The sequence below is a fragment of the Camellia sinensis genome, chromosome 6 (assembly GCF_055761805.1).
Source record: "Camellia sinensis isolate YWXY chromosome 6, ASM5576180v1, whole genome shotgun sequence".
Classification (NCBI taxonomy): domain Eukaryota; kingdom Viridiplantae; phylum Streptophyta; class Magnoliopsida; order Ericales; family Theaceae; genus Camellia; species Camellia sinensis.
The window spans coordinates 13665359-13737447 of record NC_138966.1 but is presented as its reverse complement, the minus strand read 5'-3'; the positions used below and the strand labels follow the sequence as shown (position 1 = coordinate 13737447).

General features: G+C 38.9%; 2 protein-coding genes and 1 long non-coding RNA gene across 3 annotated transcripts; 2 read left to right on the top strand and 1 right to left on the bottom strand.

Annotated features, from left to right (window-relative positions):
* Positions 1 to 7566: 7566 nt before the first annotated feature.
* Positions 7567 to 8858, bottom strand: LOC145793173 (uncharacterized). Its single transcript, XM_082875923.1, has 2 exons — positions 8697 to 8858; positions 7567 to 8490 (listed from the first exon to the last, which is right to left on the bottom strand). The coding sequence occupies exons 1-2, from the start codon at positions 8856 to 8858 to the stop codon at positions 7567 to 7569; spliced, it is 1086 nt and encodes a 361-aa protein (XP_082732049.1).
* Positions 8859 to 13973: 5115 nt separating this feature from the next.
* On the top strand, positions 13974 to 40044 carry LOC114286723 (Calcium-binding EF hand family protein). Its single transcript, XM_082873327.1, has 13 exons — positions 13974 to 14591; positions 21506 to 22628; positions 31077 to 31295; positions 31379 to 31599; positions 33157 to 33231; positions 33394 to 33465; positions 33597 to 33695; positions 34164 to 34235; positions 34319 to 34433; positions 35309 to 35377; positions 35558 to 35864; positions 35976 to 36060; positions 39188 to 40044. The coding sequence occupies exons 1-13, from the start codon at positions 14472 to 14474 to the stop codon at positions 39740 to 39742; spliced, it is 3132 nt and encodes a 1043-aa protein (XP_082729453.1). The 5' UTR covers positions 13974 to 14471; the 3' UTR covers positions 39743 to 40044.
* LOC145792575 (uncharacterized) lies at positions 28464 to 29335 on the top strand. Its single transcript, XR_014331984.1, has 2 exons — positions 28464 to 28574; positions 28856 to 29335. It is a non-coding gene; the product is annotated as an uncharacterized LOC145792575 (long non-coding RNA).
* Positions 40045 to 72089: the final 32045 nt, after the last annotated feature.

Here is a 72089-nt window from a genome sequence, read left to right as displayed (position 1 = left end):
GCACACTTATTACACAATTGCCCTTACTCGGAGGTTCCAAATAAATATTACAGTCCGAATAATAAACACATAAATTATTACAGAATTTCTAATTAATTAATAGAATGAATGCAAAAAAGAAAGGTGGCCACAGCCCCCCGCCTTGGGATGCGCGAATGATGCATGCTCGAATCCGTCTTGCCCGGAAAGTCCGTACCATACCACTGCCGCCACTGTTTACACTGCCCTGCTTCTCTGAAAATTGCCAAAGTTCTGGGACAGGTCCCCTAAACACTGTGGAACACCATCGGCTGAAGGAAATGTCCACCGGCCATTGAAAATATCCATCGGCTGTTTATGAAGCTATCGGCCCAGGAAGGATTGCCGGTCAGCACTGAACACTGCCGGTCGGCAGAAAGTTCCTGCAGAATCTGGTTTTTGACAGCAACAAGGACAGACAGTGTATGGCATGGAATTTCAAGCAAGTGTATGCATGGCTACTCTCCCAATCATGTAACGGACTCAAGGGAGTATGGCCCTTGACCCTCGGGCTATCAATTGTGCATTTGATGCATGACAGCCTAAGGAGCCAAGGTTGCAATTCAATGTAAAAATGCATGCAACACACAAATGAGGACCAAGATCCTATCATGCCAACGTCAAAGGCCTCGGTGACCGAAGGTTGAGGTGTGTTTTGTCACTCGAAGTACAAACACCCCTCATCCCTCAAGTTTGGTTTGACGCCCCAAACCAAACAATGTAATGCGTGTATGCACTTGTGATTCAAGTTATGCAACATGAGGCTAAGATGCAAAACATGTCAAATATGATGCAACCTATCATGTTAAGTATGCAAAGTGCTAATCATATGAGATGCAAATGTAATGCAAACATGGACAAGCATGCCCTAAGGCTAGCATGGGACAACATGTAATGAGCCAAGTAAGCAACAAGCATATGATAAGCTTGCAATGGTGGACTTAAACCATAAATGGCAGACCTCAACCTTGCCATAAACAGTGGCCAAAATGATGCAACAAAGACATGAAAACACACAAAAGCATGCATGCACAAGGCCTTAAACATGGAGCATAAGCCATCAACTCTTCAAAGCATGAAAGGGATGGAAAATGCAAGTATGCAAGCATGGAACATGGACTGAAATGTGGTCTCCAATGATGCCAAATCATGAGAACAAGCCAAGTAAAGCATACTAGTGACCTACACACCTAAGGCTAGTAAGCTAGAATGCAAAGAAGCTATACAAAGCATGGAAAACATGAATCCAAAGACCCAAGACAGACCTTAAGCATGTTAAAACATGACCAAAAACTTCACAAAGCTAAGCCAAAATATGCAAGCAAGGTGGTCCAAAGGCAAGATGCATTTCTAGGCAAAATAGAGGAATACAAAGCAAGCGTATGATGCATGCCAACGGTCAACAAACCAACATGGGAAAGAGGTAAAACATGCTAAATAAACACCAAACACCTACTGAAATAGAGCCAACACATGTTAGAATGAGGTGCTCCTTTGGAAGGCCATGCAAGGGGTTGTTATACACATGCAAGAGGGACACTCAATATGACCAAAACAACTCTGGAAATGGCTTATGGGGGTCCTAAAACCCACTGAAAAATGTCTGAACCGAGCTCAAGAAGTGTGCAAATATAGGCCCCTTTGTAAGGCCAAAAAGGGCATCAAACAAGACAACAAGGAGAGGGGATGGCCCTCTCCTTCTTAGGACCTTAAACCACCATCCTCACCACTGAAATACCTCAAGATTTCAGTGGTAAGGAGGCCCAAACAAGGTGGTCCCGAAGCTCACTAAAAATGCACAAAAATGAGGCCAAACAAGGCCTAAGAGGGGTCAAACAACCCCAAACACCAAAGTGGTCTTAAACAAACTTGAAAAGGAGCTAAAAACAAGACTTTTTTCAGTTATACACTAAGCTCAAAACAGAAAGCAAGACAGGCTAAAAATATGTGCAAAAATGGGGGATAAAAGACGGTTAAAGGCTCACCCTTGTAGACCAACGAAACCAGCAGCTTCTTGGACAAAAAAACAGTCCCTTAGCCTCTAAAAATGGCCTCCAAGCTCCTTAGGTTGATGATGGAGGTGTTAGGCTAGGGGTTGGTGTGCAAAGGAGCCAAGAACCAAGCAATTTTGAGCTAAAATGGAGGAGATATGGAGAGAGATATATGTATGGAGCCTTGGACCAATTCTTGGAACCTCTTGAATGGAAGGATAGGCTCTATATTTATAGAGCAAGACAAGGTGCCAAGCTTCTTAGAGAAGCTAACAAAAAAAAGGGTCAAGGGGGTCAAGCTTCCCTTAGAAGCTAAGGGAAGCTTGGAGCAAAAGGGCCAAAAAGGCCAAGCTTCTTGGAGAAACTAGACAAAAGGGCCAAGCTTCTTGGAGAAGCTAGACAAGGGTTCAAGCTTCTCTTATAAGCTTGGAGCAAATAGTTCAAGCTTCTTGGAGAAGCTAGAACAAGGGTGCAAAAGGTGCAAGCTTCTCTTGGAAGCTTAGAAGGGTTCAAGCTTCTTGAAGAAGCTAAAAAGGGTCAAGCTTCTTGGAGAAGCTAAAAAAAGGGTCAAGCTTCTTGGAGAAGCTAAAAAGGTTCAAGCTTCCTCAAGAAGCTAAAAAAGGTTCAAAAGGGTCAAGCTTCTTGGAGAAGCTAAAAAGGTTCAAGCTTCCTCAAGAAGCTAAAAAAAGGTTCAAAAGGGTCAAGCTCCCTCAAGAAAAGGTCTCGGCCAGGAAAAGTGGTCGATTGATCAGAAACAGTGGCCGGTCGACCAAACACAATGCCGACCGACCATCAATAGTGCCGACCGGCCATCACCAATGGCCGGTGGCAAGGAAACAAGGCCGGTGGCCTCAAGCCATGGCCGGTGAGGTGTGGGGATGGCCTACAAGCTACTTCCCACCCTCAGAAGCAAAACCACATGTGTTTGATACAAAACCAAACACAAAACAAACAAGTCAAGAGGTCTGGAGGTAAGGCGCATAGCCGAAACCTCCGAGAACTCAAGACGAACACAAACAAGGGTAATCATCGAGTGTTCAAACGATGACGTCCAAGTCATAAGGACGGTCAAAAATGGGGTGTCTACAGTCAGCCAAAACAAAGCTATATACAAACGTACACCAAAGTCCTCGCCAACATGACAAAATAACATAGAATGGCAGAAGGGCGAAGACGTGTCTCGTACGTGAGACGCAAGGGCTGACTCTTCAAAACCTTAGTTGTTCCATACAGACTTCACTAGGGCTGGGTTTGGACTTCTCTTGGCTCACCTACAAACACATGAATGAGCCTGAGCAAAAGCCTAGTGAATAATGTCAAATAAAAAATATACATTGGAACAATATACATCAAACGGCCTTGGGCCCAATTTTTACATTTCTACTAATACATACATACATAGACATATGTAAGTTAAGTAACTACGGTTCCAAACACATCATACGGCCTCGGGCCCAATTCATTAGTGTCAAACTGTTATTCGTGTCAAACTGTCATTCGTGTCAAACTGTTATTTGTGTCAAACTGGCCTTTGGCCTTTTCAAACTTCCATATCAAACTGGCCTTTAGGCCTTTCACACTTTCATATCAAACTGGCCTTTTAGGCCTTTCAAACTTTCATATCAAACTGGCCTCTAGCCTATTCATGCATGTCAAACTGGCCTCTGGCCCATTCATGCATGTCAAACTTTCATTTGTGTCAATCGGCCTTCGGCCCAATCATTCATGTCAATCAGCCTTCGACCCAATCATTTATTCTTGTCAAAACGGCCTTCAGCCCATTCATTCATGTCCATCGGTTGTCCATAATTCAAACTAGCAAACTTGTAAAGAGTAAAGAAATAAGCAATTGGACAATTGACAAACTTCAAAATATCGATATTACTCACAGTGATCGGCTTGTGAACTTGCCCTGGAGCTTGACTTTACACATCACATAACACATATGGGTCACAAACGATTCAATCCGTTCTTTAATTCACATATTCCTCTTTAGGCTTCATTCTTATCTCCTTAACTCAATTACAATGCTTAATACATGCCTAAGAGTGCTTGCAAGTGAAAGAGAACGGAAAACGAAACACAAAACGATCACACAAAATTTTTAGAAATAGGGTCCCAGCTCAAGCATGGACTTCCCCGCTCGAGCGGACCCTTGAGGCTTGCAAAAGTACTGGTTGGGTTGAATTTATGCTCGATCGTCCACTTCGGCGCTCGAGCGAAATGCCTCCCTACATGGCTCCCAGCTCGAGCGTCAACTTCCCCGCTCGAGCGGACACCATGTCTGCAGAAAATACTGGGAGCTCGAAATCCCCGCTCGAGCGTTGGTTCCCCCGCTCGAGCGGACATCATAAATTCTGGGTTTTCCAGAGTGGTTTCTTGAGTTCAATTTCGACATTTCAACCACATTTCTTGCATTTCACAGCCTATAACTCTCATATACATATACCAACATGATATAAACACCAAATTACAACATATTGAAGCCCAATTCCCATGAATCAATCACATGCAAACCCAAATTATGCCAAACTTACTTCCAATACATTAAATTCATGCATTTAAGCTTCATATCCTCATCAATCATGCATGCATGTCAATTCTTGACTCCATTTCTATTTCAAATGGTACAAATGGTGCTTATAACCATGAAACTCAACAAAACTATGCTTGCATGTATGATTCAACACTCATATTTCCATATTCAACTTAATACATGCTTGGTTATGTAAAAATCATGGTGATCCTATACATGCATGTGCACATTAACTTCAAATTCATCAATTATAGCACAACTCTTGTTCTTGATCACCAATTAATCTTTAATTCACAAAATCATAAGTTCAAACTCATGAATTTACTCACCTAGGAGCTTTACCTTCCAAGCTTATGCTTAATTCTTGAGTGTAGCTTCAAGATTACCAAGTTCCTTAACAAATCTCTACCTTGAGCCTCTTCTCTCACTAAAATTCGGCCCCTCCCTCTCTCTAGAGCATAATTGCAGACGTTGGGCTAAAAAAGAAACAAAATGAGAGTGTAATGGCCTTAATAAGAGCTTCCTTGGTCACATTATTTTAATATAAAGTAATTGAGCACTAATTCATCAAATTCAATCTGATTAATTTGATTCGAACCAGTTTCTAATTAAAGTTCACCGCAGGCTCTAAAAATTATGCTAATCACAATGGCGTAATCAATTTCGGGTTCCGTGGCCGATAAGGCCTTCAATTTAAATTCCAAAGCAGATAATCCAACAGATATTCCTACGGTGAACAGATAGAAATTCAAAACCACATATAATAACAAACACATAATCATATGCATAAGGAGGATAAATTAGCATAATACGGAACAGGGGTATCACAACATGATCCCTTACTTGGAATTCCAAGTCCCGTCTTCGTGTATCTGTATAGCTTTTTTTGCGGCTCTGAGCCGTGCGAATTCGCTGTTGGATGAGTTGGATTTTCTCACTTGTGGCTTGCATGATCTCGGGGCCTGACAGTTTCCTGTCCCCAACTTCTGTCCAGCATAGAGGTGATCGACATCTCCTTCCATACAGAGCTTTATACGGCGTCATTCCAATGCTTGCCTGATAGCTGTTGTTATAGGCGAATTCCACTAAAGGTAGGTGCTCATCCCAGCTACCTTTGAGGTCCGACACGCATACACGTAACATGTCTTCCATCGTCTGGATTGTTCTTTTGGATTACCCAGTAGTTTGTGGGTGATAAGCAGTGCTAAACTTCAGTGTGGTTCCCAAAGCTTCTTGCAATTTATTCTAGAAGTAAGACACAAAGCGGAGGTCTCGGTCAAACACGATTGAAACTGGGGTGCCATGTAAACGAATAATTTCCTTGATGTATAAGGTGACAAACTTATCAAGGGAGTACATGGTTTTAATTGGTAGAAAATGCGCCGACTTCATCAATCAGTTTACTATATCCCATATTGCATCATTCTTCAAAAATGACTGTGGTAGTCCAACCACGAAGTCCATAGTAATGTGCTCCCATTTCCATTCAGGAATAGGGAGTGGTTGCAGTATTCCTGCAAGTCTCTGATGTTCTGCTTTAATATGCTGACAATGCTGACATTTAGAGACATGGCTTTCTACGTCTCTTTTCATTCCTGTCCACCAGTAATGTTATTTCAGATCATGGTACATCTTTGTGTTGCCAGGGTGGACTGCAAATCTCGAGCTATGAGCTTCCACTAATAGCTTCTTCTTGAGTTTCGGAATGTCGAGTACGCAAATTCGATTCCAAAATTTTAGTATCCCGTTGCTTATAGTGAAATCCGGATCAGGCGTACTCCTTTGCCCCTTGTACTTTCTCTTCAAAAGTTTATCTTCACATTGGTGTACTTTAATTTCTTTAATCAACGCGGCTTCCAGGGTTATATTGGCAAGCAGTCCATTGCTCTTGCGGGAAACGAGAGTACATACCAAACCTCTGGTCGTCTTTCGGCTCAGTACGTCTGCCACCACGTTAGCTTTGCCTATATGGTGATAGATCTCTATATCATAGTCTTTCATAAATTCTAGCCACCGTCGTTGTCTCATATTTGGTTCCTTCTGTGTGAACAGATATTTAAGACTCTTATGATCAGTGTAAATCTCACAAGTTGCACCGTAGAGATAATGACGCCAGATTTTGATGGCAAAGATCACCGCAGCCAATTCCAGATCATGTGTTGGGTAGTTCTTCTCATGAGTCTTTAGCTGGCATGAGGCATAAGCAATGATTTTTTCATTTTGCATAAGAACGCAACCCAAATCATTGTATGAGGCATCACTATAAATTATGAACCCATTTGCTCCTGTAGGGAGTGCTAGTATAGGAACTGACATAAGTCGACTTTTTAATTCTTAGAAGCAACACTCTTGTTTGTCAGTCCATTCAAAGGGTGTGTTCGTTTGAGTTAGCTGAGTCAGAGGTGATACTATTTTCGAGAAATCTTGCATGAAGCGTTGGTAATAACTAGCTAGACCCAAGAAACTTCGAATTTCTAACACATTAGTATGTCGTGGCTAGTCTACGATTGTTGTAATTTTTGGAGGTCAAAACAGATGCCATCTTTGTTAATGACATGACCGAGAAAGTGTACACTAATGATCTAGAATTTTCATTTCTTCAACTTGGCATAAAGTTTGTGATCACGTAATGTTTGTAGAACCGTTCGCAAGTGCTGCTCATGGGTCTCTGGTGACTTAGAGTATATAAGGATGTCGTTAATGAAGACGATGACGAACTCATCAAGATAGGGTTTGAACACTCGGTTTATGAGGTCCATGAAGGCTGCTGAAGCATTTGTGACACCAAAAGACATGATGAGAAACTCGTAGTGTCCGTAACGGGTTCTGAAGGCAGTCTTTTTAATGCTTTCTGTTTTGACTTTTAGTTTGTGATAGCCAGATCGCAAGTCGATTTTTGAAAATACTTGGGTTGAAGTTGATCGAACAAGTCATCGATTCATGGCAGAAGGTACCGACTCTTGATGGTGACCTTGTTCTCATCGTGCCATCCTTTTTCTTTACGAACAATACTGGAGCTCCTCAGGGTGAGGTAATAGGTCGAATGAAACCTTTGTCCAAGAGTTTCTGGAGTTGAGTCTTCAGCTCTTTTAGTTCTGTTATCGACATGTGATAAGGAGCTTTTAATATTGGTTGTGTGCCAGGTTGGGTTTCAATAGTGAATTTGATTTCCCGATCAACCGGGATACCAGGTAGATCTTCAAGAAAGACATCCGGGAATTCTCGAACCACGGGGATTACATGAACGATGGGGGCCTTTTTTTGTGTATCGATCACATAATAGACATAAGTACAACAACCCTTTCTTAGGAGTCGTTGGGCTATCATGGAAGATATAATACAGGGAGGGTTAGAAACTCCAGTCCCATCAAAGACAAGCTCGGGTTGGTTTGGTAATCTGAGGAAAACCTTTTTGGCTTTACAATCAATAGAGACGTGGTTGGCAGCCAACCAATCCATACCTAAGATCACATCTAAGTTTTCAATGCGAAGGGAAATCAAGTCTACATATAAGGTTTTGCCTTTTAGGAATATAGCACAAGATTTGTATATGTCAGCACTAAGGACAGAATTACCAAAAGGAAAAGACACAGACAATATATATCCTAAGGGTTCGGGTATTAATGCTAACTTAGCGGCAAAGTGTGGTGCAACAAAAGAATGAGTTAACCTAGAGTCAATGAGGGCATGAGCTAAATGACCACAGACAAAAAGTGTACTTGGCACAACATTTTCGATAACTTCTGGTTTTCCAAGTACCAAGGCAAAAGCCCTTCCTTGGCGTTTTTGGTCTTTCCTCTCTCCTCCAGGTCCTGCGGGTTTTCTGACTGGGCCAGAGGGGCTGGCTATAGGATTAGTCAGCTTTGGACAGTCCTTTAGCAAGTGGCCTGCTTGACCGCATTTAAAGCATTCTCTCGTGTCTCGATGGCATTGTCCCCAATGAGCCTTCCCACAAGTAGGACAAATTGGAATAGTGCCACATCAGGGGTGGGTAGGATCTTGATTGCCTGAACTGGTTGTGCTTGTATTTATCTTTTAGGAGGTGCAACACCAGATCTTCTGTTGTCTCTTTTCCAAAATCGCTTCTTTTGGCTTGGTTCCCTAGAACGCAAGGCTTTAATCCCCTTTTCTGCAATGTACGCTCGGTATACCACTTCTGCATAGGTTGGTAGCTTCAAAACTTCAAGCCTATCTTTGATTTCAGCATCCAATCCTGCTTCAAACTTTCTTGCTTTTCGAGCTTCGGTAGGGATGACATATGTCGCAAACCGAGCGAGTTGTGTGAATTTGCTCTCGTATTCGGCCACCGTCATAGTTCCTTGCTTTAGATGTATAAATTCCGATGCCGTTTGTTCCCACAACGAATTTGGAAAGTATTTTGCATAAAATACTTCCAGGAATCTTTCCTAAGTCACAATTTCTTCTATCTCTAGGGTGAGAAGCCACCATTCCTACACATTATCTTTGAAAGTGAAAGTGGCGAAAGTTACCTTCTATCTTTCGGTGCAGGGTAAGGCACGAAAAATCTTTTCCATGTCTTTAACCCAAGCGTCCGCTGCCATTGGGTCTGGACCACCGGTAAATGTGGTAGGTTTTAGATCCTGGAACTGTTTTGTGGTAACCGGCTACTCTCGTCATTCTGGTATCCCATTGTTGATGCTAGTCTGCAAGGCTTGCAAAAAGCTAGTAACCGCTCTTTCTATGATTCTTTCCATCAATTCAGTGCCACTGACTGATGACTCGCTTCCATTACCATCATTGGCCATTCTATAAAGTAATAAAAACGTGGCATTACATCTATAACGCAACATGTATGTGTATAGCACAATATATATAAAATACCAACTTTACTATTTTTTACAATTAATATTACATCTTTGTTCAAAATCAAAATATGTTAGTGTCTCATCCCTGTAGTACAAAAAAAAAAAAAAAAAAAAAAACAGGGATTAGAGCACATCATGGTTAGCGCACAACAAGGTTTTCTTCTACCAAATCTAGAGTGGTGGGTCAAACAGGCCAAACAATCATGGGAAGTAGTGTTGCATAAAAAGCTCAAATTCCCATCCTAACTGAACCACACCAAAACACATCTACGCTGCCTGGACTGTGAAAATGGGAACGGACTGTATGTATCCCAAAAATGCTCGATCAACAATCTAGCCGGGTGTCTCGATATATGATAAGTCATTACTAAAGTCAGCATTTTGAATATTAATAATCTCTAGCGGGTTAGGGATAGTGGTAAAAATGTGGTCCTCAGGGTACAAGTTTCCCCTTCTTGCCATAAAATCTGGGAGTAAAAGGCCTATGATGTAGTGCGGGCGGCCATATCCCGGAGCAATACCGAGGACACAAGTGGGTCCGAGACGTCCGCTCATATAGGCACGACTTTGCCTCCATAGTAAGCATGGGACATTAGTGGGATCAGTCTGTATATAGATTGGCCGACCCATTAATTGGGCAAGGCCTGGATGCAGTCTTCTAATTATATCCTTTGAATCTCCCCATCCTTCAGGTGAGGCGATGGCAGGGTGCTCTACTAAAAAATCATCCAAATTAATGGTCCCAAGTTCATCCCAAAATGCCTCATCAAGGTTAATCTCGGACATTCCTACATCACCAGAATAAACGTGAGATTTTACATAAAGGACTAATGTTGCAGTTTATTTTATTATGTTTATCTAGCTATATAGTTTTATTTATAGATTTATTTATAACTTTTCGAACTTTCTGACCAAATTAAAATAGTTTTTTTTTTTTTTGGGGACGAACCATTGCTCTAATACCACCTTTGTCACGACCCAACTCCAGGGGCTTAGAGCTGGAATCGCAACTCACTAATTTATTCTAATTGTGGCAGATTAAATGGCACAGGCGAAGGCAAAAGGAAATAAAAAATTAATTAAACAAAAAATTTATTTTATTTTACTATTTTAATAAGAGAAAATACATCTATAGGGCTTTTATTATTTTATTATTCAGTGATCGACCCTAAGTAAAAACAAAATGGAGCAAAAATAAAATAAATAAATAAATAAGAAAAACAAAATAATTGTTCAACATCAAATTCTCGCGTGGTTCCGCTATGTGAGGTTATGGATCTCCCTTACATCTTGTCACCTGAAAGGGTAACAACTATAAGCATACAGTAGAGTAAGAAATATTATGCCAAGAGTATAGGGAATACAAAATAGCCATGGATAGTTATTTAAGGTAAAATAGTAACAGTACTTAATTTGAATAAGCAAATGATTTAAAGTGGCAGAAACTGAAACACGGAAATTATGTAATTAAATGATCATAACCACGGTACACAACAGAACAGAATAGAGGTAACTGAACTGACAGTCAGAACAGAGGTCAATGGATCCATGACAAACAGAGGACCACAAAGTGGCAAAACAGAGGCCAATGGTTATTTAAGTCCCCAAGGCATGGGACTCCCATAGTGGTACTTACAAAACATAATTCTTTATAGAGTCATAGTCAAATATATACTAAAATTTAAATAAACATATCTATGGGTTTCATTTTAAACAAATAGAATTTAGAAATTAATCGACGTAATTGGAATATTAATATAATTTATAAAGCATAAACTTATATAAAATAATTTATGGTAAATCAAAACATACGTAAAACACATTATGGAGACTCAAGGTATAATATGACTCGCCTTAAGATTGAATCTTACTAATTCCTTTATATTTTTGTTGGTTTTCGACGCTTCCCGTTTTTGCTGATTCCTTCTCTTTCTTTTTTTTTTTTTTTTTTTTTTCTTCTTCTTTGTTTTCACGCTGGAACCAGCTTCACAACTCTCCTCTTATTTATATACACATGTTGGGTGATGACTCACCCTTTATTAACAACACTAAATGCTGACTCACCTCTCCCCCTACATCTAGACATATAGATGGCTCCTCCTCATTTTCTTAACAATATTTGCAAATCCTCCTAATTAAAACAAATCTTCCTAAATCCTACTAATTAAAACAAATCTTCCTAATTCATTATTACTTGATTTATTTAACTAAATCTATACATTCTAATCTTTTCACACTAATTAGTGATTAATTTAGCTCTTAAATGATTCTCTTCATTTATTTGATAACACGTATAGCTTAGTTATTTTATTATTTTTTTTATTATTATTTTAATATTATTATTATTCTTATTCCATATATTTATTTTATTATTATTGTTATTAGTATTTATTTATTTATTGTTTTAATAATATATTATCACATACAACCACAATTATATATATCTATAAATATTTATGTGGTATTAATTAAACGTTTAGGGTATCACAAAATGCCTTATGGCTGTCCCTTTATTAGTCATCAGAATGCTTTCACGGCCGTCCCTTCATAAGTCATCGGATTTGATAACGCTAATGGATATACCACGTACTATCATGTGAATTGTATTAACTCTGAGCATGAATATGAATATGAATTTGTTTCTGAATCTGATATAAGCATCATTCATTAACATCTTTACTCTGTTATTATTTATTTGGCTTTCGCTCATTATTTATATTATGTATGTAAGTGCGCAGGCGCGTGACCAGGGCTAAGCTGCTGCCTGGAGAGTTTTGTTTTGCCAGCCAACCATTGTGCCTCATGAGTAGGTTCCGAATGTTAGATAGTCATGTTTTGTGAACATATGAGACTTTGTTTTCTTTCTCGTATATGAACAAGTTTTCTGCTTATCTGTATATCGGGCTAAGTCCTCTTTTGTATATTTTAAAATTTGTTAAGTTTTAAAGTTGAACTTATTTGTCTTATAATTACTCAAACTTAATAGTGCTAGTTAAAAAATCTTTTGAAATAAACTTATGAGTTTGTTACACTATATATTTCTGAACTTTCCCCAATTTGTCTAATTAATATTTAGCCTGTGTTGTGGGTTTGCAGGCTTTTTTTGACTATTTTAGCCACAAAAAACAAAATAGACTATTTTAGCCATAACAAACAAAACATCACATCCAACCCATAATCATTACATTCTTTTCTCACAAAAAAACTCAAAAAAGCCAAAAAATCCTTCCCAAACCAAACTTTTAAGCCCAGGCTAAAATAGCCAAAAAAGTCAAAAAGCCAAAAAGCCAACCCACTTCCCAAACGGAGGCTTAATCTATCCATTGAATTTATTAAATTTCTAAAATATATAGATTAAAGTCTATTTAATTTTTAAATTATCAATTGAATTTATTAAGTCCCTAAAATATTTAAATCAAACCTATTTAGTCCTTGAAAAAGTTACAAAAATAAATCTGTATTGTTAATTAATAAAAGAACCTAACTAGTTAAAATTTTACTTTAAAAAATCTTTAATTTTTATTCTGCCTTTAAAAAGTAGGCGTGAGCTCTTATGGTGAATTTCCTTTATAAGGATAAATGTAATTATCTATAGTATTTTTTTTACTTATATTCTAAAATGACTAATGTGTGTTTCCCTTTATCTAGTATTATATGTTAGAAATAATTTCTAATAGATTGTTTTTAAGTTTTTCACTAAGTTTTTTTGTTTATAATTTAATTAATATATAATTTATTATTATTATTATTATTATTATTATTATTTGTAGTAAAATATTACTATTTAAACTATCTATTTCTACTTTTTTAGTATATCTAATATTTATATAATTTTATTGGCAATGTTGATAAATCTGACTCTAATACTAATTTAAACACACAACGAAATAAAATATTTTTTAAAGACGAAATAAAAATTTTAGATTTTTTTGTAATAAAATTTTAATTAGTTAGGATATTTTACTAATTTATAATACTTATGGGCATATATTTTAATTTTGCAATTCTTTCAGAAACTAAAATATTTTATGGACTTAGGCTTCGCTTGGTTAAGGCTTTTGGGACTAAAAAAATACAAAAGACAAAATATACTAAATAAGTAAATAAGACAAAATATCACGTTTAAACCATAATCTTTTCACTTTTTCTTTACAAAAATAAAAAACGTAAATTTTTTTTACCAAACGGACTTTTTAGTCTTAAACTAAAAAAATCTCAACTCTAAAAAACAAACTAGTAAATTTTTTCTTTGCCAAATGACAACTTAATAAATTTAATCGGTACCTTAGGGATTATACTGACTTTGATTCATATACTTTAAAGACTTAATAGACTCAATCGATAATTCAGAAGCTAAATAAATAATTTAACGATAATTCAAACATAGAAAACGTAATAAACCCTAAACTTATTAAACCGTCAAATATTAACTTTTAAAACTCACTATTTAAAAGAGAGGTTTGTAATATACCCAAAAAAAAAAAAAAAAAAAAAAGGTTAAAAAATCATAATAAATTATTACATTACTTCTCTATTTTCTATATGTGTTTTTGTGAAAAAACAAAAAACCAAATAAAATAACGTTGTGCTCGGGGAGGCTTTAAGGACTACTACACGCACCTGACCCGTTAATAACGTAAGCTGTCAATTGTCAAACGATAGGCGGCAGCGATATCTTTCAGTAATTGACTGGAAACCAGGGGATCATCCAGCAATTTAGCATAAAATGAGAACCCAATTCCTCAATTCCTGTTTTACAGTCTCCATTCTTTTCTTTTCGATCGGACACATCTCTGATTTATTTGCAAGAAAACCTCTTTCTCTTTCTATTTCGTGTATTGTACTAGTAATAAAATCTTCCAATTTTTCTTCCAAATCTCAATCCCTAGTCTTGTCTCGTCGCTTCTGCTCGATCTATCTATCCATCTATCTCCCATCGAATTCGATTTCTTTTGAATCTCATCATCTCTTAAACTACATGATTACTTTCTATTTTACTCAATTTTGTTTGTAAAGTTGTTTGGGGTTTGATGTAATGTATTGATCTGTGATTATTACTGTGAAATTGGTCTCTGTAATTTCAAGTAGGAGGGGTTTTACATGGATCAATTTGAATTGTATTTCCAGAGAGCCGATTTGGACCGCGATGGAAGGATCAGTGGAGCTGAAGCTGTTGCTTTCTTTCAAGGATCCAACTTACCAAAACAAGTACTTGCTCAGGTTGCCCCTCTCTTTCTCTATCTCAATTTGATTTGTATTTTTTAATTGGTGTACTTGATTGATATATCACAGTTTTGTATATTTTTGTTGTTCTTTCTATTATTAAGGAGATTTGCAGGATGGGTTATTGTGATCAGCTCAAGAACTGTATTTTTGTGTAAATTAGGAACCCAATGGCAGATCCAACCCATCTTGTTAGTTTGGAAGAAACATTGTCTTTTGAATATCACGATTCGCATTTTGTAACCCAATCATTCTTATCATTTGTTTAATTTGACTTCCAGTTAACATTAAATCATCATTGGCAATGCTTTGCGTGCATCTTTGCGAATTGGTATTGCCAATTGGATATAGATAAGAGAACCGAGAAATTTGTCTCTCTTCTTGAGTGATATTACAGAAAGAGTTGCTTTTGGCCTTCTTGGTATTTTGGGCTGTGAAGATGATTTTAACAAACTGTGGATATGATTATGAAAAGCAGAGAAAAATATATAATTATGCGGCCATGGAATGTAATTTGTTTGAATGTGTGTTTTTTGTTACAATTTCTAGCCTTTGGACATAGAGATCTCAATTATTTGTGGCCTAGATATTTTTTGCTTTGCTTTGAACCTGTGATGTTTGTGCCACTTCACTTGGATGTAAGAAAGGTTTTTGTACTGTTTTTACTCTTAGTATATGCTGGAAATTGTGTTCATGCATATAATATGATAGTGGTGTTGGTGGTAGATAGTGGCATGTATAGAATATGATAGTGGTGTTGGTGGTAGATAGTGGTATGTATAGAATATGATAGTGGTGTTAGTTGTAGATAGTGGCATGTATAGAATATGATAGTGGTGTTGGTGGTAGATAGTGACATGTATATAATATGATAGTGGTAGATAGTGGTAATATATAATATGTAAGTGGCATATAATGGGTTATGATGATGTTTGTAATATCTCCTATATAAGGAGTGTCATTTGATCTTGTAAGATAAGAAGTTTTGAATATAACAGAAATATATTCCTTCTTCCTCATATTTTCGGAGTTCTTCTTCTTTATATTTTCTAAGTTGGTATCAGAGCAACAAAAAACACAACAGCCCTAAAACCGTCATAGCCATGTCGGAAGTCACGTCCGGAACCACTTCAACCCCTGCCGCTGCCATTCCGGTGAAAACGTCCAACTCTCACTCTGTCCAAATCACCACCATCCGCCTAAATGGTGATAATTTTCTCCGCTGGTCACAATCTGTCCGGATGTATATCCGTGGGCAAGGAAAGATCGGTTACATCACTGGTGACAAGAAGGCTCCTGCTGTTAATGATCCGCTGTTCGACAATTGGGACGCTGAAAACTCCATGGTTATGACATGGTTGGTCAATTCCATGGAGGAGGATATAAGCTCTAATTACATGTGCTATACTACTGCACAAGAATTGTGGGATAATGTTAGTCAGATGTATTCTGACCTAGGAAATCAATCTCAAGTTTTCGAATTAACTTTGAAGTTGGGAGAGATTCGTCAAGGAGATGATTCCGTCACCAAATATTTCAATTCGTTGAAAAGGTTGTGGCAGGATCTTGACATCTTCAACACATACGAATGGAAATCGGTTGACGACTGCAACCACCACAAGAAAACTGTGGAAGACAGCCGTATTTACAAGTTTCTTGCCGGTCTCAACATTGAATTCGATGAAGTGCGAGGAAGAATTATTGGCAGACCTCCTCTCCTATCCATTGGCGAAGTATTTGCCGAAGTCAGAAGGGAAGAGAGCCGAAGGAGCGTCATGCTTAAGAAAAAAGGTAATGGTGAATCAATTGAAATTTCTGCTTTAATTAGCGATGCTGCGGCCAACAAGGCTGCAAATTACCAGCGCAGGTTTGATGATAAGCCACGGGTCTGGTGTGATTTTTGCAACAAGCCTCGCCATACACGCGAAACGTGTTGGAAGATTCATGGCAAACCTGTCAACTGGAAAAGCAGCAAACAAGGAGAGAAGAATCGTGGCTTTCCTACCGCTAATGAAGCCGATTCAGGTCCCTTCAACAAAGAGCAGATTGATCAACTCTTAAAGCTGATAAAATCCAACTCCTCAACCGGTAAGCCTTCTCTTGCCTAAACTTCTCTCGGTGGATCATAGATTCCGGTGCCTCCGATCACATGACTAGTTTTTCCCATTTATTTAGTACCTATTTCCCTTGTTCTGGTCATGACAAAATCAGAATAGCCGATGGTAGTTTTTCACCTATTGCAGGAAAAGGATTTATTAAACTAACTGAGAAAATTAATCTCAATGCTGTTCTTCACGTCCCCAACTTAGCCTGTAACCTTTTGTCTGTCAGTAAACTATCTAAGGATTCTAATTGTCGTGTTACATTTTTTGAATCCCATTGTGAATTTCAGGACCAGAACTCGGGGATGATGATTGGGCGTGCTAGGATGCTTGAAGGTCTTTACTACTTTGATGAAGTACCTGTTAGTAATAAAAAAGCTCAGAGCTTTAATAGTACCAGTTCAATCTCTGTTCGAGAAAAAATAATGCTATGGCACTATAGGCTAGGACATCCTAGTTTTCTTTATCTGAAACATTTATTTCCAGAATTATTTAAAGGGATTGATTGTTCTTCTTTTCATTGTGAAAGTTGCATTTTTGCAAAATTTCATCGCTCTACTTATTTGCCAAAACCTTACCAGGCTTCAAAACCTTTTTATTTGATTCATAGTGATGTTTGGGGCCCTTCTAAAATCACTACTCTTTCTGGTAAAAGATGGTTTGTTACATTTATTGATGACCATACCCGCTTATGTTGGATTTATTTGATGAATAAAAAATCTGACGTGAAAAATTTATTCACAAATTTTTACAATATGATTGAAAACCAATTTCAAACCAAAATTGGTATTTTACATTCTGATAATGGAACAGAATATTTCAATGAGCAGTTGGGTGAGTTTTTGGAAAAAAAGGAAATTTTTCATCAATCTACATGTCGGGATACCCCTCAACAAAATGGCATTGCAGAACGAAAAAATAAACATCTACTTGAAGTAGCACGTGCTATAATGTTTTACATGCATGTTCCTAAATATTTATGGGGTGAAACAATTTTAACAGCCTCTTATTTGATAAACAGGATGCCTACAAAGGTGTTAACATACAAAACACCTTTTGATTGTCTCAAAACTTTTTTTCCTGACACGAGGTTGTTTTCTGATTTACCCGCCAAAGTTTTTGGATGTACTGCCTATGTTCATGTTCCCAGTCAATTTCGTTCAAAACTTGACCCCCGTGCTATAAAATGTGTTTTTTTGGGTTATTCCTCAAACAAAAAGGGGTATAAGTGCTTCGATCCTCAAAACAAGAAATTTCATGTGAGTATGAATGTGTCATTTGTGGAAACAAAATCCTATTTCCCCAACACTTCTCTTCAGGGGGAGACAAGTGGAGTAGAAGACCGTTTTTGGGATATTTCTATCCCGCTCCCCAATGTCATTTATCCTACACAAAAACCACATCTGTCTGATAATGATCACTTAGGAGAACCAAGTTCTATGGTGCCTAGTCAAGAAGATTCTTGTTTAGGGGGAGAAGTACTACAAAATGATCTAAATCCTGAGCTTCAGGTTTATACAAGGAAGCGATTTCATCTGAGGAATAATGACCCGAATGTCCATCCTAATGACCCGAATGTCCACCCGAGTTCTGGCATCGAAATTTTAGGTAATCCTATTCCTTCTATTTCCGACCTTGATGTACCTATAGCAATTAGGAAAGGTGTCCGAAATTGCATTAAACATCCTATTGCAAATTACCTCTCCTATCAAAGATTGTCTAAAAACCATAGAGCTTTCACATCTAGGATTTCACACTTGTTTGTTCCAAGGAATATACAGGAAGCATTGGATGATCCGAATTGGAAATTAGCAGTCATGGAGGAGATGAATGCTTTAAGGAGAAGTGGTACTTGGGAGATAGTTGATCTACCCAAAGACAAGAAAACAGTTGGGTGTAAATGGGTGTTTACGATAAAATGTAACGCAGATGGAAGCGTTGAGAGATACAAGGCGAGACTGGTAGCTAAAGGCTTCACTCAAACTTATGGGATCGACTATCAGGAGACGTTTGCTCCTGTTGCTAAAATAAATTCCATCAGAGTACTGTTATCTCTTGCAGTAAATTCAGATTGGCCTCTACATCAACTTGACATTAAAAATGCATTTCTCAATGGTGATCTTGAAGAGGAGGTGTTCATGAGCCTACCGCCGGGATTTGAGCAGAGACTTGGAAGTGACAGAGTATGCAGATTGAACAAGTCATTATACGGACTCAAACAATCACCAAGAGCGTGGTTTGAACGCTTTGGGAAGGCAGTTATCAGTTGTGGCTTCTCGCAGAGTCAAGCAGATCACACAATATTTTATAAACATTCAAAAAACAGTAAAATTGCAATTTTGATTGTTTATGTTGATGACATCATTTTAACTGGTAATGATGAAGCAGAGTTAGCAGCCCTCAAAGAGAAACTCGCAAAAGAATTTCACATTAAGGATCTGGGAGCCCTCAAGTATTTCCTCGGAATGGAATTTGCAAGATCCAAGGAAGGTATATTCGTTAATCAGAGAAAATATGTTCTTGATCTCCTTGGAGAAACAGGTATGCTTGGCTGTAAGATGGCGGAGACTCCGATTGAGCCTAACTTGAAGTTACAAGCTGCTAAGGCTGAAGAAGTCAAAGAGAGAGAACAATATCAGCGACTTGTAGGGAAATTGATTTACTTGTCTCATACGCGGCCTGATATTGCCTTTGCAGTCAGCATGGTAAGTCAGTTCATGCACTCACCAGGGGCAGAGCACTTTGAGGCCGTTTATAAGATCTTAAGATATTTGAAAGGAACTCCAGGGAGAGGCTTACTGTTCAAGAAACATGGACATCTTCAAGTTGAAGTATACACAGATGCAGATTGGGCAGGAAGTGTTACAGACAGGAGATCAACATCCGGATACTGCTCCTTTGTAGGTGGGAACCTAGTTACATGGCGGAGTAAAAAACAGAATGTGGTAGCTAGAAGTAGTGCAGAAGCAGAGTTCAGAGCTGTTGCCCATGGAATCTGTGAAGTAATGTGGATTAAAAGAATTCTTGAAGAATTAAAGTTTTCTCACCCGACACCTATGAAGGTCTATTGTGACAACAAAGCAGCTATATCTATAGCTCATAATCCAGTTCTACATGATCGCACAAAACATATAGAAGTAGATAAACATTTCATCAAGGAGAAAATCAATGCTGGCATAATCTGTATGACCTACCTTCCAACAGGTGAACAATTAGCTGATGTGCTAACGAAGGGACTACACAAGAAGCAATTTGATAAGCTGACTAGCAAGCTGGCTATGGAAGATATCTTCAAACCAGCTTGAGGGGGAGTGCTGGAAATTGTGTTCATGCATATAATATGATAGTGGTGTTGGTGGTAGATAGTGGCATGTATAGAATATGATAGTGGTGTTGGTGGTAGATAGTGGTATGTATAGAATATGATAGTGGTGTTAGTTGTAGATAGTGGCATGTATAGAATATGATAGTGGTGTTGGTGGTAGATAGTGGCATGTATATAATATGATAGTGGTAGATAGTGGTAATATATAATATGTAAGTGGCATATAATGGGTTATGATGATGTTTGTAATATCTCCTATATAAGGAGTGTCATTTGGTCTTGTAAGATAAGAAGTTTTGAATATAACAGAAATATATTCCTTCTTCCTCATATTTTCGGAGTTCTTCTTCTTTATATTTTCTAAGTGTATATGATTTTAATTATCACGTGTCAGTGTAATAACCAAAAATAAATAAAATGGAGCCAAAAATAAATATGTGCCAAGAACCATCACCATGAAAAGACACAAATTTAATATGGTTTGGCAAACTCTGCCTACATCCACTATCGCTAAAGTAATCGTGGTACACAATATCTCCAAATAATTGGATACACATAATGCAGATTGAGGCATGGTAATCTTGCTCCTTTTAAGTAGGTTCAACCTCTTCATGGGTGGTAAAACCTTCATAACTGATGTCACAGAACTGCTTGTATTGGCCTGTCTCCCCCATGATACTACAACTCAACTATTAGTCGTGTGACTCAGACCAACATTGCATAAGTGGATGAGTCCAAAGCTAGTTGCTTGGAAAACTCTTTGTATAAAAACACAATACAGAAATATAGAGGAAAGACTCCATTGATCACACTGCCATGGCTCCCTTCGAATATACATAAAGAGGCAGAATGTAACTTCAATCCAATGAGGCGGCAACATTGTAACAGAGAGTGGTTCAACCTTTCCATTACACTACAATGTATTATTACAGTTTATGGCAGGATGTAAATGTGTGAGGCTATGAATACAAAATGAATGCAATGCTAATGCTAATGCTAATGCTAACATTTACACTACAATGTATTATTACACTTTATGGCAGGATGTAAACATGTGAGGCTATGAATACAAAACGAATGCAATGTTAATGCACAGCGAAGAGTACAAAGAACTTAACCAACACATGTAGCTTGTGAACCTTCTTTCATTATACAATGAACGTATCTAACCCATGCAAGTGAACTTCGATGAGCGTTGTGGCTATAATGCAAATCTGCCAAAGTGATGGAGTTATAGTCACTGGACAACTGATGGAATTTCCATATGAAAACAACTGATGGAATTTCCATATGGAAAATATTAATATTAAAATAACTAATGGAAAATATTAATATTAAAATAACTATGTGCATAGATTATGCACCAACATCATGTTTCTGCAGAATTTTAGGGATTTTTTCCCCTAATACGGTTATAGCTTCTTCTAATTTGCTGCTTGTGACCAAGTTTTTTTTTTTTCTCAAATTGTTGTATTTGATTGCAGATATGGATGCATGCTGATCAGGCCCGTACTGGTTTCCTTGGCAAGGCTGAATTTTATAATGCTCTTAAACTTGTAACTGTAGCACAGAGTAAGCGAGAGTTAACTCCTGATATCGTCAAGGCGGCATTACATGGTCCTGCTTCAGCTAAAATCCCTGCTCCACAAATTAATCTTGCGGCTACCCCAGCACCTCATTTAAATTCAATAGCTGCTGCACCTACACCACAGATGGGTCCAGTTGCACCGCAGATGGGTCCGGCACAGATGGGTCCAGTTGCACCAACAGCATCTCAAACCCTTGGTTTCAGAGGACAAGTACCTCCTAATGCAACTATGAACCAGCAGTATTTCCCATCTCAAGGTAATCAGTCATTGAGGCCGCCTCTTCCCCAATCTTCTAGTAATGCTCTCCGTCCACCACAGGGTGTTGCAAGTCCTGATTTCTCAAGAGGAGGTAGTGTAGCAGGTCCTGCTCTTCCAAACTCAGTCACTGCAAACAATTGGCTTGGTGGAAGGATGACTGGAGTTTCAACTGGTGCATCTCATGTCCCTAACCAAGGTGTTAGTCAGTCAATGTCCTCTACTGCAGCTAAACCACAAGATCCTTTTTTGTCAGCCTCAGCTAAGGATTCTAAAGCAACAGTTGGCTCTGGAAATGGGTTTGCTTCTGACCCTGTATTTGGAGGTGATGTGTTTTCTGCTGCCCAATCTTTATCAAAGCATGATTCGCCAACATATTCTGTGAGTAGTGCACAGGCCTCATCCGCCATTGTTCCAGTGTCTACTGGGCCCCCGTCTTCATCTAAACCGGATCCATTTACATTTGATTCATTGCAAACTTTAACGCGGAAGCCTACAGGAAACCAGCAGCAGCACACCCAGGCACTGGTGAAACCAAACCAACAGGTTTCAACTCAAAATACTTCCTCATTTGCATCATCTGGAATTTCAGTTGGGCCAGGAAATTCTACTCCCAACCAGTCCCTGCTTTCATGGCCAAAAATGACGCCAGCTGGTATTCAAAAGTATACAAAAGTGTTTGTGGAAGTTGATACCGATAGAGATGGGAAAATCACTGGTGAGCAGGCACGCAACCTATTCTTGAGTTGGAGACTTCCAAGAGGTAGAAACTCTTTCACTTGTTACGAGCCTTATGCTTCACTTTCTTACATTTTCATTTTCTTTCTCTTTCCTCTACAGTGCTACTGTGATTGGCAATGTAGCATGAAGTTTCGTAGCATGTTTTTGACAGTTTAGTGTTAATTGATTTTTGATTGACAAAGAACCTGGTGGTAGGCAGGCATGGAGCATTTAAAGGGCAAAGAAAACAAAGATACTGTATTCCAGCATAATGAAATATATGGTATTGAGGACTTTGGCTCTATATGTCACAGTTTGTACAATGCCTTTGATATTTTACACCATTAGTGGAAATCTCCAAGGCCATTAAAATTATCTTTAACCTGTTTGACTAATCAAATTTCTTCTGATGTCATATCTAAAGAGTTAGTTTCTTTCATAAACCCATTGTAATAGGATACAAATCTTGGTTTCATTGGAGTCTCCAATAGCTGAATGTTCAACATAGCTATAGACAATAAAAAAGGGTGGTGGTGAGATGGTATGAAGAAGGTGAAAGACATTCAGCACGGAGATGTCAAAGTGTTAGTCCAACTAGGCTCTAAATGTTTGTCCTAGTGACTGATGGAGATGACTTGGTTACTTTGGCGTCTATGGTGGATGGGGGTGGGAACCTCTGATGATTGGTGACACTATGAGGTTACAAGTTGGAATGGGTTGGTGATGCAGCGGTCATTTCTCCGCACTAAAATCAAATATTTGGGGTTGTCAAATCGGTATAGATGGGGTGAAGAAGGAAAGCGTCTTGCAAGTTGTAGTTGAGGAGAGGCGGCCGAAGAGATCGAGTGTGGTGTAAGGAAGGTTTGGCAAAAGCAAGAACAAGAAGTGTCTTGGTCATATTGGGGCTGTTTGGTAGAACTTATTTGCAGCTTAAATCAACTTATAGCTTAAAATAAGTTATATTGGAGTGTTTAATAAAAATTATGAGGGATGAATTATGGCTTAACTTAAGCCATTTCACCCATAATCTGTTAAGTTGCCTAAGAGGTGCTTCTCCAAACTGATTATGCGCGCAGCTAATCCTTAAGATGTATAATGACTTAAATGCCCCTAAGATATTTCAACTATTACCAAAAACCCCACTATATAAGCCTTTGTCTAAGCACTGTTCACTTGTGAGAGAAATACAGAGGCGATTTCCAGCAAGACAGAGGCAATTTTCGGCAAGGGCGATTTCCAGCGAGGGTGATTTCCGGCTAGAGCTCTCTCTCTCTCTCTCTCTCTCACACACACACACACACACGATTTCCAACAAGAGGTCTCTTTCTCTCTCTCTCCCTCTTCCTCTCTCTTTAGATCGCGATCCGAAACTAGAAATCAACACTGCTCGCTCGTTCTCTGCCGCCTCCCGCACCTGTATCATCGGCTCGTGCATCAACGCCGTCACATGAACGCTGCTTCAGACCGGCAGCTAGGGTTTCGCAAACGAGGGTTTCGCAAACGAGAGCTTCGCGATCGAGATGAAGAGGAGAAGTATAGAACGGTTTTGTAGATCGGCAGCTAGGGTTTTACAGCACTAGCTGGTCGCCGATCTGAAATGGAGGAGAAGAAGGGGGTCGACGGCGTACGGCTGGAGGAGACGACGGGGGGCTGGCGGCGTACGGCTAGGGCTTTGTAATGAATTTTTTTTTGAAAAACAATAATAAATTATTTTGTAATGTAATGAAAAAGAATTAAAAAAATAATAAATTAAAAAAATAACAAAATCAAAAAAAATAACAATTGTTATTCATTGTAATGAAAAAGAATAATAAATTAAAAAAGAATAATTATTAATGAAAAAAATAACAATTGTTGATTATTAGTATTATTTAAAAAAGAATAATAAATTAAAAAAATTGAATGAAAAAAAATAATAAGCAATTAATTGATAATAATTAATTTATAATGGAAAAAAATTGCTACAATAACACTTCCATTACATTTTTATCAAATGTATCAATTTTTATATTAGTTGATACTAATTATATTAAATGAAAAAAAATTATAATGATACTATTTGATACTATTATTAATTTTAGTATTAATTGATGGCAATTATACTAATTGATACTATTATTAATTTAAGTATTAATTGATGGTAATTAAGCCATTAATTGACACCTAATTCATTTATAATGAAAAAATGAAAAAAAATTATACTAATTGATACTATTATTAATTTTAGTATTAATTGATGGTAATTAAGCCATTAATTGACACCTAATTCATTCATAATGAAAAAATAAAAAACATTATACTAATTGATACTATTATTAATTGATGGTAATTAAGCCATTAATTGACACCTAATTCATTCATAATGAAAAAATGAAAAACATTAAACTAATTGATACTATTATTAATTTTATTATTAATTGATGGTAATTAAGCCATTAATACCTAATTCATTCATAATGAAAAAATGAAAAAAATTAAACTGATTGATACTATTATTAATTTTAGTATTAATTGATGCTAATTATATTAACTTTTATTAATGAAATAATTTTTTTAAAATTAAAACTGAAAAAATGACAAAATAATCATTTTTATGTCATATAAGGGCAAAATGGACAATTACACAGTAAAAAGTTATTTTATAGCTTATTAACCAAATACTACTCTGCTGCTTAAATCCATAATCCCACAACTACACCAAACAGGTTCACTGCTTATGTTCACAGCTATAAGGCATAATCTGTTAAGTTATAATTTATAATCACTTTTCTACAGCTCTACCAAACGGGGCCGTTGTAGAGTGGTGATGGACTGATTTACAACAATGTTTGGTGGGGTAAATAATACTTTGCCCCTTTAAGTTTCAGTGTTTCTCACTTTGGCCTCTAACATTTCAAATTTTTTCCAGTGTCCTTCCAAAAATGCCATGCTAGCAACCATGTGGCATAATAACACATTATTGGACAAATTACACTTTGCTTCCTTAAGTTTCAGTATTTTTCCATTTTGGCCCTCTATTTTTTTTTGGTCTGAGTTTGTAATTTTTCCCAAATTTGCTCCAACATCCAATGTCTGTCCAAAATTGGATCGAAAATGCCACGTTGGTCCTCTAACTGCCAAGCCCCATCCCCAATAGTACTCTTCCCCTCCACTGCCATCACCAACAACTCAACAACACCATCCACTGACCTACTCCATCTCCTCATTGCTACACCTCCAAACCACCATTAATCATTCACCACTGCAGCCCCTTCAAATCGAAACCATCGAACATCTGTCTCTCAAAATTTGGTTGCCATTTCATTAGTTTTGGGTAGGGAAGGGACGGTGGAGTGTGGGGTTTGAATAAAGGGCAATGTGACTGTCTATTGTCCAATTTTGGACAAATGTTAGCTATTGGAACAAATCGGGAAAAATTAGTAACAATAGGGACCAAAGTGGGGAAAAAAATCCAAGGGCCGAAGTAGGAAAATGTTGAAACTTAAGGGGGCAAAGTGTAATTTACTCAATAATGTGTTATTATGCTACAGGGTTGTTAGAACATCTCCAATTTTGGGAAACTTAAGGGGACAAAGTGTAGTTTACTCAAAGTGAGAAAAAAACTTTTAAGGGCTGAAGTAGGAAAATGTTGAAACTTAAGGGGACAATTTGTAATTACTCAATACTGTGTTATTATTGCAGAAGGCATCTGCGGGATTGTTAACGTGGTATTCTTTGTCCAATTTTGAATAGACGACGGCTATTTTGGCAAATTGGGAAAATTTTGAAATGTTAGGAACCAAAATAGGACAGGAGGGAGGGAGGGAGGGAGGGAGGGAGGGGGGGGGGGGAGTGTAATTTACCTGTGTTTGGTGGTATGTTTTGGGGAGTCAAAGGGGAGATTGAGATGAGGTTGTAGAGCTTTATGGTCCCTATTGGTTTGAATTGTCACCAACCAAGGCATTTTCAGAGAGTTGTGGCTATTGGGGCAGGTTTAGAGTTGGAGGAAGAAAATTGGTGGGCTGGAGCTAACATATGTGACTAAAGCGTTGGTGTGTGATTCATGATGAAGGCGTGCATAGGAGCGAAAATTGTCTATGTCACAACCCTATCCTACCCCAACTGGAATAGTGTTGTGATCGGCTAGTAGTCCTTAACTACTAAAGGCCTAATTAAAAACTACACCCAATGAGTATACATTAATGTGTATTTGGGAGGGAAAAGATTGGGTACACACCTAACCTTTGGCATAGTGCATAAAGTGGTGGTCCTGAGATTTGAATCAATAACCTCAAGGTTATTAGGCTAATGTTTTACCATTGAACCAAATAATAAATGAGTCTTGCTAACAAGTACCCTAGGGGCACATGAAAAAGACAATAAATGTAGAATCCAATAACACTTACACTCATTTTTAAACACTTTTTATCTTTTTCACCATTTTCAGAACACTTTTTGTACTAATCCCAACATTAAACAATGCATATGGGACACTTGTTAGCATTTGCCATAATAAATGCACTTGTGGCCATTGGGGTAAATTTTGTGGAAGTATTCCAATTATTAGTTTATATACCATTTAGACCAAGTGCATAGTTATATGAGATGAGCATTTGACTTCTCCATTTATATTCCTCAAAACATCTCAAGAGAGTACATAGCAATATAGTACAAAACATTACAAAAGAACCAATTCTCTTTCAAAAACTGAATCTTTACAAAACCTCTAAAACTCTTTCAAAACATGACTTTCAAACTATATTACATATGTTCAAAGCCCAACAAAACATAGTCTTCCCAAGCTTGCTCTTAATATACGTTCATCACATACATACATAATGGGAGAGGGGTGAGCCATAGGCAAAGTGGTAAGATGAACGTATATTAATACTTTTCAGAACAATAGTATATCATAATAGAAGCTTTAATCAATTCCAATCACAACTCAGCTATAGGTTTGCATGTCTGAATTATGATAATACACATCCATTAGAACGATATGATATAATAATTGGCTCGAGTATCGATTAGACAAACCCACCCACATGTGGCAATAGAAATCTCAATCTAGTGCTCTATTTGCACATAACTGTCCCCTAGTAGCTAGGACGTAATCCGAGGATGCCATCTTTACACATTTCATACATAGCATAGGATATCCATTCATATAAAAATATTCCAATGTAATTTGAAGCATAATACAATTTGAGTTCCAAATTAGAGTCTGAACATAGCTTGAAACAATAGTACTTACCAATGGCTCTTACTAAAGGAACGATCTACTAGATTATGAACCTACACAAACAAAAGAAGCAATGGTCAATGAAGCACTATTCTAACTCGCACAAATCCTAAGTTATTTGAAATTAATTTAGGTGTGGCTCTTTGTTCAATTCATTTCTCTTTAATACAAATTTTATAATACTAATAAGAGCTTTTTCTAAGTCTCAAACCAAGTCCTAAGGGTTATAGAATTCGTCCCCTAAGAAGCATGGACATGGATACAGATGCAGACACGGACACAGGTATGGACACAGGACACGGCAATTTCAAAAAAAGGGAGACATGAACACGGTGGGGATACGACAATAATATATGTTTTCATATATTTTTATTTGCTATCTAGATCAATATTGCAACCCAATTAATTGTCGTGTTCCTTGGAAATCAATTTTTCATATCTATACATGTTGGTCTCGTCATTTTTCTATAAGGGTGGGCAATGGGGAACTTGTTCGTTTTTGGGAGGATGTTTGGATGAGTCAATCTTCTTTTGCTTTTGATTTTCTACATCTCTATAGAGTGGCTCAGTCTCATAACTCTTCTATTGCTTCCATGGCCAGTTCACTTTTGGCTCCAATTTTTTGAAATTTTGATTTTTCTAGAAATCTTAATGATTGGGAGGCTTCACAGTTGGCGTCTTTGTTGTCTAGAATCGATAATTTCTCTTTGGCTCCTCTTTTGGAGGACAAGAGGGTTTGGGCTCTTCATTCATCTGGGATATTTTTTTGTAAGTCTTTTTTTGATAAACTCATCGATACTCCTCATGTTCCTCAATTTCTTTTTGCAAAAAAATTTGGAAGGCTTGTGTTCCTCTTGAGGTGAAGGTGTTCATGCGGGCCTTGGTTCATAGAGGCATTTTGACAATTGATACATTGCAGAAACAGAGACCTAATCGCTTTCTAAATCCTCAGTGGTGCATTATGTGTTGTAAGAATGAGGAATCCGTGGATCATTTATTTCTGCATTACCCAATTGCTTTGAATTTATGGCACAAATTGTTTTTGTTAGGGAATGTTATGTGGGTAGCCCCAAAAGGGAGTGCGTATGTGCTCCAAGTTGACTTTCGTGCTTTTGGAGGATCGAAGAGAGCCAAAATGCTATGGTCTTGTGCGGTCTCTGCAACATTTTGGATTCTATGGATGGAAAGAAATGCGAGGATGTTTGAAGATAAGTTTTGGGGAGATGAACTGTTTGTGGGATAGTGTTTGCCATTTAACTTCTTTTTGGGTTTCGGGGAATCCTCTATTTAAGGGGGTTCCACTTTTTTTGTTAGTTAGAGTTGGTTGGCGGTGTGTGATATGTAGGCTTTTGCTTATGAGTTTCTTGTTAGGGTTTTGTTTTGTGTTTTTTCCTTTTCTTTTGTAAGAGGATGTCTTATCCTCGTTTACTTTTTTGATTTATCAATAAAGTCCTTTGTTGTTGATAAAAAAAAAAAAAAATGTATATATATATATGTTACATCTACAAACAATCAATATTTAACAAAAACTAACTTCAATTTTATTTTATTTTTCAAGAACACTTTTAAATTAACATTTATAGTTTATATCTTTTTTTATGGATGATCTATTAAGTACTTAAATCTAAGAAAAAAATAATAAATATTCAACATTCAACATTCAACATTCATCAAAAGCACTAATAAAACGAGAAAAAAAAATAAAACTTGGCATATCCTTGAAGTGTCCCCGGCGTGTCTCTTGAAAATAAATTAATTGAGAGACACGCTATGTGGTGTGTCCGATATGTGTCCTCGAAGTGTCCGCGTGTCCCCAAAGTGTCCGTATGTCTGACATGGATATGGCACTTGTTTTGAAGTGTCGGTGCTTTGTAGCTGGTCCTAGTATGTCAAAATAACAAATGAAGAAAAATTGGCCAAAATTCCCTTGTGTTGCATGTGCAGTGGCGCAAAGCTGCACGTGTGGATTGATCAAGAACTTTAGCCTTGAAATTTGGATTGGGCCACACGTGTAGTGGCTTTGTGCTGTACGTGTGGAATCTGCAGATGTGACAACTTGCTTCTCCTTCGAACTAAATTTCTCAATACAAAATCCTCCAGAATCATCATATAAAACTTCTGAATTCAAAACTCCTTGTACAAAACTTTAGAATTTTCTTCCAAAAGCATGAATTCCTACCAATTTTTTCCTTAACCTGATTTTCTTCATTCTTCTTTCAAATTCATTTCCAACATAAGTTCTACTAATTATGAGAAAGAATAGTATGAATTATGAGTAGGAATCTTACCTTTAAACCAACCTCAAAGTGATATCTAAGTCAACTTCAAGAACTAGGTCTCCTTCTTTCCTTCCTTCTTCTTTCTGTCTTCTCTCTTTCCTCTCTATTTTGCTCCAGCAGATTTTCTCTCATAAAGCTCATTTTTCTCTTTATAAAAATAGAGAGACACTTGTCTCTCACCTAAGAAGTCTTATCCCTCCAAAGTAGGTGTTCTCACACCTAGGGAGGAGTGTGAGCTTGATCTCTTTTCCTAATCCTTTCATTAGTTTAATTGCTGAAGTTTAGTTCTAATTAATCAAAGTTAAGTTTCTAATCTCAATTAGCATAATTAACTCACTTAGGTCTAATTAATCTTATTTAATTATCAGTAATCCCGGTTAAGTTGTTACACAATTCATGAAAATCATCAATACATTAGTTTAAAGCCATTAAGTACCTTGATTAAGATTTTAGAACACACATTTGCACATTAGGTTCAAAAGATCATTTGTCTTGTCTCCTAACTCTTGACGCATAGCATAGAAGTTCACATGTTCAAGGTTTCCAAAACTATAACATTCACATATATTCACATATAAAATGATAATATTTACCTGTTCAATTTCCTGAGAAAACAATACACATTCACATATAAAATGATATTTTTTCTATTGTTGATGGAGCTAATTGAAGAGATACAGTAATCTCCCCAACCATCATGTTATTATATGCATTGAGATAATTGTTTCCTTAGACAAAAATACTTATTTCGGAATCTTTTCTCGAAACTAATTTCTCCAACATGTGGAGCTTTAGTCAAAATTTCCGAATTTCATAAACTTGCAAGAGTGACATCCAAAATTTCATGGTAGGGAGTTACCAAGTTGCACTACTAAGATAATATGTCGTTGATATATTTTATGCTTTTCATTTTCCTCCTAATATCCTTTTATTAAAGTTTCATGGAATCTAATTACATTATACTCATTATTATCATGTTGGCCTTTGCCAGAGGTCTTAAAGCAGGTTTGGGATTTATCTGATCAAGATAATGATAGCATGCTTTCTTTGAGGGAGTTTTGCGTTGCTCTCTATCTGATGGAGCGATTCAGGGAAGGCCGTCCTCTTCCGCCAACACTTCCAAGTAATATTTTGCTTGATGAGACTCTTTTGTCTCTGACAGGTCAGCCCAATGCTTCCTATGGAAATGTTGCTCGTGGACCCACTGCTGGTATTGGTTTAAATTTAATTTTAAGGATTCCATTCTTCATCACTTTCCTTTTAAAAATTAATCAACTTCATCATTATGTTTAGGTTTCAGGCCCCAGCAAGGAATGCCTGGTGCCCGACCAGTGGCATCTGCAGCTGGCATGAGACCTCCAGTGCCTGGAATGTTTCCTCAGGCTGATGGAACAATACACTTTGATCAGCAGAAGGCTAGAATGCATTTGATGGAAAGTTCCCATGGGAACCAACTCAGTAATGGGGAACAGAATACAGTGGATACGAAGGAGTCGGCAGAAACAGAAAAAAAGGTACTACTTTTCCTGTCTGCTCCACTCTTTATAGAATTTTTTGTATTTGAAAATCAATTTCTCTTAATTTCTACATGGAACTTTCTTAACCTGAATGGTTTTTTGGTTTCACCATTCAAAAGAAAGGACAAGGATTCTCCATTTCTTGACAAAAGAAAATCAAATTTCTAAACGGTCCTTGATTAATTGAATCATAGTTAGAATGGAGAAGCCATAAGTCTGTCTAGAAGTTAGTTGACATAGTAGAATGTTGCTGGCCAGAATTAATGGATTGTCTAATATAACTTAAAATTATTACTTGTTAAAAAGAAAAAATATTCTTAAAATTAGGGCCCAATTCTCCGGGTCCGTTCTCCTACCATTGTGAAGCTTTCGTTGATGTTGTCTTGAATTTGACATGGATGGTTTACATTGGTTCTTCAAGAGCCTCTGTTGAACTTGTTTCAAGTTATCTTCAGTTACGTAACATGGGGTCCATGATGATGATGTTTCATAATAGGGGTCCTATTCTTTATCTATCATAAAAAAAAAAAAAAAACGCCCAATTAGTACACATTAATGTGTGTTTGGGAGGGAAAAGATTGAGTACACACCTAACCTTTTTGAGCATAATGCACAAAAGTGGTGGCCCCAAGACTTGAAACCATAACCTTAAGTTATTATTATTTTGTTTTATGGCAGAGACGAGGTTTTCTTTTTATACATACAATATATATATGTATCTAAATCTGAATTTTTTTTAAGTGCTCAGATGTGGGAGATCATTAATTTGTCAGTCCATAATGTATCCGACTGAAATTAATCCTTTACCAGCAATAAGGTTGTAGAGTGATCAGAACCATGTATCATCTGATACAATCTTACTCTTTAATTAGGGAAATTTCTTGAGAAAGTGATGGAATAATTCTTTTAAACTAGGTTACCCTAAGTCTTCAAGTGTCACTTTGCTATGGTCAAGGAACCCAGTAGTCATTTGGCCCAATGTTGAAGTGAGGTTTGTGCTCAGATGTTTAGTTTTGAGTTTGATTATCGTAATCAACTTCGATGAAGGGTGACATTTTTTGGCGGAGAGAGGGAGAAACTGTTAGAATGTTGTTTAGTTCAATCATCATAGCTGAGACTCTTCAATCTCTCTCTCTCTCTCTCTCTCTCTCTCTCTCTCTCTCTCTCTGCTTGGAGATTTAACTAGTCCCCAATTGAATATTGAATTTGAAGCTTCGTTCATTTATGGCCCAAGTGAGGTTCCAAATCTTGATTGAAGCTCTAGTAGTCTGATTTTATAATTCGTCTTCGGATGCTCAGTAACTTATCGAGCTGAGTTCAAGCCAAAGTCAATAAATGAACAACTTATTTTAAAAGATAAACTGAGGTGGTTGTCTCATGAATAATATGAAACTAGCTTCTAATCAATCCAATCACGATCCAAGCTTGATTAACTTGGTTTTGTCTTCCAGCTTCATTTATGGCCTTGAGAAAATGAGAAAATATTCTCGTAGTTTTTTTCATGGATGTCAAGTGTTGTCAACTGAATCCATTATTATTATTTTGTTATTGAAGGTTGAAGACAAGGACAAGGTTTATCTAGATTCTAAAGAGAAGATTGAGTTCTACCGGTCAAAAATGCAAGACCTTGTGAGTAGTTCTCCTTATCGACCTCAAGGGTCAAAAATATTTAACAAGTCTTTGATTTTGAAATTGTATTGCTATACATTTTACCTGGACTTGAAGTTTGTTATACCTATTTCTTAGATCATTTTATTTATTTATTTATTTGTGATTTTTTTTTACCCCTAGGTTTTATACAAGAGTAGATGTGAAAACCGTCTTAATGAGATCACGGAAAGGGCCATAGCAGATAAACGCGAGGTATTTTATGATCTTCATTTGATTCATTGATTTGTGTTCTCTTAGTTGTTGAGATTTGCTTTCTTTTTTGTGCAAGTGTTTTTTTTTTTCCTTTCTAATCTAAAAGGTATATTCTCAATATTGTATTTCAGGCTGAGTTACTTGGTAAGAAATATGAAGAGAAGTACAAGCAAGTTGCAGAAACAGCCTCTAAATTAACTATTGAAGAGGCGGCATTTCGTGAAATTCAGGTAGTACATCTTTTATCATCCGTGGCTTTTAAAATGTTTGAACTGTGCAGGATAATTGGAACATTTTAGTTGATAAATGATTGACCATCATGCTCATACTTTATTCTTACACCAACTTATAGCCTTGCTCTTGTAGTTTTTTCAACCTGATCCTAATTGCTTCTTACTGCTGTTTTCATTGACCAATTGGCCTTTGATGCATAACATGGTACCATCTTGGCTGACTCCTCTCGTATTGCTTGAAAAGTTGGGCTATTGTAACTATTCTTCTCATGCATTGTTTTTTACACTATTAATCTTTCTTGTCTATGTCAAAATCCTTGTTTTGTTTGGCCGTATTTATGGGTGCTTGTTTCTTGATTGCCCTGGTCCGTTGGTAATGATATGCCTATTCTTATAAAATTTTGTATGTGATATTTCCCCTAAGAATTTTAATAAGCATTTGGATTCTATTCAATGTATCTCTAGGAGAGGAAAATGGAGTTGCAGCAGGCAATCACTAAGATGGAGCAAGGTGGCAGTGCAGACGGTATTCTTCAGGTAAATTTAACCACTTAGCTGTGATGGATTATGGATATCTTACATGAATTTGTCCAACTGTAATGCATTCTTTGCATGTATAGGTTCGTGCTGATCGTATACAATCAGATCTTGAGGAGTTGACAAGAGCTTTTACCGAACGTAGCAAGAAACATGGGATAGACATTAAATCAACTGCTGTAATTGAACTCCCCACTGGTACCTGCACTATGCTTTCTGATTATTAATTTCTTGTTTTTCGGACAACAATATTAAGCTTCAAGGTAGCACTTTTTCTTTTTTTTTTTTTTTTTTTCCTGCTTCATTTTCTGGTGTTTCACTTTTGCTAGGAGCTTAATAGCAATTTGCAACTGCTTCATTCTTGCACTGTTGTCTACAGTTGAATTTTTTCTGAATTGCATATGTTGTGGTTTGCCATTAAAATAGTCTTGGTCCCTGTTATTATATTTGCTGCTTCTTCTCTTTTCAGTTGTTCCCATCCAATTCTTTTATTTTTTATTGAGGAGAGTGGCTGTTCCAAAATGAAAATATGCTTTGGAGATGCAGATCTATTTCCAGTATGTTCGACTGGTTGAATGTAACCTAGAAATTAGTCCACTTTTCCTATACAAATGGTGAAGTAAATTATTATGCTGAAGTTGGAGCTTTCTCTACGCATTATAATCAATCTGTCCGATCTACTACTTCGATAGCTTTTCAAGGAAAACTTCTCTCTCACACGTTTGTGCGCTCATGTATTTGTTTATCATAGTGTTTTGGGGGCTGATATATATATATATTGTTGGGGGGGTGGGGGGAAGGGCAGTTTGTGGGGGAAGAGGGTGCTGCAAAATGAATGGGCTATGCATTGGGGGTAGCCCTCTCAAATACGCAAAATTTCTCAAGCCTGTTGGAAGCAGGACTCAATCTCAAATCTTTGGATGACTAGGATCATCTTTGGATGATTAGGATCATACTGGAAGGCCAACTGTCCTTTAGGAAACTTTTCTAATTGTTTCTCAATATTTTGATTGTTGTACTTGGATGCCCCTTGTAGACTTACGGCCTTTTATGTTTGTATTTATCAATTTTAGGCTGGCAACCTGGAATTCCAGAGATATCATCTGTTTGGGATGAAGATTGGGATAAGTTTGAAGATGAAGGTAGAAGACATTTTTAGTTCTTGACATGAAGCTTCATAAGCTCTTGTATTTTTTTCTTTTCTTTTGAAAATGCCTCTGACTATACTGCAAATGCCTCAATCTTTTATTTAATAACGCAAGAGTTGACTGGTAAATCTATGAATTGCATATACATCCTGATGCATTGTCTTTTACTTGCAGGATTTTCATTTGATGTTGCCATGCCGCCCAAAACCAAATCCACTTCTGCTGAGAAAGAAAATTATTCTCCAAATGGTAGTTTGTCCCCTGATTTGATGTCACATGCTGATGACGACATGTCAGATAAACTTTTCAGTAAAGGTGAACGTGCCTTCGAAAGTGAATCAGCATACACTCATAGTGAAGACGAATCAGGAAAAAGTCCATCTAGCAGTCCAGCAAGACATACAGCATTCGAAAGTCCATCTCGAGAATATTCAGATAACCATTTCAAAAAGAGCCCCGAAGCAGATGCGGAAACCCATAGGTATGGGGGTTGATTCATATTTTTTTTCTCATCACTTCTCATACCTGTCTGTTGTTCCTGTACGTTCCTTACATAATTTTGGTGGTTTTAAGTCTTATCCTTTGTGAACAGAAGTTTTGATGAGCCATCTTGGGGTACCTTTGACAATAATGATGATGTAGATTCTGTGTGGGGTTTCAACCCTAGTAATCCCAAGGTAAGTTTGGCTCTTCTAGATGCACATTTTTGTCCCTCATTATACTTGAGAAACTCGGTAATCAGCATGTGAAATATTTGGCTCATTTTGGCTGGTCTATAAAACACTTAATAGGGAAGTCCCGTGACACTCGTATTGAAGGCATTTGGCGATGTGTCTATTAGCAAGCACATGTTATAATGGGGTAAACGAAGGTTGCCTTGTTCTAAATGGTGGAAGGTTATAGAAGATAAGGATTCCTATGTTTTAAGACCTGGGGTAGATAGTCTGAATATGTGATATAATTTTGGAGGTATAGTCTCATTGGTATAATTTGTGGAGTGGTTGTCTATTGTCTCTCTATGACTTGCCAATCTGGCAACGCAGAGAGGGTGGTGATCTTTCTATCCTAATACCAATAACATGTTCTCTTTGTTAACCATCAGACCTAGTGGGGGAGGGAGTATGGGCCCAAGATGGTCACATGCCCCTCCTTAACTTAAAATAGAAAAAAAGAAAGAAGCAGCATATGTATAAAATAGTTTCTCTATATTTGACTCTAAATTTTAATATATACTGTCCTCCCCCCCCCCCCCCACCCCTCTTTTTATTTTAAAGAAGTTTCTATAATTTGGTCCCTTCAAATGTTTATTTAAGACGAAGGCCTTGTTTGGTACAGCTTTCAGCTTAATTTAAGCTATTTTGATGTGTTTGGTTTAGCTTAACAATGCAGCTTATAGCTTTTTGTAAGTCAGAAATCAGCTTATTCTTTGAGTGGGGTAGGAGAAGCTTAATTTATAAGTCAGAAATCAGCTTATGTTCATAGTTAGAAGCTATAAGCTGTTAAGGCATAAGCTATAAGTACTTTCCCACAGCTCTACCAAACAAGGCCGAAGTCTCTTTTATTATGTTATAAAGTCTACATGTAAATGTTTATTTCCTTCTTTTTTGGGGTAATACTTGCAAATTTGTTAACCAAACCAAACTAAATCAAACCAAACCAAGCCTTAAGTTCCATCAATTAAGGTCGGCTGCATGAATTCTTCTTCTCCACTCAATTCTATCATGGTCATTGCGTTAATCAAATTAAGGAGATTCATATTTCTATTTACTACACTAGTCCACGTCAATCTAGGTTTACCCCTTCCCCTAATACTACTATCTACTGTCACTGTATTATATCTCTTCATTATTGCTTCTGTTGATCTCCGTTGTATATAACCAAATTATATCAATCTATTCTATCTCAACTTATGTTCTATCGGTACTACTTCTACCCATTCTCGAATATACCCATTCCTAACTCTGTCTTTTCTAGTCTTGCCACACATTCACTTTAGCATCCTCATCTCAACAACACTCATTTTATCTACACGTTGTTTCTTAGTTGCCCAACATTTCGTCTCATACAACATCGCTGGTCTAATAACCGTTCTATAGAACTTCCCTTTTAGTTTAATGGGTATTCGTTTATTGCACAATACTCCAGACGCACTCCTCCACTTAAGTCACCCCGTCTTAATTCTGTGGACCACATCCGCTCCAATCTTCGTAGTCGTTAAGATAATCGATCCTAAATAGTGAAAATGTTCACTTTTAAGTAGTTCTTGGTTTTCAATATTCACTTCTCTACTTTCATTGTGATTGTTACTAAAATTACACTCCATGGCCATGTTTGATTCACAAGACTAACAGTGAAGGTATTAATAATCTCATTATTCACTGTCCAATTGGATTAGTAGGATAAATTATCCATTTGTCCATTGCTTGATTTGCATTGGATTAGTAAGTAATAGAGTCTTTTTATTTTATTTCCCAGTTCAGGATATATAATCTCACCCCTATCTCATTACTAATAATCCTACAAATTTGTTGGATTAATAATCCTGAAACAAAATTTCAAAACAAATACAGAATTATTGGGCCTACGGATTAATAATCTCAATCCCATGCTCTAATCCTGTCAATCAAACATGACCCATATACTCTGTCTTAGTTTTGTTTATCCTAAATCCTTTACATTCAAGTGTTTTTCTCCAAATCTCTAATTTAGTGTTAACGCCCTCTATAGTCTCATCCATTAACACGATATCATCTGCAAAAAGCATACATCATGACATATCATTCTGAATATTGCGGGTCAACTCATCCATAACTAAAGCAAAAAGGTAAAGACTTAAGGTTGATCCTTGGTGTAACCCTACAGTAATTGGAAATTTACTCGTCTCTCTAGCAAGCGATCCAATAATGGTCACCACACCTTCACACATATTCCAAATCGCATCAATGTAACTTTTTGTTACTCCTTTCCTCTCTAACACCCACTAGATTATATCTCGAGGCACTATCATATGTTTTCTCAAGATCAATAAAAACCATATGAATGCCTCTTTTCTTTTCTCTATACTTTTTTATTACTCTCCTCAAAAGATAGATCGCTTCCATTGTTGACCTACCAGGCATAAACTCAAATATTCTCTGACACCTCTGTTATATCTCGCAACCGACGTTCCATCACTCTCTTTCACATTTTCATTGTGTGACACATTAATTTGATTTCTCCTTGCAAATTTGTTGTTATTGGTAAATTTTTTTTTGTATGATAAATATGTGCATAAGAACAGAGACTGCTACTTATTATTTGATGAAATTTCTCAATAAAATCTTTGTTTTCCTCAGTGTCTCCTCTCAAGTTGTACAAGGTTGGGGGTGGGGATGACCATCACTGTACAAGGTTGTGTCGTGGTTAGGATTGGAGGTTAAATACGTTATAGATTAGGCACATTGGGCTGGGAGACACTATCGTAGGCATAATATTTTACCTTATTATTCCCCCCGAGTCAAAATTCTGGCTTGGTCACTACTCAGACCAAGTGACTTTGTATATAAACCTTTTTGAATCACCACATAAGCATTAGATCTGAAACCATCATCATCACTATCATGCTCGTTATTAATATGATTATGTTTGCTTCTAATTTATGGACTAACATTTCAAATTTCAATGTTCTGCAAATGATTGTATGTTTTCTATGATGATCGGTTTGTTACCTACATTTACAGTATCAAAACTCACCTAGTGGCTGTCAGGATCTTGGTTGTCTTCTAGATATTGATTTTTGCCTCATAAACCTATCTGAACTTGCAGGACTCAGATCACGAGAAGCATGGAGAGAAGTATTTCTTCGGATCCAGCGACATGGGGGCTAGTCCAAGAACTGATTCCCCACAATCAGACAGCATGTTCCGGAAGAAAAGCCCATTTGCCTTCGATGATTCTGTACCCGGCTCTCCACTTTCCAGGGCTGGTAACTCCCCGAGGTACGGTGGCGGATCAACCGACCAATACTTCGACAACCTGTCGAGGTTCGATTCTTTCAGCATGCATGACCAGTCATTCTCACCTCGAAAGGAGACCCTTTCAAGGTTCGACTCCATAAACAGCACCAGAAGCTTCGACCACAATAACCAGGGGACTTTCTCAAGGTTCGATTCCATAAACAGCACGAGAGGCATTGACCACAGTCAAGGGACTCATACAAGGTTTGACTCCATGAGCAGCAGTAGAGGGTTTGACCACAGGCATGGAGGGTTCTCATCTTTTGACGATGCTGACCCTTTTGGATCTAGCGGTCCGTTTAAGGTCTCATCATTGGAGAGTCAAACTCCGAAGAAAGGTTCTGAAAGCTGGAGTTCTTTCTAGCTGGGTGATTCGTACTCTTCTTCTTCATTCAACCTCCACTCTGATTTATATTGATATTCTTCGCGTGGATGATGTGGCAATTTTTGTGTGTTGTATAGCCTGCGCTAGAGTTGGACAGTTCAAACTTTGGTGTTGGGCCTGCTGTATTCATGCCACAAGCATTTTTATTTTTTTTGTTATTTTTTGTTTGGATGCCGGGATTGAAGGGAAAATTTATGCTTTTCTGCTGTGTTGTTGGAATATGCCTTTGTAATTATGGTTTTGATGGTGGTGTTTGTATTGTGTTTGCTTGCCCTTCCAAATTCTATGGAGAAGTTTGATATTGATATATATATATATATATATAGACTTTTTTACAATGCCTAAAAAAAAATATTAAAAAGTAAAAACACTAGAAATGCTTATACATTTTGTAGCTGAACCTGTAACTTTCGCATCGACTGAGCATGAAGAGCCAAATCATTTTCTTGATAATGCTTTTATTGCATTCCAAAGCGGCCATGCCTCGATGACTTTGGTTGAGATAAGTTAGCAAGACCATTAAAGCTCCCATTTCACCAAAAACAAAAAACAAAAAAAGATCTATCCTTCTAATTTTGCCTCTCAATTCCACCCGAATGATGTGGAATTAGGGAAGGCTAAAAATGACAGAAAGAGTGTGAGATTGCTTCACATAGATCTTAGTTAGGTCATTCAATGTGGAATTAGGAAGTCTCAATTAGGGGATGTAGCGAAACTTTTCACAAAGATGACGTGAATTATTTTTTCTTTAGTTTTTTGGTAAATTATACTCACTTTTTCCGAGGACTTTAACATTCACACTTTTGACATAAATACACTGATTTGTTTTTTTAAATTTTAATTCACATAATAATTTGGTTATTTTTTATTAGTAATTTGTTAGTAGTATGAACAAAAAAAATGATATTCTCATATATTTTCATCTAAAATTTATGTTATCTTCATTTATTTCAATGTCTACTCCTCATTTGTGTTAGTTTGAATCGCTTTAGCCATGCGAAAAGGGAGATCAGTGTAATTTTATGTCAAAAGTGAGGTAAATTGTACTTTTGTTTCAAATTTAAAGGGAGATCAGTGTAATTTATTTCTTTTCAAACTGAACAAGTGCCCTCGATTCATTGTTTAATGAATAATACTATATGCACTAATTGGTATACGAATTAGAAAGTGAGTATAAAGCATTTTGAAAATATGTAAAATTATTATAGAGTGTATTGACTTTAGTAAAAATTAATTAAATTTAGTAAAAAATGTCTGATGCTCTTTAAGTTTTTTGTGTTTTACTTTGTTCTAGGAGTACTTGTTAACAAGAGCATAATAATTAACATAGAGTTTAGAATAGAAAAATATGTATTGGAAACATTAGTAATAAAAAAAAGGATTAGGAGCTTTTCACAATCAACATTTAGGGGTGGTTTAGAATATTCTAAATAAATATATTTTTTAATTTTTTAAAAAAAAAAAATATGTAGAAAAGTAGAGAGAAGATGTTGATAAATATTAATTGATTTGACCTAAATAAGTGTATGTATGTTAAAAAAATTACTTTTTTTTAGTACATGCCACACCTACTTATATAATGTACAGTAGATATATTATTGAACGGCAGTGCTGGGGACTCCCAGTGGGGGTGACCCCAGCACCCCACTTCCACATAGGGGGCTGTGAGACCAAGGCAAAAAAAAAAAAAAAAAAAAAAAAAAAAAAAAAAATTTGGACCAATCAAAAAATAATGAGGGTGGTGGGGTCTTAGTCTTTTTCCATTATTGAAAAAGTTCGTTATTACTATCAAACACTAGGCATGCATAGTCTTATCATTGAACATCATAAAGAAACATAAACTCTCAGGGTCTGTTTAGTGACGTTTACGTTTTCAGTTTATATTTATAAAAAATTTATAAATTGATTTTTGTTTATTTTTAGAAAAACATAAATTACAAACGCGTTTGGTAATTGACAAAATGTTTAAAAAATTTTAAAAATATAAAAAAGAGTGAGAAATGGCAAGTGGTGGCAAGTGGCGGCGGAAGACGGTGGTGGAAAGTGGTGACGATGGGTGGTGGCGAGTGGGTGGGTGACGGTGGCGGGTGGTAGTGGTGGTGGCGGCGGCGGGTGGTGGTGGCAGGTGGTGGTGTGTGGTGGCGGATAGGTGGCGGGTGGTGGTGGTGGTGGCAGGTAGGTAGCGGGTGGGTGGTGGGTGGCAGGTGACTAGTGGTGGCGGTAGTGGATGGTGGTGGCAGGTGGGTGGTGAGTGGTGGTGGCGGGTAAGTGGTAGGTGTGGATGGTAGTGGCGGGTGGTGGTGGTAGTGGCGGGTGGTGGGTGGTGGTGGTGGCGAGTGGGTGGCAGGTAGGTGGTTGTGGCGAGTGGCGGGTGGTGATGGCAGGTGGTGGTGGTGGTGGGGGGTGGGGGTGGAAGACGGTGGTGGAAAATGGTGGCAGGTGGTGGCTAGTGTTGGGTGGTAAAAAAAAAAAAAACTGAAAACTCAAAATGGAAATACATTTTTTGAGTTTACATTTTTTGGCTAAATTTATAAACTAAGACCACTGATTTATAAATAAAAAATTTATCAAACAAGTTTTAATTTGAATTTTTAAAATTTTTATAAATATAAATGAAAAACTGAAAAGGTAAGTGTTACCAAATGAGACTTTCATATTTCACAATCTTGTGTGTAGCTATGACCATGAGATCTGACCAAAAGAACTTTGAGGGATAAAGTGGAATAGAGTTACGAGGAGGGAGGAATAATGAGTGAGGCGGAAATGTCATCTCGCTTATTTATAACCATTTCATAATCCTTTTCATGGTGGATTGATTGATTAATTAATTTATTTATTTATTTGCGAAAGTGAATGATTAATTATTAGAATTGAACCTTAAATCTGTCTTTACAAGTCCTTATGTTTTGCTCCTATGCCATTATGCCGAAAGGCCTTCGGCCTTTGCTTGTTGGATTTGTAGGCATCACTATGGCAACAACATTGCACCATTTTCGAAAGATTTGAACAGGAGCAATCGAGGAACACAAATTCGCAAGTGGTGATGGTCTATACCAGAGGCAAAAATAAGATATGTGGTTGGGAAATGAACGTGAAAAGTCAGAACATACGGGAAAGTGAGGTGAAATAAATTAGTTAATATTTTTTATAAATGCATGAAGGAAAAAGATAGACGGTCATCCTTTTCATCTGAATCAGACTCAATAAATAGACAAGATCAACTATACTATTTATGGGTTTTACATAAATTCAATCTCAAGTTATGTACAAATCAGAATCACTTATAACTCTTGAAATAAACAACAACAGTAATTCATAAAACATAAACATAGTCTTTAAAATTTTAAAGACTGATAACTCACCTTTGAAAACTCTTTCATGAACTCAAATATTATTTTTTCTAATTTTAAAACTTTGGCAAAATATTTTAAAAGTATAGAAAACTATTTGGCCGTCAATAGATTTTCAAATCTATTGAGCTAAGATTTTAAATACAAAAAATACTGAACTCAAATCAGAATTTCAAGAAGTTGAATGTGCAAAATCATAATACAAATGGCATATGGGAATTTCAAAATGTTTAGGAGGACAATGATTAACGTTGACTAATTGTAAATCAAAAAAAGCACCCAGCCTGGTTTTGGAAGCTAATGTTATTAGGTGGCACACACTGGATTGTCAATTGTCAATGTCCAGCCCCATTTATTCACATATAAAAACTCAGATCCCTCAACTAAAAGGTTATTTATTTTTATCTTCCGCTTTGTTTTTAAAAATATTTTTTGATTGAGGCCAAATTTTTTACTTTTTACATCTGATTTTAAAAATAAAAAAAATGGAGTTAATTTTAAAAGAATTTACTAATAGCGAAGTAAACAGAATTTTGTCAAAAAAATTTACAAAAATGTACTTATATTTTTTTAAAAAATTATTACATTTTAAATTTTAAGATTATTTAATTGATATATATGGATCTAAAATAAAAATTTCACATAATTCTAAAAAGCTTTCCAGTTAGTCCTATATGGGAATCAGTTACTCCAATTAAAAATGAAAATAAAAGGAACTAAAATAACTAGCTTCGAAAGGAAGTAAAAAAATAGTAATTTGTAGGGTTTATTACACTTTCTAACCCTAAACTATAGTCAAATTATTTATTTAGTCATTGAACTGTCGATTGAGTGTATTAAGTCCTTCAAGTATGTAAATCAAAATTTACTTAGTTCTTAAGTTATCAATTGAATATATTAAGTCTCTAAAGTATTTAATTTAAACCTATTTAGTCTTTGAAAGGATTACAAAAATAAATATAAGTCTATTAGGTATTATAAATAAGTAAAACACCCTATTTAGATAAAGTTTTATTTTAATAAAAACTCCTAAATTTTTATTCTTTTTTGAAAAAAGTGGGCGTCATTTTTTCTGGTGAATTTTCTTTATAAGGATAGGAGTAATTATCTATTACTTACTATCTTCTATAACGACTACATGTTTGCCTTTATCTAATATTATGTGTTGGATTTCGTTTATAATTTTTAAGTTTTTCACTAAGGTACTTTTTTTTTTTTATAACTTAATTAATTTATTATTTTGTTCTATTATTATTTATAACGAGGTGGTATTATTTAAATTATCCAATTCTACTATTTCTGTAACAATCTTGATCTGTAATTAACTACTAATCCGTATTTAAGAATGCTAACTAAGCGTTTAGAATGGAATTATGTATTATTATTAATTGTGATATGTGCTTTGTGGTTAATTTGTGCATATCTGTCTGATTTGAAAGTTATCTATCATGATTTATGCTTTAAATTTGAAATTGATAGCCTAAATGTTTTTAGAACCGAATTTGAGTACATGGATTGACTAATTGGAATATTTGGAACCATATGATAAGTTTTGTTAAAAATTGATTTATTTCAGTAAAATCGCATGTGATTAAATTGAGCCTTAACTGAAACTATTTTAGGTTAATTGAGTCATTTGCTAACCTTGATTAATTAAGGTTACTTGTGTTTAATTAAGATGATGCATGATTTATGCCTAATCTAATCCTATTCATGATCTAAGATGTAATTAAGTGTATGATGTGCTAAGGTATTTTGTAATGTTGAGTGTAGAGGATTAAAATCCTTGAGTGAGTATGTGCTGAGAAATCTACGTGGGTGTATTGAGAAATCTAAGTTGGGCATTTGGTGGTATTGATTGTAGAGGATAAATTCTTCTGGGTGTGTTAGAGTGGTGCATGTGTGTGCATGTGTTGTTTGTTCAAATTACGAGAGAGAGAGTGTGTGTGTGTGTGTGTGTGTGTGTGTGTCTGTGTGTGTCTGCTGAAATGTGAGGGAATGTAAGCAACATTCCTCTTGTTCTTTCTAATTCTTTGAGCAGACAGTTCATCCTGGAGAGAGAGTGTGTGAGAAAGATAGCTCATTCTATAGAGATAAGCCCATTTTGTGCTAGAGATTGAAGAGACTAGGAAGATTCATCTCACATTTATGAAATTAAAGCTTTGGGTAAGAATTCTATGACTAATTTCTATTGTAAATCCTCCATGCATTATGAGTTCGTCAAGTTATTGAGCTAATTTCATGATATTTGTAAGGAAATGGGTCTTTGAACATGTAGATGGCTTGCATGTACATTCATGGTAGATCATCTTTGATTTTATCATTTTGAGTTTGAATTTTAAAGTTCTTGCATGCATGTGAGTTTAAATCATGGCCATTGTTTTAGAAATTCATGAGTTTATTAATCACCATTTGCATGTTATGAAAAACTATGAGAAAAGTTGAAAAATTTTGCATGAAGGAGTTTTGGTTTAAATCTTTCAAGAATTGATGAGTTTTTGAATAAAAGATGTTTTAAGTGCCTTGTATTAGAGTTTCTGAAGCTATTTTATGTATTTGATCAAATCATGAAAGACCCCAAGTTTTGAAGATTGTTTGGAAGCCATTTTTGTTAAGCTTGGTGCCCAGAAATTCACAGCTAGCTCGAGCGACCAAGTGGTGACTCGAGCCAACATTACGAGCTCCCAGTATTTTGCACTCTGCAAAAGCTGGCTCGAGCGACCAAATGATGGCTCCAGCGAGCTCAGTTTATGCCTTTAGTTGGCTCTAGCGACCAAAAACTAGCTCTAACCAACGGCTTATTTTCAGCATGTTTTCAAAAGATGTTTTAAGTACATATTTTCTCTCTCATTTCTTTCCCGGCATTCTTAGGCATGATTTATGAATCATTAAGGATTAATAAGCTAAGAAACAACATACGCAAGTGAATTAGAAAATATGTGTCGAATTCAAGTATGTGGTTCAATATGAACAAGTTATGTAACATGGAATGAATAAGAAGTTAAAAGAAGATAGTTAAGCCATGAATGAGTAATAATGAGACATGTTTTGTGCTATGTACATTTGTGTTCGTAGGTCAAGACTCAAAGCCTAACCAACTGTTTCTGGAAGCCCACTGTGAATAACGTTATTGTAAAGATATGTTCATATGAATTATGTTTGAAATGTTATATGATAAGTTATGATTTCTGAAATGATATTTGTTTACGTGAACGAATATCCTATGTTTGGAATCTACTATGGCATCCATAGATAGTCCTAAGTCATGGGGGACAACATGTTAATGTGGGTGTATGACATATATGTGATTATGAGATCTCGTTAGTCACTTGTCAAAGTGGTGATGCGTTTAATCAGTATTTGGAACCGATTACTCTAGTCGGATTACTGTAATGCCCCCAAAAATAATACGATAAATCAAACCCATAAGCAGAGAATAATAGAAATGAAATACTTTCATTCATCAGAGTTCGTTTACAAGAGTTAACACATGCGGTATACATTCACCAATGTTCATCCTGAATCTATAGCATGTATTCCAATATTGAGAGAAATGAAACTAAACATATAGTCAGATGCCCTATAGGCTTACATTTTTCCAAGTCATTGCTTGGTTACACAAAAGTGAGCCTAGCTCAATACAATTAAAGCTCTTGGCCGTACAAAATAATAAAACAAAATAAAGAAGCTCTTGCTTCCCAAAGTTCCCTCCAAGCTATTGTTTTGGCAGAGGCATGTCACCAGCATCTGAAAATGGTTTTCCCGAGTAGGGTGAGCCAAAACCCAGTAGAAATAATCTAACACAGTATATGAGATTTGGAAGAGATATAAGTACAATGTGCATGTACAATGCCTGTGACAAGATATTCACATTTGATAAAATCATAAAGTACCAAAGTTCCTATTTCAATTCATTTTTCATCCATTCTTTTTAAGTTAATTTACCCTTTTCAACTCATGAGCCAATTCCATATTCTTCCAATAATCAAAATAAGACTACAACTCAGTGGTTATCTAATCAACACAATTACCACACAAACACTTCAATCTGCCATTTTACGGAAATTTCATCCGCGGGATCAGCAACCATGTATACACAAGATTTCGGGACTTTCACCCTGAACACTTCGGCCAACTTAATTTCAAATAGAGTCCATCCCCTATCTTCTCCCAAACAATGGAGTGCATCTCTTTCTCTTCCCAAACATCATACATATATAATGTATATAAACATAGTTATATTCAACGACAACCAACAATAAATTAGTTTCAATTTACCTATTCTTTATGCAATTTCTATAACAATCATAGCTATCCTCCACCAATATCTCAATACAATTATTTCTAAACAGATATTCAATCTCAAGACAGACAATTTATTTGAAACTTCCAAAGGTGAGAGGTATTACATACATAACTCCACCATCTATTTCAATATCTACCCAATTTCATGTTTACAACACAAATTTCATTTATTTATATAAGATAAATATTAAAATCATTTTAGGGCAAACTCCCTCTCTTTCCAAATATCAACCCAAGTTCCAAAATCAATAATTTTGACACAATACAACCTCATTTACAAATTTCATAACCATTTATTTTCCATTCATCCAAAATTCCTCTTTTTGTTTCACACCTAAACCCTAGGTTTGTTCAAACTACTTTCAAATTCCACCATTGTTACACAATGACAAATAACTAAGCTAAAGACCATAAGAAAGCATAGAAAATCCCTACCTCAAGAAGAGAAGACGAGCAAAGCAAGGTTGGAACTCCAAAGACACTGAAATCCACTTTCGTTAGGATGAAAAGAGAGCCCACTCCAAAGACACTAAAACCCACTTTCGTTCGGATGAAAAGAGAGCCCACGACATGCTCTACCTTTTGCTCAAAGGTACTAGGATGAAGAACCCAATGGATCTAGGTGAAATAGTAGAGAGAAGATGAGTTTAGAGAGAGAAACTCAAGATCTAGGGTTTTGGAGAGTTTTAGAGAGGGAGAGGGATGAAAAAGTGATAAAAAGGTCATCTTCACGGACTGTTATACATGCAGTCTGCTCAAGCGTAAAAAGTGACACTCGAGCGTCAGACACAAGGTTCCATTCGAGCGTCGAATACACTTTTCCAACATTTGTAGGTCTACAAAAAATACTGAGAGTTTGCAAATCCAGCTCAAGCGTAAGAATGGCCGCTCGAGCGGAGGAGAAAAATTGCAAAGCCCGTTTGAGCGCAAGAATGGCCGCTTGAGCGGAGGAGTAAAAATCTGGGCAACATAGGTTTGGAAAAGCAAGCAAGCAACCTGTTCCAAACACACAACCACAATCCAAATGGCCAATCCAAGGAACAACAAGAGGAATAAAAGATGAACAACAAGATTGGACCATGAAACACAAGTCCAAAACATAATAAAATATCGATTTAATACTAGAGTCGCTATAACCTCCCATTCTTAAGGAATTTCGTCCCCAAAATTTCAATTCAAGTTTCAAAGCCATTACCACAATGATTACCATTCAATTTTAACGCCATGAGCCATATACCGGTCATTCAATCCCATCACATTATGAATATACATTTCATATTTCCAACATTTTCAATGTTTATAATAAACTTGTATTTTCAAAACTTAAGCAACATATACAATGTTTTCAAAGGTGATACAACACACGCAATACGTCATATTCTCAAAACATATGCAATGCTTATATTGAATCCATGTTTCCAAACATCCCATAACATATACAATGTTCTCGTGTTTTAAAACATATACAATGGTTTTACATTTGATTAGCATAATTAAAATCTCAATACATATTCAAACATCAACAAATAAGTCTGGATGTTTCTCTCAGATTTCCAATTTACGCTCCCAAGTTGCTTCCTCAACCCCGTGGTGTTTCCACAATACCTTAACCAAGGGAATCGTCTTGCCTCGCAAAACTTGGTCCCGAGTATCCAAGACACTCAACGATCTCTTCTCATACGAGGCATCCTCATCTATCTCTAAGTCGGTCCAATCTAACACGTGCGATGGATCCGGCTCATATTTCTGAAGCATGCTAATATGAAACACATCATGAACCCCGGAAAGTTGTAGGGTAACGCCAAACACTAAGCCATTTTCTCGATCCGCTCAAGGATCTCGAAAGACCCAATAAACCGAGGGGATAACTTCCCACTTTTCTCGAATCTCATCGAACCCCGCCTAGGTGATATCTTTAAGAACACATGGTCTCCTACCTCAAAAGATAAGGGTATCTTCCTACGGTCGACATAACGTTTCTGACGACTCTGAGCCGTAATCAACATCTTACGGATAAGTGCCACTTTCTTCGTTGTTTCCCGAACCAACTCTGGACCCAACAAAGAAGCATCACCCACCTCGGCCTAACACACTGGAGATCTACACAGTCGGTTATACAAGGCCTTAAATGGTACCATACCAATACTCAATTGGAAACTATTATTATAGGCAAACTCCACTAAGGGCAAGTGCCTCTCTTACGATCCCTTGAAGTCAAGGACGCAACCTCGAAACATATCCTCAATGATCTGAATAGTACGCTTGGACTGCCTGTCAGTCTGAAGGTGATACGCTGTGCTAAAAGTTAGTTTAGTGCCCAAGGCACTCTGCAAGCTCTGCCACAACCGAGCTGTAAAACGTGGATCTCTATCCAAAACAATCGTAACAAGGACCCCGTGTAACCTCACTATGTCCTTGATTTAAAGGTCGGCAAGGTAATCTATCGAGTCACTTATGCGCATAGGAATAAAATGAGCTGACTTAGTCAACCGGTCAACCACCACCCAAATGGCATCACTACCCCGTTGAGTCCTCGGAAGGCCCACAACAAAATCCGTTGTGACATGCTTCCACTTCCACTCAGCTATAGGCAAGGGTTGTAACAAACCCGTTGGCCTCTGATGCTCGGCCTTCACTTGCTGAGAAGTAAGACACTTCGATACAAACACAGCTACATCCTTCTTCATACCCTTCTATCAAAACTGGTGACTAAGGTTGTGATACATCTTTGTGCCTGCCGGATGCACCGCATGGCGTGAATGGTGAAACTCTGGGAGTACTTCCTCTCAGCAAAACTCTGGCACAAAAAAACAGTCACGGTATCTCACACTCTGGTCGAAATACACAATCAAGCCTCTTTCTACCTTTTCACTGGAGATCTTCTCTCGAAGGGATTCTACCTCAAGGTCACCTCTCTGCGCTTCTAACACTCGGTTCATAAGTGTAGGCTGTACAACCATTGAAAATAAGGCTGCAGACTCAACAGACTTGCCCAGGTACAAGCCAAACTCATTAAGAGTACCAAATATCTCCCATTCTCGGATGGTGATACAAGCCACACTACTAATTGATTTCCTACTCAAAGCATCGGCCACAACGTTGGTCTTCCTCGGATGATAATCCAACTGAAAATCATAATTCTTTATGAACTCCATCCACCTTCTCTACCTCAAGTTCAAGTCCTTCTGTCTGAACAGATATTTTAAACTCTTATGATTAGAAAACACCTCAAATCTCTCACCATACAGATAGTGCCTCCAAATCTTCAAGGCAAATATCACCACTGCTAACTCTAGGTCATGGGTAGGATAATTTCTCTCATTTGTCTTCAACTACCGTGAGCCATAGGCTACTACCTTCCCCTCTTGGATCAATGCACAACCCAAACCTTCTCGTGAGGCATCACAATATACCGAATAGCCCAAACCCCTCTTCGAAATAATCAAGACTAGAGCAGTGGTAAGTCTAATCTTAAGCTCTTGAAATGACTTCTCACAAGTCTCGCTCCATACAAATTTGATTCCTTTTCTTGTCAACCTAGTTAAAGGTGAGGCTAGCTTAGAGAAATCCTTCATAAACCGACGGTAATACTTGGCCAACCCCAAGAAACTACGAATTTCAAAAGCGTTCTTAGGTTGTGCCCAATCTTGCACTGCCTCTATCTTGGATGAATCTACCGTCACCCCTTCCTCGGATACTACATGGCCTAAGAACTTAACTTCCCTCAGCCAGAACTCATATTTCCCAAACTTAACATACAGTTTATGGGCTCTAAGCAATTCAAGCATCACTTGCAAGTGTTCCTCGTGCTCCTTCTCAGAGGGTGAGTAAATCAAGATGTTGTCCACAAAGACGACCACAAAATGGTCTAGGAACTCATGGAAGATCTGGTTCATCAAATCCATAAACAGAGCTGGAGCATTGGTTAGCCCAAAAGACATCACTAGAAACTTGTAATGACCATACCACATACAGAATGCCGTCTTCGGGATATCCTCCTCCCTTACCCTCAACTGATGATAACCCAATTTTAGGTCTATCTTAGAGAAGCAATAAGAGCCCTTCAATTGATCAAACATATCATCTGTATGAGGCATTGGGTATTTGTTCTTAACAGTTACTCAGTTCAACTTCCGGTAGTCTATACAAAGTTGTAACGCTCCATCTTTCTTCTTAGCAAAGAGAGTCGGCGCTCCCCAAGGTGAAGTACTGGGGTGAATGAAACCCTTATCTAGCAATTCTTGGAGTTGAATCTTCAACTCACTCAATTCAACAGGTGTGAATCTATACGGTGCCATAGAAATCAGTACTGTGCCAGGCACTAAATGAATAGAGAACTCGATCTCTCGGTAAGGTGGTAAACTAATAAGATCCTCGGGAAAGACGTTAGGGTATTCACAAACCACCATTGGTGACTCAACCCGAACTTCATCACATTCACTACTCAAGAAGCTAGCAAGAAGGCAACTAAGTTCACTCTGCTCACATGGATCATATACCGGTGATAAGACTCTATCTACCCGGTCCCCCAAGAAATAAAAGCAATAACCACTCATGGTACATACAGTAATCCTCTGACGATAGCAATCTATAATAGCCTGATATGACGATAACCAGTCCATACCCAAAATAATATCAAAACTAGACATGTCAATCAATACAAATGTAAATGGAAGTCGACGATCGGCAACCTCTATGTTACAACCCTTACATCTCTGTTTCAAAATAACTTCACCACCGATAGGTGACTCTACACAGATAAGAGATTCTAATTGAGCCAACTCTAACCCCAAAATCAATACAAATGTAGATGAGATAAAAGAATGGGATGCACTCATATCAATCAATACATTAGGAACTGAATTGCAAAACAAGAAGGTACCTCTCACTACAGAATGAGCAGGTACAAGATCTAGCATTGTAACAGCATGCATACGTCTCGTAGGCCTCTGCTCAACCTGCTCACCCCTCAAAGCATAAGCCTGATGTACTTACTGAGCCGGAAAGGCTTTCTAATTGGCCCTCGAGGCCTGTGCTGACTGTACCGATTGGTGGCTCTATGCCTGTCTCAAACCAGACGCACCAGATGTGCCACCAAACTGTGGGCAAAATCTCTTCAAATGCCCTGCCTGCCCACACTGATAACATGTGAGCGGCTTCCCTCTCCTTTGACTATGGCCCTGAGAACGAGCCGAAGATGATGCTGCTCGCTGCCCTCCTCCTCTCCGCGGGCAAGCTGAAGACTTATGGCCCAACTGACCATACTTAAAACAAGTAAAATCTCCCTGGCCACCCTTTCTAGAACTTGAACTCGGAACTAGAAAAGTAGACCTCGACTGAGCTCCCTAGGACTGCTGGGGGTTAGAACCCTTCTGCCTCTTATTGTCCCCCTGATTATTCTGACTCCTCCTGGAGCCCCTTATCCTCTCTTTTTCTGCTTGCATAATGGTTTCAAGATGGGTCGCCGCTTCCACAAGGCACCCATAGTCTCTAATCATGGATTCAACCACTCTACACATGAGCCTGGTCCTTACCCGCTTCTCAAACTCCAGACAACGGCATTCCTCAGTCGCCGCAAGCTCAGGAGCAAACCTAGAGAGGCTAGTGAATGTGGCTTCAAACTCAGCCACTGGTGTGTTCAACTGTACCAGCTTGGAAAACTGGTCTCTCAACTTCTCCCTAACTGTGGGAGATAGAAACTTGTCTTGGAAGGCATTGACGAATGCCTCCCAAGTCACCCGAATGCGTCCACACGCATACTTCCACCATTGACTCACATCCTCTTTCAGCTGGAAAGATGCCAAGGTCACTCTTAACTGGTCGTCCTTGATGCCAAGCATCTCGAACGTCTTCGCTATCTGCTCTAGCCACTCATCTTCCTTCAGTGGCTCCTTGGGATCACCCAAAAACTCATCTGGATTCGACCGGAAGAACTTTCTCTTCAAGAAAGATGGCCCTGCCTCAGTTACTTGGGCCTGGACTTGATTCTCAACCCTGAGAATGTCCATGGATTCCCGCAATGCTCCAGCCATTTCGCGGGCTAAGGCGCCCATGGCCTGTTGACCCACTAGTTTGGCCACGTTGGCCTGACCAACACCCTCCTTTTGTGCCGGAATATCATCTTGTATGGGCACCTCGTGCCTTCTAGGCCTACTAAGCCTACCACCACCACATCCTGACATCCTAGTAAAGGTAACAAAAGAGGTTAGCACATTTACAAATGTGCCGAAGCTAACTTACTCACGTCCTAATACGTTGAACAACAATAATTCACTCTATATAAGCACAAAGTCACATAAACACATGCGAATTTCATTTATGGGTAATGACCGTCCCGCGGCGTTGCTAGAGTTCCAATTAGAAACGGCAGTGATCAGGTGCCTTTCTAATAGGATTCCTAGAAACCTGTAGACTTGACCAACATCCTAAAAATTTAATTCCATACCCATATAATCACATAAGCATGTTATCACATATGCACACGATACATACTAACGACTTAACTAAGCGAGACAAACCCATTGTGGTAATAACCACTTCCCACGTACCCAAAGTATTCAAACCCGGTACGCTCTGATACCAAGTTGTAACTCCCCCAAAAATAATATGATAAATCCAACCCATAAGCGGAGAATAAGAGAAATAAAATACTTTCATTCATCAGAGTTCGTTTACAAGAGTTAACACATGCGGTATTAGAGGTGGGCAACGGTTTATCCGACCCGCACAAATTCGACCCTACCCGCATGCATAAATAAGGCGGGTGCGGGTCTATTTTTTCATACAAAATCGGGTTCGAGTCAGATCCAACCCTACCCGTGCAAATCCGCAACCCGCCCGTATGATCCGCAGCTTATGTTTAAAAGAAAAAAAAAATCTGGGTATGCCTCTCAAATTCATTTTTTTGATCCTCCTTTCATTCTCTACCTCTCTCTCTACCTCTCTCTCTTTTTCTCTTATCTGGGTATGTCTCTTACTCTCACTCTCTCTCTTGCCTACCTTTCTTTTCCCTCCTCCCCATCGCCATCACTATCCTTTCCTCTACAGCCGCCGTTGTCTCTCCATCCCCTCCTCTTCTCTCTGTCACAGTATCGTCGTCGCCCCAAACCAGATCTAGATATGCTAGATCTGGAAGATCTACTGCCCAAAAAAAAAAAAAAGAAAACACGAAGGTACCCAAATCTCTCCTCTCCTCCATTTTTTTATGGTTTACAAACCTTGTTTTGTTGTGGGTTGGTAACTTTTTGCTTCTTTTATTTAATAAAAGAAAATTCTTTTGATTGTGTTGTTGTGTTGTGGGTTTGCAAAGGGGTTTGTAAGATTTTGCTTTGTTTATTTAATAAAAGAAAATGTTTTTATTGTTGAATAATAATAATAATAAAATTGTTTGTAAATCACAAAAATAAGGGTGTGTTTGAACTTTGAATAGGTTGAATAATAATAATAAAATCTAATTTTTGTTCAATACAGAACCTCCAAATTTTTTTTTTTGATTTGTCAATCATTTGCACTAGGTTGGACTTTAGAGAGATTTTTATTTATTTTTCAATCATACACTATTTGTTAACCATAATCTGTGGAAAAAAATCTATTTAAAAAAAATCTCTCTCAAAAGAAAAATTCTCTCATTTTTGTAATTTTGCACTCCATTGATGCAAAAATAAATAAAAATAAATAAATAATTCACAAACCGCCCGCAACCGATCCGCGTAACCGCATGACCCACCCGTTCAATCCGCAACCTGCACTGCGGGCGGACGCTATTCCATTTTTTCCCAACTCGCAACCCATCAGGCGGGTCCAACCCGTCATCCGAACCGCACGAAACCGAGACACCCCTATGCGGTATACATTCACCAATGTTCATCCTGAATCTATAGCATGTATTAAAATATTAAGAGAAATGAAACTAAACATATAGTCAGATGCCCTATAGGCTTACATCTTTCCAAGTCATTACTTGGTTACACAAAAGTGAGCCTAGCTCAATACAATTAAAGCCTTTGGCTATACAAAATAATAAAACAAAATAAAGAAGCTCTTGTTTCCCAAAGGTCCCTCCAAGCTATTGTCTTAGCGGAGGCATGTCACCAGCACTTGAAAATGGTTTTCTCGAATAGGGTGAGCCAAAGCCCAGTAGAAATAATCTAACACAGTATATGAGATTTAACAGAGATATAAGTATAACGTGTATGTACAATGCCTGTGACAAGATATTCACATTTGATAAAATCATAAAGTACCAAAGTTCGTATTTCAATTCATTTTCCATCCATTCTTTTTAAGTTAATTTACTGTTTTCAACTCATGAGCCGATTCCATATTCTTCCAACAACCAAAATGAGACTATAACTCAGTGGTTATCTAATCAACACAATTACCACACAAACACTTCAATCTGTCATTTTACGAAAATTTCGTCCATGGGATCGGCACCCATATATACACAAGATTTCGGGACTTTCACCCTGGACACTCCGGCCAACTTAATTTCAAATGGAGTCCATCCCCGATCTTCTTCTAAACAATGGAGTATATCCCTTTTTTCCTCCCAAACATCATACATATACAATGTATATAAACATAGTCATATTCAATGAAAACCAACAATAGATTAATTTCATTTTACCTAATCCTCATGCAATTTCTACAACAATCATAGCTATCCTCCACTGATAGCCCAATAAAGTTATTTCTAAATAGATATTCAATCTCAAGACAGATAATATATTTAAAACTTCCAAAGGTGAGAGGTATTACATACACAACTCCACCATCTATTTCAATATCCGCCTAATTTCATATTTACAACACAAATTTCATTTATTTATATAAAATAACTATTATAATCATTTTAGGGCAAACTCTTCCTCTTTCCAAATATCAACCCAAGTTCCAAAATCAATAATTTTGACACAATACAATCTCATTTACAAACTCCATAACCATTTATTTTCCATTCATCAAAAACCCCTCTTTTTGTTTCACACCCAAACCTTAGGTTTGTTCAAATTACTCTCAAATTCTACCATTATTACACAATGACAAATAACTAAGCTAAAGACCATAAAAAAGTGTAGAAAATCCCTACCTCAAGAAGAGAAGATGAGCAAAGCAAGGTTGGAACTCCAAAGACACTGAAACCCATTTTCGTTCAGATAAAAAGAGAGCCCATGATGTGCTTTACCTCTTTTCAAAGGCACTAGGGTGAAGAACCCAATGGATCTAGGTAAAATAGTAGAGAGAAGATGAGTTTTAGAGAGAGAAACTCAAGATCTAGGGTTTTGGGGAGTTTTAGAGAGAGAGGGATGAAAAAGTGATGAAAAAGGTCATCTTCACGGACTGTTATATACACAGTCCGCTCGAGCGTAAAAAATGACGCTCAAGCATCAGACACAAGGTTCCACTTGAGCATAAGAAGCAACACTCGAGCATCGAATACACTCTTCCAACATTTGCAAGTCTGCAAAAAATACTGAGAGTTTGCAAATCTCGTTTGTGCGTAAGAATTGCCGCTCGAGTGGAGGAGAAAAATTGTAAACCTCGCTTGAGCGCAAGAATGGCCGCTCGAGCGGAGGAGTAAAAATCCGGGCAACATAGGTTTAGAAAAACAAGAAACCAACATGTTCCAAACACACAACCACAATCCAAATGGCCAATCCAAGGAACAACAAGAGAAATAAAAGATGAACAACAACATTGGACCATGAAACCCAAGTCCCTAACATAATAAAATGTCAGGTCAAAACCGGAGTCGCTATATGACAATGTGATATGTTCTATTGGATGTACCATTATTATGTTCGGATATGAGAATGATTAAGTGGGTGTTTGGAAAATGAGTTTTTATGTAGGTTTTTTTAGTTGTAGGATATTATTGGAGAAATTTTTTTTTGTGTTTGGGAAGATAGTTGGGTTTATTTGTGGTTGGATGTGATGTTTGTGAGAGAAAAAGTGAAATGATTACGGGATTGGATGTGATATTTTGTTTGGATGTGTTTTTTTTGGTTTTGCAAAAAGTTTGTCTTTTTGTGAAAAAAATGAAAAAAAAACCCGAAGTTCAAGACTTCCCAAACACCACCTAAGTTATGATCTGTTTTATGATTATGAAAGGTTCGGAATTCGTTCACTAACCTCTTTACTTTAATGTTATTCGCTGGTGTAGACGTCCCCGAATGTCCCGGGAAAAATCCCGTTTTGTCAATTGGGCTCACTACAGTTCGGACTCAATGTCACAGTCATGTATCTAATCTCGCAGAGTGCAATGCAAGACCGATGAATCATCAAAGAGTCCAAATCCGGCAAATCGTTTTGAAAAATTGATTTTTAGAAAGAAGTGCCAAACATGGACTGCTTTGCCAGATAAAGAGTCGCCACCTAAATATTTTATTTTGGGGGAATTTAGGAAACCTTGACTCATGCCTATGGCCACGTGTCTGTCATCACCAAAGTTGCCTCGGCTCGGGAACTTGGGTACGATTGAAGAAGGTTACTTCGTGAGCACCCCTGCTCGCCCGATCGAGGATCGGCCTCTACTAACCATGATATCGAGTTTTGAAGACATTATGTGCTCTTATTCCGGTTATTAGCCTAGAATTACTATGTGATGCGCACAACATACAAGTATAGACTAGATTGCCTAAGTTGGAACAAAGCATCGCATATCCGTTTGTTTTGAAAATGGATTGAAGTTTGCTACTCGCAAGTAGGCTAAAACACGGGTTTTGACGAATTATTCTAACTCAAGCGACCCAACCTTCACCCACAAGCATTCAGGCAGTTATCTCACATAAGCACATAGCCTCATGGTAAGCATGCTATCATGGCAGTCACTCACACGCATACAAGGATACTAAAGCATAAACACTTACTGAGTACTCCGACCCAAAGAAAGAAGCTAATTAGAAAACATGCACGAATCCTAACTATGCTGAGATGCCTAATGTAACACATGCAAAAATGCAACTACAATAGGCTCGGCTATTCTAAGATGGCATATGAGATGCAACAATCGATACATGTATTCAACTTGGAATTGAAATACAATGCAGTTAGCATGATGCGCCGAGCCCGGTGTATGCAAAACAGATGAATGGATACAAACATACGAGCATAAGGATGCTAATTTAAACGTGCCCTAAAACTAACCATCATAAGCTGGTAAATAAAAGGGAGAAAGACGTGGGGTTGGAAGACATACATCACACACACGCACACTTATTACAACATTGCCCTCCTCGGAGGGTCCGAATAAATAATACACAACCGAATGAATAACGAATTACAGCTAATTATTACACAACCCTAATTAATTAACAAATTAACTAAAATAAATAAGCTAGGATGCAAAACATATGAAATGGACTACCTCAGCTCGGTCATGAATGACAAGGAATGCATGCATGCTCGAGTCACCTTGCCGAAAAATCCATTGCGATGCCCCGATTTGCCTCTGTTTGCAACTGGTCCCAGAACACTGTACAAAACTCCAGAAGGCTGAAACTCCACCATGCTGTAGGAATACTACCGACCAGTTTTTGCTGCTGGCTTCCGGTTTGCTGCAACAGAGAGCAAGAAAGGGACATGGCAAAGTATTTTCAACATATGTGTGCACGACCACTCTCCCCGTCATTGCATAAGCTCTAGGGAGTGTAGTCCTCGATCCTCGCGCCATCAATCACGCATCCCGATGCATGATGGCCGAGGAGTCGAATTGCACGACTCAATGGGACATGAATGCACATATAAGCAACTAAAACCAACAACTCTATCATGGATAGTCAAAAGTGTCGGTGACCAAGAATGGAGGCACGTTTCATGACTTTGAGTATGAAACGTCCCTCATTTCCCGTGTTTGGACTAAACCCTACTCCAAACACAATGCAACAAACAATGTATGGACAAATGCAACTCTAGCATGCGATCTAAATGCAATGCAACTAAGTGATGCGAAGATGCACGGAATGACATGCAAGCATGCAAATGGCATACACAATGCTATGAACTAATCAATGGCATACTCAATGCACATGAATTATATGGCATGCATACACAATGCACTAACATACGCAATGTTATGAACGAGGTATACGCAATGCAATGATCAAACATGCGATAACATGAACTATAAGGCATACACAATGCAAGATGGACTTAAACCAAGATGGATGGGCCTCGGCCACTCCCAAATCAGTGGCCAAACATGATGAAATTAAAGGCGGGAACACTCATGCAAACATGCCCAATGCAAGGGACCGAACTTAAGGCATCAAATGCCACTCTACCAAAGCATGGCAAGGGATGAAATATGGCATACAATCATACATTTTCCAGCTCTGAAATGACATGCAAGATGGTCCCGAATCATGTAAACACCTCACACAATGCATGCTAGATGGCTCGAATACCGAAACTAGTGAAGCGCATTACACTAGAGGTGCACAAAGCAATGCACAAATGGAAAAACTAGCCCCAAACAGACCCTAGGCAGGTCCAAGACAGTGGGAAAAGTGGACTAAAATGATGGCTCGAAAGGCATGGAAATGAAGCTCATGCAATGGTCCAAAAATGAGGCATACAAGCACGACTCTCAAACGCATTTAAAGAGTGGAAAACATGGGAATATGGCATACATGTAAGCTCTGAAATATGATGCACAATGGTCCCAAAACATGGAAACACCTCAACATAAGCATGCAATAGGCTCCAAAACTCAAAGCTAGGCAAGGGTATTGAACTACAACCATGCATAGAAAGCATCATTCGACCATAAGGCATAAAAACAGAGCTAAGGCAGTCCAAAACATGCACAAAATTAGTTTAAAGCACGGCCAAAAAGTGCTAGAATCAAAGGCCAAAATAGCATGCAATGTAAGCTAGTAAAGAGGATTTGCACTACAAGCATGTGAGGCAATCAAGAGGTCACCAAACCAGAAAAAGAAAGAGGTATGACATGCCAAATAAAGCCCAAAAAACCAATGAAACATGGTCTATGCATGCAAGAATGATAGGCTCCTTTGATAGGCTATAAAGAGGGTTGTTCTACACATGCAAGATGGACACCCAAAATGGAAAAAAATGGGCTCTGGACAGAGCCTATGAAGGTCCTTAAACCCATCAAAAATTGCCTGAAACATGACTTGGAAGCATGCAAATAAGGGCTCCTTTGTTAGGCCAAATATGCTAGTAAACAAGACAAGGGGTGAGAGGGTCACCCCTCTCTGATTTTGGTGCTCAAAACAGCATGCTAGCCACTGAAAATCCACTGGATTTCAGTGGCTAAGAGACCAAACAAAGGTCAATGCAAAGGCTCTAAGGCATGGCTTAAAATAAGATGAAATGAAGCATGCAAAGGGGGTAGATGATCCCCAACAGAAAAATTGTCTTAAACAAACATATTAAGGATCTGAAAATAAGACTTTTTTCAGTTTATGACAAAGCCCAAATATTCTTGCAAGTATAGCTAAAAGATGAAGCAAAATAAAGACCAAAAGATGGAATAGGGTGTTACCCTTGAAGCTCAAGCACTCCAGCAGCTTCTGGACCAAAATAGCAACTCCTTAGCCTCTGAAAACAAGCTCCAAGGTTCTTAGGTTGATAGTGGAGGTGTTGTGCTAGGAGATGGTATGCAAAGGGGTCAAGAACTTCAACCTTTCAAGGCCTAAAGGGAGAGATATAGAGGGATATGTATAAGCCTTAGCCAACTCTTGAACCCTTGCAAAGGAAGAGGAGCCCTTCCTTTACAGAGCCAAGGGTCCAAAGCTTCTCCTAGAAGCTTAAAACCAAGAGTGAAGATCCTCTATACACGTGTATGGAGGATCTAGTTTGTGCCATTTAGCTGGCACAACTGGAATCAACTCAGTGAGACAGAAAATGGGGAAGCTGGCCGACCAGTTCAAGTGGTCGGCCGACCACTTGCCTTGGTCGGCCGACCAGGGTCAAAAGAGTAAATGCACAAAAGCTGGTCGGCAGCCTCTAATGAGGGTCTCCACATGAAATGCAAGCAAGTGGCATGGTGGGAGACCAGCAATTGTGCCCCAAAAGTGAGGGAGACCAGCTACCTGATAAGAAAACCGGCCAGCGGGAGAAAAGTGGTCTCCAAGGAGAAAAAGTGGTCTTCCACCCTTGTACCACCTTCCAAACAATGAAAATAGGGTCCATACCAAAAATGAACCAAGACAGATGCAAAACGAGGGTTCGGGGGCCAAAACGCGCAGCCGGGTGCCCCGAAAACTGACTGTTAAGCATTGAAAGTGGCGTGCGACCACGAAGGTGGTCTCCCGGGCCACAGTGTCCCTCTAGAGAGAGGAAACAAGGTGTGTGCCAAAAATCGGAGCAAACGGAGATAGTTAAGCGATCCCGAACCGAGGCGCACGGCCGACGGCTTCGAAAATAAAAAACTGGTCTCCAAATGGGAACAGTGGCCTACGACCACGAAACGTAGCCTACGACCATGAAACGTAGCCTACGACTACTGAGAGATGGTCTACGAGACCTCTACCTCCCTTCGGGAAGAGAAAACAGTACCTGGTTCGCAAACTGAGACAAAACACAAAAGAGTCCCGAAGTCCGGAGGCAAGGCTCTCAGCCGAGACTCAGTAACCTCAGAACGAGCACAACATACGCAATCACCGAGCACTCAATTGATGACGTTTGAGTCTTAAGGTCGGTCAAAAATGGGGTGTCTACAGTTGCCTCTCTTTGATAGAACTCGAAAGTCATAAGTGACGGGAGTAAATGTTAAAGCCCAGAGACGACCCATTTTTGACAAGGCCGAAGACTTAGACAAACAGGCGAGATAAATAAGAGATGGGCCCGCAGGCGTGCCCGCAGGCAGGGGCAAAATGCAAAACAACATGCACAAAGCCGAACATAACTCATGATCATGCAAAGCAGCAAACTGTAATGAAGCAAATATTCACAATAAATGTAATAGTTTTAAGCAAGAATGCAAAGCAAAACTACATTTCATGCAGTAAGGATGTAAGAGAATTACAATTCTCGCTACGTCTCACACGGAGAAGATACAATACCTGTCCGGTTCGTTTGGTCGCACCAGCTTCAAATGAACCGTACATACAATATCGTGCCTGAAAAAGAGAGAAACCTAACAGGCACACCATCGTTAGCAACATATGTTTAACGCTATATCGAACGCAGACAAACATGGTGCCGATGAAGAAGTACATCGCAATACAAGAAGAAACGTGCGCGACAACACAAGTTAAGCATGGAGGTATGACGATACTAGTGAAATGTGCACAACAATGCAAGAGATGCGCATAATAATGCCAGTGACGTGCATAACAATGCAGGATAAGCGCAACTTCAAAAGCATGTTTGAAACAAAACATTGAGCAAAGAAAAACAAGCCTCGACGAGGGCAACTCAAACGCGACCTCCGGTTTACCTCTCGGAGGGGTCGCAACGTACTAAAAAAGGATACACCTGGATCTTGGCGAGTAACGATGAGCCATGCGTCGAATATTGGATTTGAAGTTCCCGCGGAGGGATTTCACGTCGAAAAGTGCATTTTACTTGTACTTTCTTGAGTGCTGCGGACTCCAATCACCACCAAAATTTGCAGGGAGCTCAAAGAGACATTGGAGATCACCCAGGAAGGATGGCCGACCACCTAGGGAGGCCACCGGCCAGTGGTTGTTCAAGGGGTGGTCGGCCTGCTAGGAAATGTGGTCGGCCGACCACTTTGCTAAATCCGGGACAGTTTTGTCTTTTTACACTTGTTTCTTTAAATCCACATGTCCCAATCACTGTTGCTCACAACCTCAAGGCCGAAATCAGCTCCTCTTCCTTCCTAGACCATTTTCTCTCTCAGGTCTGCTCTTTATACGCGCTTTCCAACGCCCCACGCAAAGTTATTTCGTGAAATCTTTCAGTTTTCTTCACTTTGGACCGATTAAAATTTGATTTCGGAGCCTCTTTCTTCATTTTCACCACTTGGGGTAAGTTTGTCTCAAAATTTGGAACATTTTCTCGGGAGTTGCCTTTTGTTGACTTTTTCATTTCCTGAGAGTTGACTTTTGTTGACTTTTTCCAATTTTGGTTCATTCTGCTCATTTTTGCTCATTTTTGCAGATTTCTTCAAATGACGGGTCATTTTCCTCATGGCGGAGGTCCTCCAGGTGCTGAGGGTGAGCCAGACATCATGTCGTTGCCCCCGAGAGTTCGGCCGTTTGATCCCGAGAGGTATCATCCTCGGGAGCACGTCCTTCCTCAGGCCACTTTCTACCATTTCACTGACTTTGATGACCGAGCGCCTGCAGATCTGTTACTGTGGGAGCCAGAGACTCATCTCTCTCATCAGGCACGAGAGGTACGCACTTCACTTTTACATTCTCTGCAATGTATTCTGCATTTCATGCACATTTCATACTTTCGTTATGCATGCTTATTTTAGCACATATCTCATAGCACAAAATTCTGTAGAGTGGGCACACAGCTTGTTCTGAACACTTAGTCTATAACATAGCATTCTGTTTGCATTTTGAACACGCAGCTCAATCACTCGAATTTCTGAACACGCAGCTCATGCTTTTGGTTGTGAACACGCAACCCACATTTTTGAAATCTGAACACGCAGCTCAAACTTTTGATAATGAACACACAGCCCACGATTTTTGAAAGTTGAACACACAGCCCAAACTCTTGATGATGAACGCACAGCCCACGGTTTTTTGAAAGTTGAACACACAGCTTAAACTTTTGATGATGAACACAGTCCACAGTTTTTGAAAGTTGAACACACAGCCCAAACTCTTGATGAACACACAGCCCAAACTCTTGATGAACACATAGGCCACAGTTTTTGAGAGTTGAACACAGAGCCCAAACTTTTGATGATGAACACACAACCCACAGTTTTTGAAAGTTGAACACATAGCCCAAACTTTTGATGAACACATAGCTCACAGTTTTTGAAAGTTGAACACACAGCCCAAACTTTTGATGATGAACACACAGCCCACAGTTTTTGAAAATTGAACACACAGCCTAAACTTTTGATGATGAACACACATCCCACAGTTTTTGAAAGTTGAACGCACAGCCCAAACTTTTGATGAACACACAGCCCACAGTTTTTGAAAGTTGAACACACAGCCCAAACTCTTGAGGTGAACACATAGCCCACAGTTTTTGAAAGTTGAACACACAGCCCAAACTCTTGAGGTGAACACACAGCCCGCAGTTTTTGAAATCTGAACATGCAGCTCAAACTCTTGAGGTGAACACACAGCCCACAGTTTCCATTTGCACGCAGCGCATATTGAACACACAGTTCTTACATTTCACTTTTTGAACTCACAGCTCATTCATTGCATTTGCACGCAGCTTATACATTTCATTCTGAAACTGAATACATCTATTCATTTTGAGTGCAGGTACCCCCTTGTTTTACGCGAGGTTATGGCTCGATTATCGCTAGGGAGTGGTATGAAGAGCTCCCAGAGACTGTTCGTCACATGGTGGATGGGGCAGGATTTGGGCCCTTCTATGCGGGGCTATCTCGCTACCCTGCGAGCAGGACCTTGATGGGGGCACTCGTGGAGAGATGGTGGGACACCACCAACTCTTTCCACTTCTCAGCTACCGGGGATATGACGATGACCCCGTTCAACTTTGCGATGCTGACTGGCCTTGATGTGGCTGGCCGACCGGTCCCCTACGACGAGGATATGGGCCAATGGGAGGTTGCCTGGATCTATCTGTTGGGAGCTCGCCCACCGATTGATCGATCTTCGGGCAGGGTCAGGTACACTTGGTTCCCCGTACAGTACAGGGTGAGTATGCTCGAGACTCTTGAGGAGATAGAGCAGTACGCTCGAGGTTTTTTGATGTTCCTCCTTGGGACCACTTTGTTCTCTGACAGGGGGAACACAGTTGGACTGTACCTGCTCAGTGCTTTGGTGGACCTATCACAGGTCAGCCAGTATGACTGGGGTGGCGCCGGCCTCGCTACGCTCTACTGCTATATGAGTGCGACCTCCTGCGAACGGGGAAACATAGTTGGCGGCTACTGGAGAGCCTGGGAGGTACCTTCTGCCCTCTTGATTTACATTTTTGCTCTTCATTATTTGTACACTGCACACAGCACAATTTACATTCTGTATCCTACATTCTACACTCAGCACTCTGTATTTTTTGTATATTCTGTATTGTGATGGCCACTGCCCTATTTTCCACAGCTATAGGTTTACGTGTACTTTCCGACGCTAGCCCCAGAGTTCGAGGTAGAGATGCCTCTTACGATCCTTTAATCTCACGTATTTGAGGGTCGATGCCGGGCGAGGGCTCGAGAGACTCTGCCCTTCTTGCGATAATTTTTTGACACGGTGCGGGCGACCGAGGTAATTCAGAACTCTCAGTTCTTCATATTTTCAGCTTTGATTCATCTCGTATATTTATGACATCTAATTGGCTCATGCACTTGTTATCCTTAGATCGCTTGGTGGCCCTAGGGACCCTTGAGAAGAGATATCCGTTTCCAGTTCCCGGGGGCATGGGCTTCTTCTCAGTATAGGACTTTGTTTGAAGGGCCAGTTGGTAGGGCCTGGTTTCTGGGAGATCGCTTCATGCGCTAGACGATGGGCGTCCCTGAGCAGAGTGTCCCTTTAGCACCTCCAGATGACATGTGGTCCGCCGAGAGACTCACTCTCGAGGAGGTCGATATCGCTATGTTGGGTACCAATGCAGCTCTGCACATGGAGGAGGGGGAGTATGCGACTTACTGCCACACGCACTTGATGCCCCCATTGATGGGTGTCCGTACTCCTACTAGGAGGGTTGTTGGTGCATCATCATCAGCTTGAGCCCGGGCTACAGACGTTCCTTCGTCTAGCAAGGCCGGCACATCGAGGAGTGGGGCTAGACAGATTCCCCCGATTCCCCCGACTTATCAGCACGCCAGGTGGCCAGATCTTCCGACCGAGTTGACTGGATGGCGATACGGGTCATCTTACCCGATTCCAATAGAGCCTCCTATGCCCGATCACCGATATGTCAATGATCGTGACTCACCACTGGTATGTTCCACTACTTTTCATTTATCACTCAGATACTTAGTCATTCATTTATTCATTGATGATTTGAGCTTGTATCTGCAGCCTCCCAGGGAGTATTCTGATGATCTGCTCGGATTGGTGGCCTCACTTGAGGGCATGGTTTTGTGGAGGGAGACACAGCTGTTCATCGCCAGTGTTACGGTATTTTTCAATTTTCTCGCATTTATCATACTTCTGATGACATGCTGTATTTAACCATTTCACTACATTGTTTGATTGTATGCGTAGAGCACATCTGACACACACCATATTCATACATTGTATCTGCATACACCCACTCTATGTGGCATTCTTGTCTCTGCATTTGATATACATGTTGGCTAATGTACTCAAATTGTCGTTTTCAGATGCCGGGAGAGGGGACTCGTCTCGCAGACAAGGCAGGCGCAGAGCACCTGTCATAGATGATGAGGAGTCCAGTAAGGAGGAGGAGTCGGCGCATCCTCATTCGGAGACATCCGCAGGCAGGGAAGAGGACTCTGGCTCCGGTTCTAAGAGTGGAGATGATGCCGAGAAGGGTTCCGAGGACGGCAGCTCCGATTCGGATGATGGTGCTGATGCAGAGGTCGTTCAACCGAAGAGGATGAAGAGGGCCTCTTATTCTTGCGCTTGATAGCACTGATGCATATGTTCCTGCTTTATTTTCCTTTTTTTACTAGCAGTTGTAGCACATTAGCTTTAGGCAGTTTTATTTTCTGTAAAACTTGTACCCTTGTTGTAAAATGTTGTAACAAAGGAGGCATGATGGAATGAAACAACTTTTTGAAAAAGTGTTGTATTTTATGTTCTTAGCATCGTATCGCATCATTTTGCACAAAAATGAGATTGAATGAAAATTGAGCATCGAAAATTGCCAAGTCAGTTAGTGAACCGACGCAACAAACTAAACAACTTAACTTACTAAGAAACAACAAAACCTTAGCAAGTTTACAACTCGATAAGTAAATCCCGACAATGTTGATTAAACAAAGAGTAACAACTCGATATACGGAACTCAACGACTCGATAAACAAAACTTTAACAACTCAATAAGCAAAACCAAACAACAACTCGATAAACAAAGAATAACAACTCGATAAGCAAATGCATCTCGGACAATTGGAGTGACGGAATGCATCCGAAACAGAGGTAAACTCGGACCTTCAACACTCCCAACGCATGGAAAAGCTAGGATCGCTCTTCTAGAAATTAGGAACAGACCAAAGACCAATTTTTCTCCATGGCTGACCACCAGAAGGGGCTGGCCGACCAGCTATTTTCCTTGGAGACCAAAGGGGTGGTCAGCCTACCAGAAAAAGTGGTCGGCCGACCACCTGGTTTGGCGACCACCAGATTTTTGACACGTGTCCCCAAACAGTGCCTTATCCTCTATAAAAAGTTCCAGCTTCGTGGCTCTTTCATTTCATCTCAGTTTTGCATAAAAAATGGAGGCATTCCTCATCGAAAATCTCGCAGCTTGGATCGCTACTGTAGACGGCTTGAAAAAGTTAAACTTCTGGGGCTTCGGCTTGAATGCACTATTCACGTTGAGCCGCACTCCGCTGCATCTTCCTTTTCTCCATGCCGCGGCGAGGTTTTGGAATCCGATAACACATGTCTTTAGCTTCGGCGGGCAAGAGATGTGTCCTACCTTCGAAGATTTTCAAGCTTTGATGGAGTCCGAGTGAAACGAGAAGATCTTGCCCCAACTCCGCTTCGGCCATGCTCAAGCCTTAGGATGGATGTGTGGGCTCACTATGCACGACGCTCGGTCTCTGATCTGCAACGGAGATTTGGACATCTTCAGCTTGATTCAACGTTTTTTTGATCCCGGTGACCGCGGTGACCATCATTGGTAGGGCTTTCGGCGACATGCCCTTTGCTTGTGCATGTTATCTCACTTTTTGCTTGCCCTAGGCTTCAGCGGGTCTAGCGCTCGTCTGATTGAAGTTGCCCAAGGCTTGAAGGAGGGTAAGAGCTGCATTGCCATGACATTGGCCGATACACTGATGGGCTTGGATGCTTTCCATCGCCGGAAAACAACCAAATTTGCGGGGAGTCCACTACTACTGCAGGTAATGTTTCCCTCCCTATCTCACATATATATTGCTCACATCACTCGGCCCTCAGGCTCGGTTTTTCTCTCAAAACCCTTTCTCGCTTTTCTCTCGATGTACACCTCTCTATTCTTTAATCTCTCATTTTTCGTCCCTCCCCAGGTGTGGTTGATGGATAAGTTGCAGGTTGTGGACTCTTGCCCAGCATACTCAGCTCATGGCTACTTCTTCTGACGTCGTCTAGTCGATGCCCTGGATGAGGGATGGTGGTTCGACTGGATGTGTAATTTGTCCGCAGATCGTATTGCTTGGCGGTGTCCTTGGCTCAATCTACCGACAATGAGCTACAGCATGTCCCGGCAAACTGAGATTTAGTTGATTGGTCTGACTCACTGCGTGTTTTACTTTCTTTTCCGGTTCCAGCGCCAGTTTGGCCATGATCAGACTTGCCCGCTAGAGGGGATAGAGTACCCTGCTGCATTCCTGGTCTGAGGCGCACAGCTTGCTCTGTATGCCACAGCATGGAGGACGAGAGAACTCCTGGCCCCCGCTCCCACTTTCAGTTGCACTTTGTCTGATGAGTGCATAGATTGGCTCAATGAAGAGGCACAAATTGGGCCCACTTTGGTGTCAGAAGCTTCGACCAGCTCTGGGAGGGGCCGCAGGAACACCTGACTTAGCTATGCCCCGGATTTATTGCTTTATTAGTACTTTCAAGTTTTCTTTATGAATGTAACCAAAAGCAACTTCAATTTGTATGCAAGAGCAGAAGGACTCTGTATTGAAATCAATAAAATTGAAGGTCATGGGTACTGAAAACTTTTCGCTTTGGTCCAAAAATGGTCTAAGTTGTAAAAAGATTAATTTGAACAAAATCAACTTTTATTAAAACTTTTCAAAACCATTTTCGACATGGATCAGAACTGGACACACCTGAGATCTGTCACTGAGATGCACAATCCCAGATTCCAGCAACTGGAAAGTTGCCCCTAGTCTGAGTAGCATTGTACCGGAGATCACAACCGAACTCTTGAATGCTGAATAGACAAAGATGACAGAGATGATCAAATTGACAAAGTTGATCGGGGAAAAGTTTATAGCTGAACTTCAGGATGAAGTTGCCTACGTACTCCAAAGATGGGAATCAAGCCTTACGTAGTTCAGGCTCGGGTTCACTCGAGCATTTTCACTCTCCTTTTACGCTCTAACTTTTGCCAAGGCCGCCATTTGCGGGTTTTCAACCTTGCGAGCTCAGTTTTTATAATTTTGAATTTTTTGTGCTCTAACTTTTGCCTAGGTCACCCTTTCGGGTTTTCGGCCTAGCGAGCCTCTCAGGGGTAATATTTCTTCAACTTGTCCATGTTGATCGGTTGTGAGAACTCTAGGCCATCTAGGTCCATCAGAACAACAGCTCCACCTGACCAAATAGACTTAATGATGTAGGGACCGGTCCAATTGGGTCGAAACTTGCCCTTAGGGTCATGGATGGGGGCTCGGTTGTCTTTGAGCACCAAATCTCCTTCTTTCAAATTTCTGGACTTAACCTTCTTGTTGAAAGCCCTGGCGATTCTCCGTTGATAACCTTGAACATGGTACAGTGCTTTCAGTCTTCTTTCATCAAAGAGCATGAGTTCTTCAAATCTGTTCTGCTGCCAATCTGCTTCGACTATCTAACACTCAGCCAGCACTCTCAATGACGGAACCTCAATTTCAATAGGTAGAACGGCCTCTATCCCATAAACCAATGAGTATGGAGTCGCTCCAGTAGAAGTTCTAATTAAAGTCCGGTAGCCCTACAGAGCAAATGGCAGCTTATCTGGCCAGTCCCGATAGGTTTCCACCATCTTCTGCAAAATGTGTTTGATGTTCTTGTTAGCGGCCTTGACTGCTCCATTGGTCTGCGGCTGATATGTGGATGACTTATGAAAAGCCATGTTGTATTTTTTCAACAAATCAATCACTTCTTTCTTGAAGTTAGAACCATTATCCGAGATAACCTCGTTCGGGACCCCATAGTGATAGATGATGTTGTTCCTGATAAACTTTGCAACGTGCGACGCCTTCAACACCGCATAAGATTGGGCCTCAACCCACTTTGTGAAATAGTCTATCGCGACCAGAATGAACTCATGCCCATTGGACCCCTTCGGTGTGACAGCCCCGATCACATCGATTCCCCAAATTGAAAGTGGCCATGGCAAAGTCATATTGTACAGCTTTGACGGAGGGATGTTCATGCAATTTGCATGAATCTGACATTTGTGGCATCGCTGAACAAAACCGATACAATCCTCCTCCATGGTGGACTAGTAGTAACCCTGTCTGAGGATTTTCTGGGCTAGCATCACCCCATTCACGTGCGCTCCATACTCTCCTCCATGGATGGCCTCCATTAGGCGCTTCGACTCTTCAGCCTCAACACACAGCTTATGCATTCCCAGATGACCTCTCTTGTACAATTTACATCCGCAGATGATGAACTGAATGGCCATTCTTCTGATTGCCCTCTTGTCTTTGGCATTTGCCCCTGGTAGATATACTTTTTTCTCCAAGAAGTTTCAGACATCGTAATACCAGGGGTTCTCATCTTGAACCTCTTCTATGGCAGCAATTGACTCGTAGGCTGGTGCAAACTTCTGGTCAATGATAATCGGGCGCATCCGGACTCCGAAAAGGACGTCTATCATGGAAGATAGAGTTGCTAGTGAATCTGCGAACCTGTTGTTTTCTCTTAGTAGATGAGCGAAGTTCAGCTTCTCAAACCGAGGAATCAGCAGGTCCAAGGTCTGGTCGTACATTCTCATCTTTTCTTCTTTGACTTTCCAATCTCCCTTAGCTTGGGATACAACAAGGTTCGAGTCCCCGATGACGTCCAACCGTTTTGCCCCTAGTTCTAGGGCGACCTCTAAACCAGCAATGCATGCTTCATACTCGGCTTCGTTGTTCGAGACTTTGAAACGGAGTTTAAATGCTAAAGGGATACAGGAATTGTCGGGTGCTATCAGCAACGCCCCTATCCTATACCCATACTGGTTTGACGCTCCGTGAAAGTACATCGTCCAAAACTCATCTTCGATATGCAAAATGGCCTCGTTTGGGAATAGTACTCAACTGCTTCATCCCCTTCCACTGGGTGATTGGCTAGGAACTCCGCTACCGCTCTTCCCTTGACTGACTTGCGAATCACATACTTCAGATCGAATTCAAAAAGCAAAAGCAACCAGCGAGTTAGCCTACCCGTAAGTGCCGGTTTCTTGAAGAGATATTTGATAGGATCTAATCTTGAAACCAACATTACAGAGTGAGCTAACAGGTAGTGCCGCAACTTCCTGGTAGCCCATACCAAGGCTAAGCAAGCCTTTTCCAGCGGAGTGTAGCGGATCTCGTAATCCAACATCTTCTTGCTCAGATAGTAGATAGCCCTCTCCACATTGTCCTCAGACTCTTGTGCGAGCATGCAACCCATTGTAGCCTCAGTTACTGAAAGGTACAAAACCAACGGTTTCTCCGGCTCCGGTGGTGACAACACGGATGGGTTTTGTAAGTATTCCTTGAT

Excerpts from the sequence above, each read along its gene's own strand:
- LOC145793173 (XM_082875923.1), bottom strand. The coding sequence starts at position 8,858 with ATGACGGTGGCCGAATACGAGAGCAAATTCACACAACTCGCTCGGTTT. Across the intron at positions 8,491-8,696 it reads TACCAACCTATGCAGAAGTG|GCTCATTGGGGACAATGCCA; the intron begins GTATACCGAGCG and ends ACTTGTGGGAAG.
- LOC114286723 (XM_082873327.1), top strand. The coding sequence starts at position 14,472 with ATGGATCAATTTGAATTGTATTTCCAGAGAGCCGATTTGGACCGCGAT. Across the intron at positions 22,629-31,076 it reads GAGTTGGAGACTTCCAAGAG|AGGTCTTAAAGCAGGTTTGG; the intron begins GTAGAAACTCTT and ends GGCCTTTGCCAG. Across the intron at positions 31,600-33,156 it reads CGGCAGAAACAGAAAAAAAG|GTTGAAGACAAGGACAAGGT; the intron begins GTACTACTTTTC and ends TTGTTATTGAAG.